Source organism: Schistocerca piceifrons, chromosome 6, assembly GCF_021461385.2.
Source record: "Schistocerca piceifrons isolate TAMUIC-IGC-003096 chromosome 6, iqSchPice1.1, whole genome shotgun sequence".
NCBI lineage: Eukaryota > Metazoa > Arthropoda > Insecta > Orthoptera > Acrididae > Schistocerca > Schistocerca piceifrons.
This window is the reverse complement of record NC_060143.1, coordinates 344,771,070-344,843,158: the sequence shown is the minus strand read 5'-3', so window position 1 is coordinate 344,843,158 and position 72,089 is coordinate 344,771,070. Positions and strand designations below refer to the sequence as shown.

Below are 72,089 nucleotides of genomic sequence, written 5' to 3'. Positions count from 1 at the left end.
ATAAAAAATCTTGAGTATGAATATATGTTAAAATACGACAGAAATCTGAGATGTTGTACAATGGCGTGCAAGAAGTTCGTGAACTGATGCCTCTGATCAGTCTGACCGCTATTTTTATGGCTAACAATACTCTTTACGGGAGCACGGAGAGGCCCATAAACAATCTTACATGCGCAAGATAGCCAGCGATTGCGATTCGTTCATGGGGTAATGGGGTGAATCGTTTTGGAAATCAGGCGAACAGTGTAAAACACAAACCAGGAAGATTAATGACGTTAGCAGAGGACGCGCCATAGTTACCTGATATGACACTCAAATGAAATAAAGTTGAAAAAAAAATATAGTCCCGTCAGTGGCCAAGCCATTAAGGATGGAGCACCAGCTCGGGTTGGGTAAGGATGGGAACTCGAAATCGGATATGCCCTTAACATTAAGTGGTTTACAGGAAACAACGGAAAACATAAACGTGGATGACAGGAAGGACATGTCATAGGTGACGTGACTCATGGAACAGCAAGCTTTGGATGTCTTAAACTAAAGTTCGTTCTCTGTGGAGAAAAATGGGAGCATATCTTTCTGCCAGGGCAAAAACAGGAGACGACAATAATAATGATAGTAATGGGCTGATGATAGTTTATTTTTAACTAGCTTAGCGCCCAGTGCTTCCCTCGCGTAGACTTTGTGGCCTGAAGTTTTTTTTGTTCCTATTTAATCGAATTTTCATGTTATACCCAACTGCCACACCTTCTAAGTTTGCAAGCTAATTAAGGCCATATAAGCCTCGCCTTTTCCGAGAGTACTTCTGACTAAAAAGCGATTCTGGTAGTTAGAGTCCAAAGTTATTGTTAATAATGCCTTTTGTGTTCTTGTGGAGATATTTCCATAGCAACTTTCACTCCTCACAAATATTTCTTTATATCTAACCGAAAAGCGAAATACCAGTTTTCATAAATTTACCTTTAAAATTTTTTTAATGTAGCGAAATATTTTCTTAAAAATTTTCATTCCCTATTGTACTCCTTTAGAGGTTGAATTTCCAGAAACAGTAAAACGCATATATATATATATATATTAATTTCTAACCGAGAAGTCAAATACCAGTTGTCATAAGTGTAGCCTTAAAAATCCTTTAGTATATCTTTAGTAATTATTTATTTTCAAAAAAAGCTTTCACCTACTATTTTATCCCTTTAGTGATTTAATTTCCAAAAATGCTGAAACAAGTATTTTTTATTTTCTGACTGAGAAACAAATTACCAGGTTTCGTAGGTCTAGCTTCAAAATTGCCTTAATGGCGACGTACTTTCAAAAAGCCTCTTATTCCCTATTTCACCCCGTTAGTACTGGGATTTTGGGCAACCCCTTCTTAAACGATGCCTACAGTATAAGATCCACACCCTCTCCAAACTTAAAGTTTCTATCCTTAATGGTTTGAGCTGAGCGACGACGAATCAATGAATCAGACTGACCCTATTTCACCCCATTGGGGTTTTGAATTTCCAATTTTTTTTCTAGCTGAGAAGCCAAATTTAAATTTTGATAGATTTAGCTTTAAAAATGCTTTCATAATAAAATAGTATTAGTAAAAAATACCATCTCCTATTTCACCCCCTTAGGCGTTCAATTTTCAAAAGCACTGAGATTCGTATTTTTTTTATTTTCAACTGGAACGTCAAACACGAATGCTTTAAAAATACTTTAGCGGATCTGTTATAATGATATATTTTGAAAAAAAGGTTTCAACCACTATTTCACCACAATAGGGCTAAATTTAGAAAAATGTTGAAACATTAGTTTCTTTATTTCTGACCGAGAAACCGAATACCAATTTTCATAGGTCTAACTACAAAATTGCCTTAATAAGGAAATTAAAAAAAAAACTCTTCAGCCCATGTTTCACACCTTTAGGGTTAGACTTTCGAAAACTCCCTACTCAAACGACACTTACAGTATAAGATCGACACCTTCTCCAAATTTCAAGTTTTTATCCCTAGCGGTTTGGACTGAGCGATGATGAGTAGGTCAGAGCCAGTCAGTCACTCAGGACGTCGCCTTTTACATATAGAGATTGCCTCGAAAGCGGAAGAACTGACGGTGTTGCTTCATCAGTTAGTGTCTCTTGTACGTCCGCTAATTAACTTCTTTTTCAATATATTATAACAGAATCTGGTAATAAGAAAAATGAGTGAGACACTTCAAATGTGTCGGTGAAATCTGAGAGCACAGAAGCAAATAAGGCTACAAAAAGAAGCACACAGAGTTCGAGTACAGGAACTCAAAGAGAGCGAACAGGAGGACGCATGACATGGACGGCACAACGAAAAGTGCCTGTGCACGCATACAAAGGATAGCCTCTACAACACCGTGACAAAACCAGGTTTGCACTCGAGCTAAACTTGGAGAAAAATCTATCTGGAAAACATGCTGAGGGAAGAACATAGCGTTGTGAAGAAAATTCTTGGGTGAGAAAAAACGGAGGGCTTGTGCAGACCGAAATCCCGTAAAGCAGCGGAGAGATTGTCAAACCAGGCAGCAGACATTAGAAAACGACGACTAAAATTCTATGGAACTGTACAAGGACGACACTTAAAAACTCATTAGGGCAAATATAGGATGTCCCAGAAGAAATGATCAGCATTGAGGGATATGACAGCAACAATCATTCGAAGCGAAAAAACATAGGCTCTAAAACGCGTACCTTACGAGGCATGAGCACTTTTTCATCTTCGATGCTTGGAAAGATCTTTTCTACTGCAAGCTCTTTGCTTTCCATATACTTGGAGTTAGTATGGACCGAAACTAGTAAAAATGCATACTTTAAGTCTTAAAGTTTAAGAGCTATGGGCATCTTTTTTTTCAATAAAGGAGAAATACTTCACAACAACGAAGATGAACAAGTGCTCATAGTTCGTAAGGTATGCACTTCACTGAATTCGGAGAGCAAAGAACTTGCAGCAAAAGAGATTTGTTTCACAGTATCAGAGGTGGGAATGAGCTATGCATTTTAGAGCCCATTTTACTATACTTTTTTGCTTCTAATGATCGTTACCGTCGCATACCTGAATGCTGGACAATCCTTCTGGGACACCCTGCATAGGAAAAAAATATCGTATGTACCATGGATCCAAGGAACTTGAAAAAGTCCAGACAGAAGCAGTGGAAGTAGCAGACAGAAATCTCTTCAGTTAAAAGTAAACTGTTCGGTACTACAGCCAAAGCATCATTAAGTTTAAATGCGATTCGTTTTCCGGAAGACGCAAACCGAATTTCGGAAACAATTTTTCCTTGTCATGTTTACATGTTAAGATTTGAAGCGCATTTGCTAGCCCAGTTAAATATTTCTGATTTAGTCAGCACAATGGCTATTTCTTTTCTCTTAGATATTAGAGTTGTAGGCAGCTTCATGCTCAGTCTAATATTCCCTATTCTCGTTCACTGTACAGAAAGTCACTCCGTCCCTATTAGCCGACTTAAAAAAAAAAAAAAACACGGTAGTGCGTTTGCATGGGATCGAAAATCGATTGTAGAAGTAAAAACCCGGCAGCTAGAACCGAATTTTCAGAATCGATTTAGGAGTGTTTAGATGACCAGCCAGAAACGGTGTTGGGAAATCACGAAATTCGATTCTGGGAGCCTCATGCAAACGTAGTGATGAGGTTTCAGAAAAACCAGGAACCATTTGAACGATAGAAAGAAATATAGCCCACGGAGAGAGAATGAGAACCATATGGAAGGTCAGGGAAACGATTCTAAAATCGCTGCATGGTCCAATGGGGCCCATGCCCAAATAATAAAACTTAAACAACTTCCCTAGAAAAGCTGCTTACTTCGGATTGTTGGTACTGCTCTATATACACGGTTCATGCGCGCTAATTCTGTAGAAAATCGTCTGAAATGTAGATGTATCGAAGAAGACGCAGCTTCAATAACGGCCCGCGGCGTTTCAGTATGGCTGCTTGTCTTCTCCTCCTCAGTATAGTATTTAGACATAAGTAGTCATTTTTCAAATGGTTATGAATACAACAAGCGCAAGAGGGAGAGAGACAGGATTCAGATTGATTGTAGTTGTAGAAATGTCAACCAAATATCATTCCACTACCTTCCGGGTGTGTATCCGGGACAACAATATTTTTCATCTTCCGACATTTTGTCTGTTAGCCGTCATGTTCCGACATTTGGCCTTTTAGCCGTACAGCCGTCTTCAAGGCGAGTCGGCGACTGAAATAAAACCACTTGACAGATTGATATACTGTGGAGTAAAAAGGGCATGCGTCAGAGATAAAAGAGTCGGAGCAATAGCGTCAGTCGTAGATAAAACTTTATGTTTCTGAGAAAAAATCCTAGCTGGCGCCGAGTCAGCAAATCCACAGTGCTTATGAATTATGTGGTAAAGAGTCAGAGGGGATGGATGATATGTGTTGCGATGACAGGCAGCAAAGACTCAGAACAGCAATTCCTCTGATTGGGTAGACGCGGCCGGCCGGAGTGACCGAGCGGTTGTAGGCGCTACAGTCTGGAACCGCGCGACCGCTACGGTCGCAGGTTCGAATCCTGCCTCGGGCATGGATGTGTGTGATGTCCTTAGGTTAGTTAGGTTTAAGTAGTTCTAAGTCTAGGGGACTGATGACCTCAGAAGTTACGTCCCATAGTGCTCAGAGCCATTTTTGGCAGACGTGGCTTCCGTGAACTGTCAAGCTGGAAACCCGAGTCTCTCTTTATTCTCTCAGCTTCCTTTACCAATCAGTCCCACTAGGAAGAGATTGTGGCCAGTATCTTGATGTTCCCATAATCCATGGAATGACCGGTGAAAATAAAAGTTTCAGTCCTTGCTAATTTGTTGGGCTGTAGAAAGCGTGTGACGCAGGTTTTCAATGTACAGTTCTTGTACAGTGTGTGTTGTGTTTTACCAATTTGATTAGGTATTTTAGAAATATCAGTCCTTCGTGAAAGCAGATCATGTTTAGTAAATCTTAGAACAACTGCCGTGTAGGCCAATGGACAGAAGACCACAACCACGTTATGCTTCGTTATTCTGGCAATTTTTGAAGAAACAGCCCCCGCTTGCCGAAGGAAAGGCCGTCGACCTTACATCTCTATCATGTTCCTCTCCCTCTGGTTGATCTGATATTTAGAAAAACATGTCAATCACTTGTTTTTAAGATACATATACACTAGTCATTTTACTTATAATTCTGCGTGTCGAAGTACGAGGTAAAACTGCACAAGGGAATATTGATGTTTGAAGCAATAGGATTATGCTTGAACATAATTTCCTGTTACGGGACAAGCATTTGATCATAGCTAGAGATCTGCACATGTGCTGATATTCGCGGCTATATCAGCGGATATCCGCAATAATAATTACAAAGTTCCATGACAGTGTCACTATTATGATTTTCGCCAATTTCCATTATGTACCATCGATAATAATCATAATAATCAGTATTGTTTTAAGCCATTGTTATTATACTTTTGATACGCAGGGCCCTTACATTGGCTTGAATGCGTCGTGTCGTGCAAAAGATAGATGCGTTGTTGACATATTCAACACCCTTCTTCCTGCTGTTTCGTACAGTTAGTTACCTGTGCGTCCTGTTTCTGTTGTAGCAGAAGCCGCCTTATCTCGGGGTACTCCGGTTTCGTTTATGGTAACCGCAGCTCATTATGCAGTTGCCGATAGCTACCACGAAGATAAAGAAGTTTCTTATACGGCAGACCTCCCATTGGAATCTTTGCTTCGCAGTCTGACTCCTGTTTGTCAGTCACATGCGCCACAAATAATGCTGAGTATAGAATCAGTGAATCTATCAGCGTTCCTCTTCAACATATTTACATGCACACAGTGCAGCGCTTATTACAGTGAGAAGTGTAGAACGTTGGCTTGGTTTAACACGATGAAGAATTAAGATACATTTGTTAAACGTACTAATTAAACGTCTTGTTGTATCATACCTACTGTTGAATATGCGGTAACTAGGAAATCTGCTTCCTCGGATCGCAAGACAACAATTCAAGCAAATCGTATTAGTGAATTTTTACTACAGAAAATGTCGTGTGCCGAGGGCCTCCCGACGGGCAGACCGTTCGCTGGGTGCAAGTCTTTCGATCTGACGCGACTTCGGCGACTTGCGCGTCAATGGGGATGAAATGATGATGAGTAGGACAACACAACTCCCAGTCCCTGAGCGGACAAAATCTCCGACATAGCCGGGAATCGAACGCGGGTCCTTAAGATTGACATTCTCTCGTGTTGACCATTTTTTTTTTTTTTCCGTGTGGCTAGGGCCTCCCGTCGGGTAGACCGTTCGCCTAGTGCAGGTCTTTCGATTTGACGCCACTTTTTTTTCCGATGCCTTATCCTTTTTTTTTTTTTTTTTTTGTAATCTTTATTATTCAACAAACGGAGAGTACATATATATACACACAAAGCAAAAGTTCTTCAAGGTACCAGTTAAAACATATACAAATGAGTGTTAGGTAAACAAATTATTAGAATAATATGAAATACAACAAATTAGAACATATCTTGTTTACCTTTTTTTTTGTTTCTATTGTTTTCTTTTTGTTTAAAAATTTGTATTGAACAAACTAAAAGCACATATACACTCCTGGAAATGGAAAAAAGAACACATTGACACCGGTGTGTCAGACCCACCATACTTGCTCCGGACACTGCGAGAGGGCTGTACAAGCAATGATCACAAGCACGGCACAGCGGACACACCAGGGACCGCGGTGTTGGCCGTCGAATGGCGCTAGCTGCGCAGCATTTGTGCACCGCCGCCGTCAGTGTCAGCCAGTTTGCCGTGGCATACGGAGCTCCATCGCAGTCTTTAACACTGGTAGTATGCCGCGACAGCGTGGACGTGAACCGTATGTGCAGTTGACGGACTTTGAGCGAGGGCGTATAGTGGGCATGCGGGAGGCCGGGTGGACGTACCGCCGAATTGCTCAACACGTGGGGCGTGAGGTCTCCACAGTACATCGATGTTGTCGCCAGTGGTCGGCGGAAGGTGCACGTGCCCGTCGACCTGGGACCGGACCGCAGCGACGCACGGATGCACGCCAAGACCGTAGGATCCTACGCAGTGCCGTAGGGGACCGCACCGCCACTTCCCAGCAAATTAGGGACACTGTTGCTCCTGGGGTCTCGGCGAGGACCATTCGCAACCGTCTCCATGAAGCTGGGCTACGGTCCCGCACACCGTTAGGCCGCCTTCCGCTCACGACCCAACATCGTGCAGCCCGCCTCCAGTGGTGTCGCGACAGGCGTGAATGGAGGGACGAATGGAGACGTGTCGTCTTCAGCGATGAGAGTCGCTTCTGCCTTGGTGCCAATGATGGTCGTATGCGTGTTTGGCGCCGTGCAGGTGAGCGCCACAATCAGGACTGCATACGACCGAGGCACACAGGGCCAACACCCGGCATCATGGTGTGGGGAGCGATCTCCTACACTGGCCGTACACCACTGGTGATCGTCGAGGGGACACTGAATAGTGCACGGTACATCCAAACCGTAATCGAACCCATCGTTCTACCATTCCTAGACCGGCAAGGGAACTTGCTGTTCCAACAGGACAATGCACGTCCGCATGTATCCCGTGCCACCCAACGTGCTCTAGAAGGTGTAAGTCAACTACCCTGGCCAGCAAGATCTCCGGATCTGTCCCCCATTGAGCATGTTTGGGACTGGATGAAGCGTCGTCTCACGCGGTCTGTACGTCCAGCACGAACGCTGGTCCAACTGAGGCGCCAGGTGGAAATGGCATGGCAAGCCGTTCCACAGGACTACATCCAGCATCTCTACGATCGTCTTCATGGGAGAATAGCAGCCTGCATTGCTGCGAAAGGTGGATATACACTGTACTAGTGCCGACATTGTGCATGCTCTGTTGCCTGTGTCTATGTGCCTGTGGTTCTGTCAGTGTGATCATGTGATGTATCTGACCCCAGGAATGTGTCAATAAAGTTTCCCCTTCCTGGAACAATGAATTCACGGTGTTCTTATTTCAATTTCCAGGAGTGTATATTCACTATGCAAGAGTTCTTCAAGGTACCATTTAAAAATATACAAATGACTGTTAGTTAAACAAAAAAAAATATTAAAAAAGAAAAACATTAAATACAACAAAATATAACATATTCTGTCTTCTTCCTTTTTTTAAAAAAAAAAATTGTGTTTGTTTTTGGTCGATGCACGAGAACGTGGATAAGGGTGGTGCATCATGTGACAGGTAGGCATGGTACACCCCAACTTTGAGGGGGGTCAAGGAAGACGCTGCGGAGATAACCGGCAAAAGTTTGTCGGTAAGATGGTTTTCGGGTGAGGGTGCTATGCGCGGTCACAACTTTGTACCAGAAGTCAAGGACTGTATACGGACCACTCCGAAAGAGATATTCTAAAGCCTGTCCTCGAAACCAGATTAGGGTATGGTGCTTAGCAAGAGGCTAGTGAAATGTCTGGGGCAACAACAGGAAATCCGGGGTTACCGTCGTTGGCAGGGCACGGAGGTAAAAGTCCACGATTCGTTGGATGAGGAGCCATACGTTTTGTTTCAGGGGGCACGTAAGACGGTGCTCGTCGGTGTCTTCGAGCTCACAGTCAGGGCAGAGAGGGGAGGTGGCCAGTCCTATGCGATGAAGTCGACTATTAGTCGGGAATTTTCCATAGACTAAAACATACCAGAGTGCAGACACAGACGACGGTAAAAAGGATGCATGCACACACCCCCAAACCGTGCGCCAGTTAATGTCAGGATGCTGTAGCACCATGGGGTCGCAAGGGTTGGACAGCATAAACAAACGATAATAATCTTTAGTACGGGGAGGACGGGTGACTGGAAGATCGGCCCGAACGTAGCTGAGTTCTATGAAACAATTGGCGACGTAGTACAATAATGGAGAAATAGGTGCCACATTGATCAGTGGATCGAGAGAAGCTGGTCGGAGGATATCTAAGAGACTGCGTGTGAAAGACGGGACCGGCCCCTACCAGTGCCGCAACAGAGTGTGGACAAAGAGTGCAGAAGAGCGTGCCCGCACGTTGATGAGTCCGAGGCCACCTTTTGCAGGAGGCAGTGTTAGAGTGTTGTAGCGGTCTTTGAAAAGTGCCCCTGCTGACACGAAATATCCAAAGGCTGATTGGATGCGGCGGCCAAGGAGTAACGGCATTGGGAGGATCTGGGCGACGTGTACCAGTTTAGGGGCGACATAGATGTTGACATAGGACACACGTTGGAGTTGGTTTAAGTTACGGTGCACTTGACCGCGGACATGGTGCCGAATCGACTGCAAAAGCTGCCGGTAAGCCAGGGCCACTGTGCGGTGTGTGGAGCTCGTAAATTCGATACCCAAGTAACGAAGGGTGGCACTAACTGGGAGTGGGGTCGGCACCATAGCCGGGAGGCCGCGCCCAATGTGCATCATAGTCGATTTACGGACATTAAGAATGCTACCAGAAAGACGTCCATACTGGTGGATCCATTGGATGGCGTCATTGAGTTCCGTGGAGGAGCAGGTGAGAAAGAGGAGATCGTCCGCATAAGCCCTACAGTGAAAGGTGTGGTCACGCAAAGTGAGGCCCTGCAGTCTAGAGGTAAGTCCAGTGATGAGGGGCTCAAGTGCAATGGCATATAGTAAAGTAGACATAGGGCATCCTTGACGCACAGAGCGGCGTATAGGAATCGGTCCTACAAGCCTCCCATTGACTTGTACCATCGAGACCGCGGAAAGGAGTAACCGGCGAATGGCATCGACAAAAAGCAATGGGAACCCCATACGTGTCGCCACCATGAGGAGGAATGGATGTCGAACGCGATCAAAAGCACTCGTGAAATTGACGGATACCAGTGCTGCACGAAGGCGACAAACCGACGCCAGTGCAATGAGGTCACGGCATTCTCCTAGGGCTGTTTGTAAGGTGGCCCCACAACCACGTGCAGTCTGCTCAGGTGAAAGGACCGTAGGTAAGACGGTGCGTATGCGCGCTGCTAAGAGGCGTGCATAGATTTTATAATCTGCATTCAGTAGTGTAAGGGGGCGATATGCAGAGACATGAGACCCTCCCTTCGGTTTAGGCACAGGTAGAAGAATGCCAGTGACGAATTCAGGTGGAATTGGGAAGGACGGAGTAAAGAGTTCCTGAATCATTTCCGTCCAGCGAGGAAGCATTAACGTGGTGAACGCCCGGTAAAACTCCACTGGGAGACCATCTGGTCCGGGTGATTTGTTCTTGGCCCCTTTGTTGATCGCATTTACCACCTCTTCTGCGGTGATTGCAGACATCATGGACGTTGACTCCGCTACGGTGAGGGTCCGATCAGGGGAAGGACGGAGATCATCAGGAATGGGCGTCGCCATCAGTTCATCATCATAAAATTGGCGATAATGTTCAGCAAAGGCGGACACGACCGCCGCCTGTGTTGTGTAGTGAACACCATCGGAGGTCGTGATGTTGGGGACGAAAAGCCGACGTCGACGACTATGGTCGGATGCGGCATGGATTGTGGATGGGTTTCGTCGTGGAGGAGGTCTTGTCGTCGGGAACGCACCACGACACCATGCAGTCGTGCACGTTGAAGAGAGAGAGGAGACGAGCTTTAGTACGTTGTCGTTCCCTGTGGGTGTCAGGTGATGGAGGGAGCGCATCGAGCTCACGGAGGACGGCGTAGTGAAAATTTGTGGTGTCTCGATGCCATGCTGCTGCTTCCTTGCCACATTATATGAAGGCCTTTCTGATCGCAGGTTTGGCACATTTGAGCCACCAATGGAACGTGGATGTGTATTGCGGAAGGCGTCTTTCGCAAGACGCCCATATAGTGGCAATACATTGTCGGCAGTGTGGATCATAAGGAGGGAGGTATTAAGCTTCCAGTAACCTCTGCTGCGCCACACTGACTGAGGTGGCAGAGCCAGGGAGCAAATGACGGCGCAATGGTCCGAAAATGCAAGGGGCCATCGTTCAGCTTGGGCGACTTCATTGCCGAGGTGAGCAGAGACATAAAACCGGTCCACTCTGCTCGCAGAATGTGCTGTATAATGGGTAAAACCGGGGGTATTGCCATGAATTTTCTCCCAAACGTCCACTAGATGAAAATCTTCGATTAAGGTGAGCAGCGCCGGGCATGGCGAATAACCAGGTACTTGGTCCTGCGGATGGAGGACACAGTTGAAATCGCCTCCCATGATAAGGCGATCATAGCGTCCAGAAAACAGGGGCGCCACGTCATGTCCGAAGAAAGTGGACCGCTGCCGACGGTTCGTGGAGCCAGACGGAGCGTAGATATTGATGACGCGCGTGTCGAAGATGGTAACAGCCATGCCTCTTCCACAGGGAAGGATTGTCGTGTCCGTGAGTGGGATTCCTTCGCGTATGTAGTAAGCCACTCCACGCCCTGATTGATCACATGTGGACGTGTATGAGTCGTAGCCGTGGACTGGTGGTAGTGTGGCAACGCGTACTTCCTGAAGAAGGGCGACGTCGACGTCAGAGGCCCGAAGCATGTCACGTAGGAGTTGCAGCTTGGGTGCAGTGCCGATCATGTTGATGTTCAGTGTGGCAAACCGGTATGTTTGTTTCAGTGGTGGTGGACGCGCATCTACCATCACCAAGGGAAGTAAGAGGAGGGCACCGACAGGAAGTCCCGTCCCATCAGCTGCAATGCCTCGCTTTTGATGTTAACAGGCAGCCTCGTCCGGCGGAGGTAACTCATCCGGAGGAGGGGGCGTACCTTCCTCAACGTCGTCGGCCCATGCTCCTGTGCCGTGGGTCTGTCCAATGTCCATGGGAATTGCGTCGTGGTGAGAGAGATCTGGAGTTGTCGGCGGGGAGACAGGCGTCTCAACCGGCGCACCGATCGTTACATTGTGCGTGGCGACCTCCATAGTGGTCCCGTCCTGCGAAACGTCTTGTTCATCGCGAAAGTTGTCCGCCGACCTCTGCGTGGAAATGTCGGCTGCTTGGGTGTCGTCTTCGTCGTCGCGGGTGGCAACGCTCTGAGAGCCCGTGGGTGAACGGCGACGGCGTTTGCGCCTACGTGGCGAGCGTTGTTTGCGCGCGTGTTCCTCAGTGTCGGACGACGGCAAGGAGGAGCGTCGACCTGGTTCGAAGCCGTCGGTGGGTACAATGAAATTGTCAAACAGGTGTTGTGAAGATGTACTGGTCTCCTCAGCGTCCGGTGCGGGAGCCTGTTCGGCGGCAAGGTTGTCAGGTGGGACGTCTGTACCGTCCGTTGGTGACTGGGACGGTGGGACGTGCCGATCGGAAGGACCGGGCGACGGACTGGACGAAACTGTAGACGTGGCAAGAGCCGCTGCGTAAGTGACCGGTAGGGCGGTCATCGTGGGTGTGGGGGACGCTTCCGACAACGGGAGCTGCGCGACACGTCGTTGAATGCATTCAGACCTTAGGTGACCTTCTTTCCCGCAACCGGAACAGGTCCGAGGTTGGCCGTCGTACATTATAATGGCACGGCAGCCTCCGATACGTAGGTAGGAAGGTACGTGTTTCTGCAACTCGATGCGGACCTGTCTAACACCGTTTAAAACTGGATAGGTCTGAAATTGGACCCATCGTTCGGCAACATGTTCCAGAACGATGCCATAGGGACGGAGCGCCTCGATGACGACGTCTGCAGGTAGTTCGAACGGCAGTTCGAAGATCCTTATCGTCCGTGTGCCGAGACCTGCGTGATCGACGGTAACGGGTCCGACGTTGCCGTCGGAATGACAGAAGCGCAGTCCACGTTTTGCCTCTTGAAGCACCTTTTCGCACGCCGCATCGTTAATCATTTTGACGTAGACGGTACTGCTAACTATGGACAAGTGGATACCAATTAGATCCGTTGGTGGTATTTTAACTTCATCGCGTATAAATCGTTCTACCTCCAGGGCCTTGGGTCGGGCGAAGTCAGAACAAAAGTTGAAACGTAATGTCTTCTTCCGATAGTTGTGCGCCATGGTGGTCTAGAAGGAAAACGGCACTTACAGCGGCCGAAGTAAACACAAACAGAACGTGCGCGCCTCGCCCGCAGCGCTCTGGCGCGTGATCGCCTCGCAGCACTGCCGGCGGCAGACTGACCACTCAGCTACTGGGGACGGACACTACAGAAAAGAATTCTCACAAGGGAACCTCCCCATCGCACCCCCCTCAGATTTAGTTATAAGTTGGCACAGTGGATAGGCCTTGAAAAACTGAACACAGATCAATCGAGAAAACAGGAAGAAATTGTGTGGGACTATGAAAAAAATAAGCAAAATATACAAACTGAGTAGTCCATTTGAAAGATAAGCAACAACAAGGATAAAATGAGCGCACAAGCGCCGTGATCCCGTGGTTAGCGTCAGCAGATGCGGAATGAGAGGACCTCGGTTCAGGTCTTCTCTCAAGTGAAAAATTTTAATTTTTTATTTTCAGATAATTATTATCTGTCCGTCCGATGCGAGGTAACTGCGCCGTAATATGGGGACGCTACACCTAAACAAACATCGAAACACACGACGTCTGTCGATTACAGCGCACGGAAGAGAGAGAGTATTCCTTCTAACGAGGCTCCCTGGCTGGCAGTTGACTGTTCGCTACTTTGGACGAGAGTGCATTAAATACGTGAGATGTATTTCATGGGCAATATGTTTTCGGTTCCCGTTGGAGAGGCACGTCCTTTCGTCTGCTAATCACACGGTTTTGCGGTGCGGACGCAAAACACAGACACTAAACTTATTACAGTGAACAGAGACGTCAATGAACGAACGGACGGATCATAACTTTGCGAAAATAAAGAAATTAAACTTTTCACTCGAGGGAAGACTTGAACCAAGGACCTCCTATTCCGCAGCTGCTCACGCTAACCACGGGACCACAGCGCTCCTGACCTCAGATTATCCTTGATGTTACCTATCTGGCGGATGGACTACTCAGTTTGTATAATTTGCTTATTTTTTCATAGTTCCACACAACTTCTTCCTGTTTTCTCCATTGATCTGTGTTCAGTTTTTCAAGGCCTATCCACTGTGCCAACTTATAACTAAATCTGAGGGGGGATGCGATGGGGAGGTTCCCTTGTCAGTAATTATCTTTGAGAAATACAGATGTATCGCAGGCAAAGGGCGACAGACAAAATAAGAAATCTCTTCAGTATAGACAATGCTACATAGTAGAAGCGAAATGACTAGTCTTGATACTATTCTTGAACTCGCTGGTGTAGAAGTCGCAGAACTGGCTAGTCTTCAACTGGGCCACTGCCAAGGCGCGGCGCCTATATCCTCTTTGTGTAGAGGGCGCTGTCGTTGCGTTGTCGTCCTGGAGAGGGGTCGGTCAGCATGCGATTGGCTGATGTCGCCTCACAGCCCTCTATGCTCTAACGTTTCCGCCTGGAGTTCCGGCGTATGCCTTTACACCGGAGCATGTCTGACTTTAAATACAACACAGTATGTGATGAGTTCATTTTCCTACTCAAGGATGTGGAGATATTTTGCTTAAGTTTGTTTCATTAGTCCTGCCATAAGCTTGTAGAATATATCAAGTATATGACAGCAAGGGTAAATACACATTTTTTTCTGGGGTGGTGGGGTGGCAGAGGGGAGGGGAAACAAGGATCAGATGGGTAAAAATGTCTTTATAGGCTTTGGCTAATTTTAAAATATACACACACACAAATTACAGTTATTATCATGTCTGATACACATATTAGAGATATAGTTTTATTACAGTGATAATTTTATCACAGTCAGTATTACATAGTATCATGCAATAACAGCTTTCTCTTTTTTTCCTACAGAAGATGGCCAACACCTCCCCAGCATTCGTTGTTGATTCAATATCCTGATGGACATGCATCAGTACCGATCCATTTAAACAACCTTCTTGTCATCCTGCTGCGAAGATGTGTCTCCAGACGTTGTGAGGTTGAGGAAGATCTCTCCACAGCGCTGGCTGTTACAGGAAATGTACAGAAACGTTGATACAAGACTCTGATATTTGGCAGAGCCGTTGCTCTTATTTAGCCCTCTACTGGAGACTTTATTTTCGTCCATTTGCTGCCAAATTAGTGCCTATGGCCTATGGCATTATAGCCCCAACACAAATGCACTGATTTGAATACAGTTTATTTATTTATTTATTTGAAGGCTGGTTTAATCAGAATATGTTTGATGAAAGTTTGCTCAGCCGTTTAAATCTGCTATATAAGGACTCAAATCTTAAAACAACTCGTAACCGGACCCTTTGCTTTTGCTGGGAATTCTCTTGCCGACTGGTCTGTTCAGATACAGGTCACAACTGCCCCTCATAGCTTCGTTTCTACCAGTACCTCTCCTACTTTCAAAAATCATTTTAGAAAGGTATTAAACGTTTACAACTAAGTGTTGACTGTGCCCTGAATCGGATTAAGGCAGTCCAAAACAATTGGGAAATATTTGCGGTTTTGAGTAGAGTTCTCTTGGTAAAAATGAATGCGAAAAATTCGTAGCATCATATTTGTTCGCAAACATCACTGAATATGTAAGCGTAGGTTTTCGCGGCCTTTGTCTGTGAGGTTAGCAAAACCACCATGAGGAAGGACATTTGCAACAGGGGGCGAAACGTCGGAAAATTTTACGTTTCCAGTGGGGCACATACCCAGAAGAATTTTTTGGGTTACCACTGAATATCTTCGTCTGTACAGCAACGATCAAATGAAGGGTCGGCGGAAGAAAGTAATAACCCTCAGAATTAGTGTGGTAACGTAATGAGTTGTGTTTTCGAATGCAACACTTATTGGTAACGAGTACTTTTCTCTATCTCCTTCTGACAGTCCAGGAATAGGCCTTATTCCATCGCTTGTCGAAGGATGCTCTGAGGTGACATACACAAAACATGCTCTTTACAATCCTGCTTTCGTTGGTTTACAGTTTTAGTCAGTGGCTGTGTTCCAGTTCTTTTCTTATTTCTTCAGTTGTTACCGTGTGGTTTCAATTAAAGTGCAGCTATTCGCAGTAGTGTGGGCTGTAATTATCGTATGGCAGCGAAGGTTGGTAGATATGCTAATGCGTTAATACGGAACCGATTTATGCTGAAAAAATAGTTCCAGTTTCGGCTACCAGGCGCAAATCTGACGCTGTGTGTGTAAGAAAGTCGCATAGAAATGTATCCATACGTAACAGATTAGGAACAGAACGTGGGCAGAAAAGATCAAACAAGTGAGAAAGGCATAATGTTTATTTTATTATTAACTGCCGCTTACGCAGTTAGTTCAGCATGAGCACTGGAGACGTCGACGAGACGCCGGTTTCGTAAAACGACGTGATCAACAGTGATCAGGTAGAGAATGAACGTGCTCCTGCCAAACGCACTCTTTCAGATATCCCCAAAGCCAAAAGCCTCATAAATTCACATCAGGTGATCTTGCAGGCCGTGCATCTGGAAAAACTCTGGATATAACACGTTCGCGGTAAGCAGAGCCTTCATTTGGCGAGCGGCATGAGGTGTTGCCCCATCTTGGATGAAAACAATAGTTTCCAGAGCAGGAATCACATGCTCTAAAAGAAGGTCTCCATAATGTGCAGACGTCACAGTACACCTGTTCGGCCCTCTGGGTGTATTCACTCCAAGGAAGAGCGGATAGAGAAAACAGTTGCTTGTGAATCCACACAACACACAGTCACGTACAGCGAGTGCAGTGTCCCTTAGTGCACAACACGCGGTTTAACCCGTGCCTCAAATTTGGCAGTTTTGTGTACTCACAACACCCTGTAGTTTAAGATGTGTCCCGTCAGTCCGTATGATACTGGCCGGACACATTTCATCAACTTCTATGCGTGCCATAAACCGAAGAGCAAATCTAGAGTGTTGCTGCTGATCGGGACGTTTTAGTTACTGAGCCGTCTGGATCTTGCACAGATATCAGTGTAAAATAGACAGCAAAATTTTCCATACTGTTGACTGTGGGGCGGACAAGTCTCATGAGACTGCGCGAGCACTGGCACTATCCGGCGCATGTGCTGCATGGTCAGTTACAGCAACAGCAACCTCTTTAATAACTTCCACTGGGATAGGGCGCCTTCCATGTGCGGAGAACCAAGAGAATAGCGAGAGAAACGAAGGAGGTCACAGAGAACACGACCAAGGTCGGCAAAACTGTTATAAATAAGCTGCAGACACGAGTGAAAAAGATTGAAGAAACCGTGTCGAGCAGGAAGGAGGAAGCCGGAGAGGCACCACTGATGGCAGAATTTGCCGAATTTAAACGACAAATCGAGAGCAGGGTAGAGGCACTGTCAGTCGACAGAACTTCTACAAATACAAAAAAAATGGCTCTGAGCACTATGGGACTCAACTGCTGAGGTCATTAGTCCCCTAGAACTTAGAACTAGTTAAACCTAACCTAACGTAAGGACACCACAAACATCCATGCCCGAGGCAGGATTCGAACCTGCGACCGTAGCGGTCTTGCGGTTCCAGACTGCAGCGCCTTTAACCGCACGGCTCTACAAATACAGGACAAACTGGAGCCGTTATTCAGACGGTATCCATGGAAGAGGTAACCTCGGAAGTACGGCAACGGCACACAGTATCTGTCACAGGAGCTGTGAACCGACGTGATAAAGAGGCACGCATGTTGGAAACCAGACCGTTAGAACGTCAGGGCAGGTATGAACCGCGAGTCACACGTACGGAGGTACCGCGTGTAATAAGTGATTTGCCGGAGGCGGAGTTCAGTAGCAGAACAACTGGCGCAAGCAATTGCTACCCGCTTAGGCGATCCACCTCGCACTTGCAAGAGCCACAAGATATCCAGGAGGCGCACACGGAGGTAGTTTATGAAAACATCGAAACGCCACCGCAGAGAGATGAAACTAGGCAGTTTGATTATAAACACTTTCTGTCGGTACGCAAGTTCCAGCACTATAAGGATGATAATAATACGTTACATCCAAAAACGTTCATTGGACAGTTTGATCTAACGTTACCACCACAGTGGCCGTTAATGTACAAACTTGACTTGGTGTGTGCGCACTTGGAAGGTGCATCAGCGGGAAGTATGCGTAGTGTTGCTAAAGGTTGCAGAACGTACCAAGAGTTCCGCGACGCATTTATGAGCAGATATTGGTCAAAGGAGACCCAAAACAGAATTAACAGGAAATCCTTATGACACGCGTCATCGAGAGCTCAAGTTTCCGAAGTGTTGTGAAATTTTTTGAGAACATGCTGAAAAGAATCAGTATCTGGACGAACCGTGCAGCCCTGGGGAGATTATACGCGTATGCTGTATGAAGTTGCCACTTACATATCAGCAGACGCTAGCTGGAAGATGCGGAAATGACGTAGAAGCATTTAATGGCATTCTTAGGGAGCTGGAGTTTGCCTATAACGAGCAGAAGGGGCGTGAGAAGAAGAAGCAAAGGGAACCGCATGAGGAAGGCCAAGACACGAATATATAGAGAAACAGAAACCAGATGAGGGATAACTATGCCGGTAATGGTAACAATAGGGGAAACAACCCACAGTGGCGCGATAATAGACGACAAAATTTTCCGCCACAGGAACGTAGGTGGAACCAGGGTAATAATAACTGGAGCCCAGCCAATCAAAATGGAAGGGATCAACCAGTGCAGAACTGGAGAGCGAGTGAAGACCGCAATCCAGAACCTGCACAAATAAACGAAATACGTCCGGCGAACCCTGAGCGTACGCAAACTGCGCAAAACAGACAAGAATGATTAGGGCGGCACACTCGGCAGCGGAAGAGCGCGGCCGGGAACAAAGTAGTGTATAAGTAGATTAGATTTTTGTGATTTGTTGGCGATGTTTATTTGTATTAGTATAGACAGCGTTTTATTTGTGTTTTGTGATTATTTGTTTTATGTTGTGTGTATTTATTTTGCTTTTTTTCATGTGCTTGTCTTATTTTGGAATGGATTGTGTCTATATTATGTGTTTGATGTTAAATTTTGTTGTATGGGGACCACTGGGTGGCTTAGTATAGAAAATTTGCTTCAGCTATGACACAAACAATATTTAGAAGTATTAGATTAATTATAGGAGGGGTTATCTTATGTAGATAACTTCCTATAGAAAATTTTAGGCAAGGCTATTGGACAGGAGAACTTTCAGGACAAAATCTGGATCTGTGGTGGATGGATTTGGGGTGTGTTGAGCGTGTTGTGATGTGGTAGGTGGACATTGCGTCCCACCGAATGTGTTGCGTTTCTTGAGACGAGTGCAGGGTGTGATGTCCGACGCGGTAGTGTTCAGGACCCACCCGTTGCGTTATTAGCGTATGGCGATAGTGGGTGTTTCGGGTGATAATTATTAGGTGGTCTGTCCGACGCAGTAGTGTTCGAGACGCACCTGTTTTCTCAGTTGTGTTGCTAGTGTGAGTACGGTGATCAAAACGATTATCCGGTGGCCAGTCAATCGCAATTAGGCGATAGGGACGCACCAAACATGGATAATTCGTAATGGGAGCGATGAGGATGTTGTGTGAAAAGGCGAGTTTTGAGCCGTCGTAGAAAGACGTAGATCAGGTGGCTGGTCGCACGCAATAGCGTGATCGACAGACCTTTTTGATGATTTGCGCCGTAGGAGTGTTGTAGAGACGTATTAGCGACGATAGCCGAGTCTGGGCTTAACCATTTGAGTTAAGCAGAGACGCTAAAACAATACGCCATTCAGTTTAAAGGAAGATAATGAAGTTCACCACAAAAAATAGATGCTCTGAAGCCCAGCCATGAACCTTGACCACTATCACTGATTTTTACTTGCTGTAACGTGCAAAACTAACTCTTGTTATGTTCAACAGATAAGCATGACGTTGAATTGAGCCTACCGTTACAGACAGAAGCAGACTAGGAGCGGAAGACCAATGCCACAACCAGTCAAACAAGCACAACATCAAAGGGGTATCGGAGAAATTCGGAGTTACAGTAACCCACAATAATGTGCAACAAATGCTTTTAATTGTTCACAGATAACAGCAGCAACTGAGCGACGCCAGGGAAAGGAGTTTACTATAAAAGGTCACGGTATGTAGTAGTAGCATGCTGACGTAAACTTTAGAAAGTAGAAATAGAGAAATTAGTAGTTAGAGACCATGTGGTGATGGGATGACTAAATTAATAAATGTTTATTTTATCCACAGGAAAAGACCATCAGGCTTGTTTTTATAATTTTGTTTTGAAAATTTTGTTTAAGAAATGTCTTTCTGTAAAATAATTGTAATGTATTGTACGTGATGACGTAAGAGGAAGTGCCTTAGACAATAAGTAATCATGTATAAAATATCGTATCCTTAGTGAGTGCTGTTACACTTTGTGGCGGTGACTGGCCAGCTGACGACGAGCGGGACAGGAGACGAGAACCACGAGGGAACTTCGTCCACATGAGCACGTTTGCTGCTGCTGCTGCCACTGGCGGATCGTGAACGCTTCATTTTTGCACGTTTAATTACGAAGACGTGACAAGTACTGAACGAACGAAGTATACGAGCAGTGTGAGAGTGAGTTGGACCGTGCACTGATTTATATAGGTCCTGCCTAGCGCGTGTATGTAGGCGCGGGGGTGTGGCATAGAGAGATGACGCTATCTCTCTCTCTCTCGCACCGCGCCACGGCAATAGGAACTAGACACGCACCGCGTGGTGGATACACTGGGTGCGACCTTGTTGTTGTTGAATAACGGTGCTTTGGAATGGTACCGGCATTGGAATGGTAAAGGCCTTGTTCCACTACTCATGTCTGTGCATTTCACACGTTATGAGCTGGATTCCAGACATAGGAAAAAAAAAAATCCTACGAAAATTTACACACACAGATTTCAAGTGCTTTTTCGCGTTTGTTGAAACCTTTCATTACAATTGATACAGTGGTTCAATCAACAACTGGCAATGGTGCTTGTTTTCGTTATTGCTGTTTCAAAAAGTCAAATCTGTTAGCTTATATGAGAGATCAGGCGTAATGAAGTTTTTAATTCTGCAATGTACACGGGTGATGTTGGATGCCCACATCGCATCACAGAACTCAAAGTTTGGAGGCTTGCCCACTCTGCAAAAGCAGAATAGGCAGATCTGACAACAGAGTACAATGCTGGTGTAGGCACAGGTGTTTTGGAGCACACTGTTAAGCAGAGTAGGCAGATCTGACAACGGTTCAAATGGCTCTCAGCACTATGGAACTTAACATCTGAGGTCATCAGTCCCATAGAGCTTGTAACTATTTAAACCTATCTAGGGACATCACACACATCCATGCCCGAGGCAGGATTCGAACCTGCGACCGTAGCAGTCGCGCTGTTCCGGACTGAAGCACCTAGAACCACTCGGCCACAACGGCCGGCGGTCTGACAGTGGAGTGCAATGCTGATGAAGGCACAGGTGTTTTGGAGCACACTGTTTAGAGTACATTGTTGAACATGAGGCTTTGCAGCAGGTGAAAGTTACACGAGTCTGCCCGATAAATCCCACACGACTTGATGGGTTTTCAGTCGGGGGAACAGGCAAACCGATTCATTCGCCGAATATCGTCTCGTTCCAAGAGCTCCTCAACTTGCGCAGTTCGGTGCAGTCGCGCATTATCATCTGTAAAAATGAAGTCAGGGCCCAATGCATCTTCTAAAATCGTGCATTGGGAGGAGAATGGTGTTACCAGGGGCTCGCTTATCCGGAGGGGAGGGGGGCCGACCACCCCCATGAGCACTAAGAAGTCGCCAAACTATCGTATGAGCGGTCTTGGGTGTTACTATAATGTTGACTGTACCGTGTTCAAAGATTTGGAGGTCAGTTCGCCAATGCAACTTTATGCCTCCCCAAACCATAACACCTAGGCCACGAAAACGATCATGTTAGACAATGTTTCTGGGTGCATTGTGTGTTTTGATCTCTGTATTTCAGTCCTTATCCGAGAAGAGCACGCGACTCCACTCCACACTGCTCCAGTCCTTTGCTCTTGGCACCATCATAAACGGTGCCGCCGATGTGCGGGTGTTAATGGAACATGACTTACTGGTCATAGGGCAAAGACACCACCCCCATGCAGTCACCTTACCCAGTGTAACGTGAGACAGAGCATTATCACCTGCTGGATCCCTGCTTGCCTGTTGGCAGTACCAAATTCCTGAGCTACACTCGTGAACTTCACCCTTCTTCCAGTCTTCCTATGAGTTTTCCTCGTGTGGAGTCGTCCAAATGTTGTCTCCAGGCCATGTTCTAATGAAGAACGCCGGCACAGTGTCCCGCAACCTCTCACTGATTGACACACATACTGACTTCCCAGTCCTTCAACTGCCTCGCCTCACAGGCAAGCTTCATTTGGCGCTATAGTCTCCCTGACCTCACACGATGTGATGACCATCTTTCTGGGCACGACTTGCTGACCTCTGGCAACATGCTTCTTTACTTTCATTTACTTCCACTGAGTTGTTAATATTTTATCCTATTTTAACTAGCACATTCTTACGTTTTTCAGAACTGTATGGTATTGATAATGGCGGTCCTGGCACATCTACTCAAAAGGTTTTAATTATCACTTCGAAAAATTCAATGGATATGGCAATGATCTTGAATGCATTATGTAATCCGCATGTATGATGCTTATCAAGTATCACAAATAGCTGAGATATGAAATCTCATGGGAGGCAGGCTACTGTGGTTATACAGTGAAGAGCCAAAGAAACTGGTGCCCCTGCCTAATATTGTGTAGAGTCCCCACGTGTACGTAGAAGTGCCGCAACGCGACGTGGGATGGACTCGACTATTGTCTGAAGTAGTGCTGGAGGGAACTGACACTTTGAACCTTGCAGGGCTGCCCATAAATCCGTAATAGTATGGTGGGTTCAGATCCCTTCCGAACAGCGTGTTGCAGGGCATCCCAGATATGCTCAATAATGTTCATGTCTGATGGCCAGCAAAAGTGTTTAAACTCAGAAGAGTGTTCCTGGAGCCATTCTGTTGCAATTCTGGACGTGTGGGGTGACACTGGGTCCCATATCACACCACTGCATATGCTCCATACCATTACAGAGCCTTCGCCAGCATGAACAGTCTCCTGCCGGCATGCAGGATCCGTGGATTCATGATGTTGTCTCCATACCCTTACACCTCCATCCGCTCGACACAATTTGAAACGAGACTCGTCCGACCAGGCAACATATTTCCAGTCACGAACAGTGCAATGTCTGTGTTTACGGGCCCAGGCGAGGCGTAAGGCTATGTGTAGTGCAGTCATCAATGGTACACGAGTGGGTCTTTGGCTGCAATAGCTCTATCGATGATGTTTCGTTGAAGAATTTGCACGCTGACACTTGTTGATGTCCCACCATTGAAATGTGCAGCAGTTCGTGGAAGGGTTGGTGGTGGTGGTGGTTAGTGTTTAACGTCCCGTCGACAATTAGGTCATTAGAGACGGAGCGCAAGCTCGGGTTAGGGAAGGATTGGGAAGGAAATCGGCCGTGCCCTTTCAAAGGAACCATCCCGCCATTTGCCTGAAACGATTTAGGGAAATCACGGAAAACCTAAATCGGGATGACCGGAGACGGGATTGAACCGTCGTCCTCCCGAATGCGAGTCCAGTGTGCTAACCACTGCGCCACCTCGCTCGGTGTGGAAGGGTTGCACTTCCGTCACGTTGAATGATTCTCTTCAGTTGTCGTTGGTCGTCTTCTTGCAGGATCTTTTTCCGGCCGCAGCTATGTTGGAGATTTGATGTTTTATCGGATTCCTGATGTTAACGGTACACTCGTGAAATGGACGTACGGGAAAATCCGCACTTCACTGCTACCTCGGAGATGCTGTATCCCATCGTTCATGAGCTGACTGTAACACGACGTCCAAACTCACTTAAATCTCGATAACCTGCCATTGCAGCAGTATAACTCATCTAACAACTGCACCAGACGTTGTCTTATATAGGCGTTGCCGACCGCAGCGGCGTATTCTGCCTCTTTACAAGTCTCTGTATTTAAATACGCTTGCATATACCTGTTTCTTTGGTGCTTCAGTGTATTATTAGGTTGGTGCATTAGTTCACAGCAGTTTTGTTTTGCATATTGGAATCCCAGTCGCTATGGGTTTATTTATCGACTGTCATTTCTTATTTGTAGTTCACCGTTGCTATTTGAGTTTACACATGGTCATTTAGTCATTTGTCGTTTGGAGATAGGGAGTGGAGCTGTGGACACTAGAAAATCACATGGAGAAATCGGAACATTTAGGGCGTATTCTTCTGTTTGAGTTCAACAGAGGGGTGACAGCAGCGGAGGCTGCCAGTATTAACGCTACAGGAATGTGCACGCAAGAAATTGCTTTTCTCGCGTTCTGACATTAGTAACTGTCCACGTGCGGAAGATCTTCGGGGTTTGACGGAGAACGTTGCAACCCATTAACTCCCAATGATCCACTTCGGTGTACTCATAAACAGACACATGTGGTGAACTGTGGTGATTCCACCATCATGAGACATTTCCAAGCAGTGGAGAAGATCCAAAAAACGGATGTACGGATACCGAATTCTCTAAACTAAAGTCACAAAAATCTGCGGGTGGCCGTATTTGCATATCTACTCACTCATCATCAATTGGCTTGTAAACAACGCCTACCATTCCTAACCTCCATCGTTACTGATGACGACAAATGGTGCCTTTATGCTAATACAAGGAAAAGAAATAAATGGCTGAGCCCAAAAAAAATAAGCAACTACCCGTGCAAAAACCTGTGCTCAACCACAAAAGATTATGTTATTCATCTGGTGAAACAGTGATGTTGCTGTGTACTACGGATTGCTTCCCCAAGGTGTAACTATCACTGCTGACGTTTATTGTCAATAACTGAGACCTCTTGCGGACTCAGTCCAAGAACAACGTCCAAAACGACTGCGTGAATTGATGCCATTCCACGATAACGCCCGCTTGCATTCTTCCAGGACAACAAAAAACACTATATAGGGGTTGAATTGGGAAGCCATTACGCACCCAGATTAATCACCTGACGTTGCGCCCTCATAGTAGGGTTTTCGTCTTTTCCGCTTGAAACGTTCTTTAATAAAAAGAATGAGAAAGATTACGATTACGTAGGATGAATGTCTGATCTGTGGAATGACTACTGAACTCGAATTGTCGTGTTGCCTGTTGTAAGTGCAAGTGGTGAGCTTACTCTGTGTTATTGTTAGCAACACTTTATACGAACTGTTTGGGCAAAGCAACTCCCAAACCAATGAAAGAATAAAGTCACTGCAAAATACATTCAGGCCCTTTGGCACTGAATCATCTGGCCCTGTTCAAAACTGATAACTTTGGTCCCTGTGCACACAACAAATAAATTAAATTGTCCTACCTCTAGAGCAACAGAGTAACGCGATATATTCTGATCTCTCATAAAAAATTATGAATGCTAGCTACAGGCTCAGCAGTGTGCAATGCTGGCCACAGTACTTGAAATGTACACGAAATTCATTTGGCTGATAAAAGAGAACATTTAAGGAAATCCAACTTCTTTGAAAAATATATGACATGGTCTGGGAGGCGGTACTGATTATGGTGAATTACTAATACTCAGTTTTTTTTTTTGCACAATTATATTGCACGTTAAGTTTGTCTTTTCAAAAACATCTGACAACTTAAGTTACATTACTCACAATTGATTCATAAACAATGAGAGTTAAACAGCAAGTATTATCTAACTTCATTAATCCAACATAAATGCAAATTATGAAACCACACATAGCTGTTAAGAAATCTTAATATCATTACAAAAATGAAATATCTAACTAGCCTTTTTATCAAAAGCGTTTACGTACATTCTAGGCTTACTCAACAATTACAAATTATCAGCCAGCTCACCTATACTAATGCGCTGGCAAAACAGGAATCATAATTGTTTAACATGTTTACCTTGATTGCATGAAGACTTCTGCTTCCATGTTCAACAATACTGAAATACCTACATTAATCTAAATCTTGGTGTCTTCACACAGCACACCCCAAAAACTGCCTACTCCATCGTCAATCCCTCACAGACAGCTACCTACAACTGTGAGCCCAGCGCTCTCTTACTGCAACACTAGAAGTATCTTTGGCTCTGCGGTCGCGCGCAGTCGGCGATCCGCATCATCGAGCCTATCAGAGACTTTCACCGTTTATAGTATACTAGTTTCATTTTAATTTATTAATATTATTATCTTATTCTGGTGCCACACACAAGTCGGCCCCAGTATACTCCTTTCTCGCCCTCTATCGAACAACCTTCAAGGGAATTCCTTTCCGGATGAAAATGTGCTCCGAACATGGCTCGAATTGTTCTTCGGTTCAAAACCACGTACATTTCTACAGTACCGGAATCGAAAAGTTACGCCAGCGTTAGCAGACTGTTGTAAATACTGAAGGAAAATATGTTATTGATGATTAAAGTCTCTGTTATGTGTATCTGTTGTATTTATGAAAATTGTGGAAAAACCCTATGATTTTATGCAGCAACCAAATATAGTACTGTATTGGAGCTGAAGAGATTGCTTCGAAAAAACTCATACAGTGGGTGAAAAATGGGTTTACTACTAAAACTGATGACTTGACACGTTTCGGATTTATTTCTGTCATCAGATATCCAAGTGTACAGAGGGTTACAAAATGAAACCTCTCCTTAGAAAATTAATGAATTACTGTGCTGATAAACCTCTTACGTCATTTGATTTTCAAACAGCTGAGCAGAACTGAACGTACTCAGACATTTTGCTCTTTACTTATTCTGATCAACACTAAACTGACACACAATATTTTTAGCTTAACGCAATCTGACTTTCAATAATCCCTACAACAGAATGGCCCTGACTAACAATAACCTATACCTTTCATGAATCACTTACCTCACAAAAATCTTCGATACTCGAACTACTGTAATACAGCGAGCGCCAATACTGCCAGCAAAATAAAAGATTCTAACTACTGAAGGCACTAACAACTAATAGGCATAGTTAGCAAATGAAAGATTTTGATAGAGAACAAACAATGTATTTACCTTAATAATATTCAAAACCATCATATATATCAGTGCATGACATACAGTATTACAAATTTACTCTTTCTGATGGACAGACGTCCAGATCATCCTCTCTCAAAATTCTGCCATCTCTCTCCCCACATCCACCACTGTTGGCGGCTCACCTCCAACTGTGCAATGTTGAGCGCTGTTCACATCCAACTGCCCAAGACTACAATAGCAAATATTCCAACAATGCAAACCAGCCACAGACTGCACACAGCACAGTCAGTGATTTTCATACAGAGCGCTACGTGGCGTTACCAACATAAAAACCTAAACAGCCTACTTACACAGGATACGAGCGTTACTAGATGTATATGCAATTTAAGGTGACAGACTATTCACTCAGTAGTCTGTCAGCTTATGTTTCACGTAAATTTAGTGACGCTCGTATCCTGTGACCGTCTGAGCACCTGGGTATCTGATCATGGAAACAAATCCTAAACGAGCCAAGTAAGCAGTTCATGGAATAAAGACTTTTTAACCGCCTGTGTGGCTTTTTTGAATGGCCTGTCCAGCATTATAAAGCATCAGAATGTTCTTTCCTAAATGTAAAATGTCTGCAAAATACACCAACAATGCAAAAAAAGTGCTATGTTTATGTCTGTTATCACAACATTATTAAAGACACACACACACACACACACACACACACACACACACACCCGTCAACATGTGGATAAATAAATAACATGATAAATAGGCAGGTAAACTTCTTACGGAATGTGAGAACGAGTATGAAACATACTCTCCATAAACACTTTTGCTCTCTCCCGATCTGACGCTAACAACAGTCGGTAACATGTGTTCCATGATGACACTTTTCTTAGCAACTGGGTAAGAGGTTCCTTCAAACGACAATAGTTCTACAGGAGAGGCAAGAAAGGGAGGAAGATTAGTCTTTAACGTCCCGTCGACGGCATGGTCATTAGGGACACGCTCGGATTACGAAATGATGGGGAAGGAAATCTCCTGTCTCCTTTTGAAAGGAACCATCGTGGCATTTGCCTGGAGCGATTTGTGGAAATCACGGAAAACCTAAATCTGAATAACCAGGCGGGATTTGAACCGTCGTTCACCCGGATGAGAGTCCAGTCTGCTAACCACTGTGGCATCCGGTCGGTAGGCAGGAGAGGCATAGAATTCCTACCTGAACGCTGGCAGGCGATCATTGACAAAGACGGTGATTACATTACTTTCTAGCGTATCAGTCTTCGTATTGTATATTGTACTGTAACGTCATGCAGTGTGTTTTATTCTTACAAAATAAAACTGTGGCATTGTAAAAACGGCACCAACTTGTGACCTACCCAGTACAGTACGAAAGAGGCTTAGAAATACCTTGTTAGACGAGTGTTAAATGCTTAGGTCACAACCAGAATCTTGGCTGTCATACAGTTTCAGAATAATTTAAGAACGACTCATTCAGTTTTTATAAATAAAAGGAACTGCTACATCATGGTGCAACAAGTAACTTACGAAATCCAAGAGTGTTTCTTAGTCAGCTTTCAAGAACAGAAGAAGTGTGACAAGACATGAATTCCTTATTTTTATCGTCTTCTGTTCATTAGTCTTTTTCCCAAACTTTTCTGTCCCATGGCAGCTGTACCATGAGCGGACAGGTAATCTTTGAAAGATGTGGAGCAATGTTTCACTGTACGTTGCAATGTCACTTCAAAAATAATTGCACATCATTGAATGAAAGGGTAGTAATTAATTTATTTGAATGCAACTACGCAGTGAGATAACATTTTAGCCCATCATAATTTATTTACGGAACTGGAAAAATACAGGAGGTCTTAATTTTTATTTCTTTTGTGAAACTCTCTCACTTCAGCTAAAGGTATATTCGCATTTTAAACTCGGAACAGCATTCCTTACAGTTAAGGGGGCTGCACACGTAGTGGCATGCTGCACGAACAGGCATTTTGCACAAGCATCGTCGAGAATATATAGCATAAATCTGAGCATCGGGACTGTAAAGCAGCTTGATGGTTGATCTAATTTCAATATTATTACGCAAGCATGAGCGTGCATACAATGTGTGCATGCTTGAACGTGTGTGCTAACAGTTGGCAGGCTTGTACGAGCATACCACGGTTGGGAACATGTCGAGCGATCTAGACGCACCACCCGCAAATTGATGGAGATTTTACTCACTCTTATGTAAGTCAGTCTTTGCTGTGGAATATGAAATCAAAGGCGTATCGTGATAAAGGGGAAAGGGACGCTGTGTGTATTTTGCTTCTTGTTAAATGTAAAGCAGTTTGTCCTGCAACGGAGAAAGACGCAGTAATAAAAAGGTAAAATTGCTGAGAAAAAAGTTAAGTTTTATCATATCAGTTCTCAGAGCCAAAGAATCAGCTCTTATGAATACATATGGCAGTGAACTCTTTGCGACTTTAGTCTCTTTCAAAATGTCCAATTACTTGCAAAATTCTGCCAAAAAATTCATTATTATAAAGAACACGTCCCTCCGATATTCGGCCGTTTGTGCCGAAACAGAACACAATGAAACTATAACTTGTATCTGCTATAGCCGCCGGCCGGGGTGACCGAGCGGTTCTAGGCGCTACAGTCTGGAACCGCGCGACCGCTACGGTCGCGGGTTCGAATCCTGCCTCGGTCATGGATGTTTGTGATGTCCTTAGGTTAGTTAGGTTTAAGTAGTTCTAAGTTCTAGGGGACTGATGATCTCAGAAGTTAAGTCCCATAGTGCTCAGAGCCATTTGAACCACCTGCTATAGCAAATAGAACAATACCTGTGAGTATTTTTGTAACTACAACAAAGTGACTTGCAGCTGAAGGAACTATCTCTGGATATTTTCCATCAATGCAGTCAATACTGTGCAATAAATTCGACCACTGTGCAAAATTAATCTCTATCTTGGGCCTGTCATGCGGAAGCATAGGCGTCTCCATTCGACATGCCTGTGCTCGCTTGCTTGAGGGGTGTGCGTGCGTAAAAGATTTATGCATGCTTGAGCAAAACACTTGATCATCGTTGCTTGTCAAACATACAGTTACATCTGTAGCCACCTTCACAAGGTATTTAATTTGAATTACTCATGAATGTGGCTCTATTGTTCACCCAACACAGTTAAGCTCAAAATAACAACAAAGCTGATCAGGACCAACAGAAGCATGTCAGTGAAGCACCCAGCGTGGAGTCAAGGAACAGAATAGGTGGTAAACAGATCATAACAAATAGCGTGGCGCCTATTAACGGGACGATCACTTGTTATTCACGTCGCCGTAGTAGGGATGGCGATTACAATTGAACCAACTGGCTCTCGGTTATACCGGTTCTTTTCGTCTCCAGTTTAACCTGACCGTTAAAACTGCGCAAAATAATCCGTTTCCGAAACAAACGATATTCGTGTTATAAATAAAAAATGACTTCTCTTGCTACACTGTATTTTATTTCTCCCATATGCGTTTCGCCTTTTTTCTCTTTAAGGCGTCATCATTGGGATCTAGAATGATACATTTTTGTTTTGATATGTGTTATTTGTAGATTATAAAACAGCTCACGTTCGATTTTTATCTAAATATGTGATTACTTCGCGTTTTTAGTTGCTATCTGCATCTGTTCACATGCTGGAGGTCGCACTACAGCTCTATTTACGAAATATAAGCATATTTATAATTTTTGGACTTTTTTCTGCCTATTTTTCATCTTACTTACCCTTAATGTTGTGATGCACTATTACTCTTCTGTCACTGATTGTAGATATTTGATCGAAAACTTTGATTTCACGACGCAGCTACTTTGAATTCACTATGTTCTCATCCTGTTTGGTTTGTTTATGTACTTGTAGCCAACCAACGCAACGAAGTATATGCTGAAAACTAACGTCTATTCATTTCTGTTATATATATATATATATATATATATATATATATATATATATATATATATATATATATATACTCCTGGAAATGGAAAAAAGAACACATTGACACCGGTGTGTCAGACCCACCATACTTGCTCCGGACACTGCGAGAGGGCTGTACAAGCAATGATCACACGCACGGCACAGCGGACACACCAGGAACCGCGGTGTTGGCCGTCGAATGGCGCTAGCTGCGCAGCATTTGTGCACCGCCGTCGTCAGTGTCAGCCAGTTTGCCGTGGCATACGGAGCTCCATCGCAGTCTTTAACACTGGTAGCATGCCGCGACAGCGTGGACGTGAACCGTATGTGCAGTTGACGGACTTTGAGCGAGGGCGTATAGTGGGCATGCGGGAGGCATGGGACCGGACCGCAGCGACGCACAGATGCACGCCAAGACCGTAGGATCCTACGCAGTGCCGTAGGGGACCGCACCGCCACTTCCCAGCAAATTAGGGACACTGTTGCTCCTGGGGTATCGGCGAGGACCATTCGCAACAGTCTCCATGAAGCTGGGCTACGGTCCCGCACACCGTTAGGCCGTCTTCCGCTCACGCCCCAACATCGTGCAGCCCGCCTCCAGTGGTGTCGCGACAGGCGTGAATGGAGGGACGAATGGAGACGTGTCGTCTTCAGCGATGAGAGTCGCTTCTGCCTTGGTGCTAATGATGGTCGTATGCGTGTTTGGCGCCGTGCAGGTGAGCGCCACAATCAGGACTGCATACGACCGAGGCACACAGGGCCAACACCCGGCATCATGGTGTGGGGAGCGATCTCCTACACTGGCCGTACACCACTGGTGATCGCCGAGGGGACACTGAATAGTGCACGGTACATCCAAACCGTCATCGAACCCATCGTTCTACCATTCCTAGACCGGCAAGGGAAGTTGCTGTTCCAACAGGACAATGCACGTCCGCATGTATCCCGTGCCACCCAACGTGCTCTAGAAGGTGTAAGTCAACTACCCTGGCCAGCAAGATCTCCGGATCTGTCCCCCATTGAGCATGTTTGGGACTGGATGAAGCGTCGTCTCACGCGGTCTGCACGTCCAGCACGAACGCTGGTCCAACTGAGGCGCCAGGTGGAAATGGCATGGCAAGCCGTTCCACAGGACTACATCCAGCATCTCTACGATCGTCTCCATGGGAGAATAGCAGCCTGCATTGCTGCGAAAGGTGGATATACACTGTACTAGTGCCGACATTGTGCATGCTCTCTTGCCTGTGTCTATGTGCCTGTGGTTCTGTCAGTGTGATCATGTGATGTATCTGACCCCAGGAATGTGTCAATAAAGTTTCCCCTTCCTGGGACAATGAATTCACGGTGTTCTTATTTCAATTTCCAGGAGTGTATATATATATATATATATATATAGGGTGTTTCAAAAATGACCGGTATATTTGAAACGGCAATAAAAACTAAACGAGCAGCGATAGAAATACACCGCTTGTTGCAATATGCTTGGGACAACAGTACATTTTCAGGCAGACAGACTTTCGAAATTACAATAAATACAATTTTTAACAACAGATGGCGCTGCGGTCTGGGAAACTCTATAGTACGATATTTTCCACATATCCACCATGCGTAGCAATAATATGCCGTAGTCTCTGAATGAAATTACCCGAAACCTTTGACAACGTGTCTGGCGGAATGGCTTCACATGCAGATGAGATGTACTGCTTCAGCTGTTCAATTGTTTCTGGATTCTGGCGGTACACCTGGTCTTTCAAGTGTCCCCACAGAAAGAAGTCACAGGGGTTCATGTCTGGCGAATAGGGAGGCCAATCCACGCCGCCTCCTGTATGTTTCGGATAGCCCAAAGCAATCACACGATCATAGAAATATTCATTCAGGAAATTAAAGACGTTCGCAGTGTCGTCTAAGGCAGTTTGTACCGCCACAAATTCACGAAGAATGTCCAGATAGCGTGATGCGGTAATCGTTTCGGATCTGAAAAATGGGCCAATGATTCCTTTAGAAGAAATGGCGGGCCAGACCAGTACTTTTTTAGGATGCAGGGACGATGGGACTGCAACATGGGGCTTTTCGGTTCCTCATATGCGCCAGTTCTGTTTATTGACGAAGCCGTCCAGGTAAAAATAAGCTTCGTCAGTAAACCAAATGCTGCCCACATGCATATCGCCGTCATCAATCCTGTGCACTATATCGTTAGCGAATGTCTCTCGTGCAGCAATGGTAGCGGCGCTGAGGGGTTGCCGCGTTTGAATTTTGTATGGATAGAGGTGTAAAATCTGGCGCATGAGACGATACGTGGACGTTGGCGTCATTTGGACCGCAGCTGCAACACGGCGAACGAAAACCCGAGGCCACTGTTGGATCACCTGCTGCACTAGCTGCGCGTTGCCCTCTATGGTTGCCGTACGCGGTCGCCCTACCTTTCCAGCACGTTCATCCGTCACGTTCCCAGTCCGTTGAAATTTTTCAAACAGATCCTTTATTGTATCGCTTTTCGGTCCTTTGGTTACATTAAACCTCCGTTGAAAACTTCGTCTTGTTGCAACAACACTGTGTTCTAGGCGGTGGAATTCCAACACCAGAAAAATCCTCTGTTCTAAGGAATAAACCATGTTGTCTACAGCACACTTGCACGTTGTGAACAGCACACGCTTACAGCAGAAAGACGACGTACAGAATGGCGCACCCACAGACTGCGTTGTCTTCTATATCTTTCACTTCACTTGCAGCGCCATCTGTTGTTGAAAATAGTAACTACTGTACTTTCGAAAGTTTGTCCGCCTGAAAATGTACTGTTGTCCCAAGCATATTGCAACAAACGGTGTATTTCTATCGCTGCTTGTTTAGTTTTTATTGCCGTTTCAAATATACCGGTCATTTTTGAAACACCCTGTATGTGTGTGTATATGTGTGTGTGTATTTATGACACACACACACACACACACACACACACACACACACACACACACACACACACACACAGAGAGAGAGAGAGAGAGAGAGAGAGAGTATACATGCATGCTAAGCTGATTTGAGCTTTGGATAAATGTTTTGTGGAGAGATGTCTATGAATCTCTCCATGGACAAGTGAGTGGAATGAGGGTGGATGGTATCATTATTATTATTACTATTATTAATAATGATAATAGTCCTCTGTTGTAGTGTTACTCTATTATTTCATCAATTAGTGTAAACAATGAGTTGTTTGGTATGTATACGTCATCATTCAATAGGGTTTTCTTTTCTGCGTCTTTTATCTCCAAAACAAATATTTCTGTGTTTGCTGCGGGGGATGGCCACGCAAACAAACTCGTTAAACGATATTCAGTTTTTTTATTTGCTGCTGTTTCGAGTTATAACTGTAGACTTCGAACAAAGAATGAAAAATTTTAGTGAAGGTGAAGTAGGAGGAGGAGACCTCGATCGATGTGGAATTGAGGCTGTGGGAGCAATCGGTCTCATTGTTTCCAGAAAAGGAGGCGAAGGTGATGGAGAAGGGCTCTGGGACAGAGAGAATGAAAGGTCACAAGTTGATGACTGCCCTGCATTGTCGCTTTTGGATGGTATCAGTTTTTTACCCTAAGGCAATCGCAAAATTAAGGATTCAGTTATTATACCAAGTTTATAGCATGTCAATAAAATCATAGGTGTGTAGATGAAATTTACCTTATCTTACAAGGGACATTGTGGACGTTTTTTTCTTTTACAACGAGACAAGTTTGTTGCGCCTCCTCTCATTTTTAATCTGTTACAGCTAATGAAGCATTCTACTTCTGTGCTACTGTATTTTGCAAAAAAACTTCCAAACTTGGGTTAGTACCATTCTTCAGTACAACCGATGTCCGTGGAGGACAATTAGTAACTACCGTATAGACTAGGTAGGAGCCAATCTTGCATACTGCGTGTAGACGTGTGCAGTCTAACTGGCCATGCCATATGTCAACAGGCAATGCTGTGCCGATTCTTATGTCAAATTTTTTTATTCCAGTCTTTGATCACAATATCAATTCTTTAGACGATGACCGGTTTCAGTCCGTAATGACCATCCGCAGATCTTTTCTACACCATGTCCTAAAGTGATAAGGCCATAATGGCATAGTCAAAACATATAAATATATTCAGCACTGCATCGTCACATAGATCTAAAATAAGGTGTAGAACAGACCATTTTGTCCATACAGTCATTATTGCTACTGGCTACTGAAGTCTCCGTTTGTTGCTAGTTTCCGACTGTCAAAAAAATGGTCCAAATGGCTCTGAACAGTATGGGACCTAACATACGAGGCCATCAGCCCCCTAGAACTTAGAACTACTTAAACCTAACTAACCTAAGGACATCACACACATAGATGCCGGAGGCAGGATCCGATCCTGGGACCGTAGCCGTCGCGCGGTTCCAGACTGAAGCTCCTAGAACCGCTCGGCCACAACGGCCGGCTTCCGACCGTCAGTAAGTGTTATTAAAAGGGAACTTGTCACTTTCCCCATTCTCTATAACCACCTCATATTTCAAAGAAATGGAAATTTTGCTGATAAACATCATTCGTTTTTTAAAAAAGTTTAATTTTAAAGCTAAGAATTTTAGTACTGCTGCTATGTGAAATTGATATGCCGGTTTTTGTTTCCCAGTTTTTCATAACTGAAATACCCGGTATCGGTCTTAACTGGTCGGTTTCTTCTATCCCTAAGCCTCAGGGAGTGCGTCCTGAAGGAGCGGGAAAGCCTGCCAAAGGCGCTACCGTGTATCGCTGTGGCACGCTCTGGGGAGACCCGGCCTTAATTAAGCAGCGCTCTAGCAGTGACACGTCTATCGGGGGAACGACTGTAGCGACTCCAGCGGCGCGACTGTGGCGACTCCATGGAATCGGCTGGAAGCGCGCGACTACCAGCCGCTGCAGTCGCTACGGGCGCGCGTGGTCGAATCAGTCTTGACTGCAGTTTGCCCTGTTTCTGGCTGTTTTGTAACTCCTAATGGACGACTGGCAACTCGTTGACTTAATACGGGAACGCCCGTGCTTGTACAACCCTAAATACCCTCAGTATAAAGACGTTAATGTCAGGGATGACGTCTGGATGGAAATTGCAGGGTTGATGAGACAACCAGGTGAGTAGAACACTTTCTTTATTCTTTTATTCTATTCTCTGTTACTGTAATCTACTGTCACATCTGTATTTAGAATGTCTACCGGTTTTGCTCATATTCTGAACATCTACAGATTTGTCAAAACAAATAAAAGACTTGCTACGTTTTTTCTTACATACAGCCTCCATAAGTCATTATGTACTTCGTACATTACAGTGTCACGAATTGTAAAGTAGTCTTGGTAATCACGTGGTACATCAAGATAACTAAAGTCATCTGTTAAAACAGTTACAAAGCTAGCATAAAATTATGGCCGGTGTATCAAACTTAAACTAGAGTGCAAGAGAATCCCTCTGTTCACATCTCGAACATATTTCCATGCATATTAATGTGCTTCTTTTGAGCAAAACAATTCTCATATGCATAGCTTTTTTGAATATTATACGGTAATTTTGTACACACGTGCGGTCATATACGCGGTGAAACAGTTACGGCGTTGCGGTGTTTACACCAGTCAACAAGATCAGCGCAGCAGCGGAGTTGAACTGCACGTTGCACGTGTTCCCGAGCAACGAAAAGCAACGCCCTGTGATGGAATAATTAAGAGTTGCGCCCTACCGAAGCCACGGTCCTGTAGGTTTGGTACAGTACATAAATGACGTAGTAAATGGTAAGATTACCAACGGTATTGGTAGCTTTGGTAAGGGAAAAGCATAAACGAATGTGTAAGAGAGAAACTGGAAACCGACAACTTCTCTTCGTATTTTTTGTTTGGTTGTTTGTTTTGCACATAATCGGAACCGCACATCATGCAATGTGAGTCCATTGTGTATTTTATATTCTTACAAAATATAAATTGCATTCTATAAGTAATAAAAAGAATTGATCACAGAACTTCTGAGGGCCGGCCGCTGTGGCCCTGAGGTTCTAGGCGCTTCAGTCCGGAACCGCGCTACTGCTACGGTCGCAGGTTCGAATCCTACCTCGGGCATGGATGTGCGTCATGTTCTTAGGTTAGTTAGGTTTAAGTAGTTGTAAATCTAGGGGACTGATGACCTCAGATGTTAAGTCCCATAGTGCTTAGAGCCATTTGAACCATTTGTTTGAACTTCTGAGGTTTTAAGTAATCAAAGCAATTACTTTTGATGCAAGTGCAGTTTACATGCAGAAACATAAAAAAACTAATTATTGTTCTTATTTTGTACTCAATAGAGCGTTCTTCATCACTACGAAAGGCAAGAGTTTCCTGTTATAATTGATAAATGTGAAAGTTTTTAGTGAGTAACAGAAACATGTCTCATATCTGTTCGACGAAGTATTGAAGCAGTGCTTGATTTTTTTCTTTTTTGAGGAAATCGCGCCTCCCTGCACTGTGTGACAAATCTGTACTGCTTCTTCCACTTCTACTACAGCATCCCTGCGTTTTACATTACATATTAACAATTCTCCAATAAAACTTGACAGTTTCAATTTTGCTATAAATACCATTTATTTTCACGTAACAAACAGGAGGATTATAAAACAAAAATATTCCGTAAGTTACGCGGCCATTTATATGTCCTCACTCAGTTTCTAGACGCTTCATCGCTTCCGGTTTCAAGGAGAAACTAGTTCAAAAATGGTTTAAATGGCTTTAACCACTATGGGACTTCTGACATCATCAGTCTCTTAGACTTAGAACTACTTAAACCCAACTAACCTAAGGACATCACACACATCCATGCCCGAGACAGCACCGCGGTTCCGGACTGAAGCGCCTAGAACCGCTCGGCCACAACGGCCGGCGGGAAACTAGTAAGACACTGACTGACATATGTAAAGAATGTTATCGTAACAGTTACTACTACTCCTACTACGTGATCAGGCACAGTGGACTGCACGCATCTACAAGTTTCCTCCTCCACTGTATTCTGTCCATTGCCGCTATCCGCCATCCGTTCACATCTATTGACGCTTGGTTTAAATCTTCATGGAGTCCATCCCTCCAACGCTTCTTGGGTCTCCCTGGTGGTCTCTTTCCTGTAGGTATGAAATCCGGGAGCTTCCGAGGCCATCTGTGATCCTCCATCCGGGCCACATGGCCTGCCCACTGCATTCTTTTGGCTTTGACAGTTGCTGCTATGTTGGGTTGCTGGTATAGTTCCTCAAGCTCTTTGTTGTATCTGATCCTCCATTTCCCTGTATCTGCATCCAGAACCGGACAGAAGATCTTCCGAAGCATTTTTCTCTCAAAAACAAGGAGCTTATGGAATTCCTGTTTCCGGATACTCTATGTCTCACAGCCATATAGAACATCAGGCTAGATCAGGGTTTTGTACAGTCTGAACTGTCTGGAGAGATATCTGGACCGAAGCAGTTGTGCTAGGCTGTGGTAAGATCGGTTTCCTGCTTGTATTCTGTGTTCTCTTCTTCACATGACGAATTCTCAGTGAAAAGTGCCCCCAGATATTTGAATTCTTGCACTCTCTTGTAGGACTGGTCCCCAACCTGCATCGTAACAGTTACTTCCCGGTAAGTATGCAACACACCTAATGTACGGTTATTGCAGGTACGACGCTGACTTCATCTACAAGAAAAGCTACCGTATTCTACGCTTACTGAAGATGGTTTGCTGTAGCCTACGGTAGTTTTACAACTCTGCTCGTAAAAGAAGTACACCTATATGCAAGACTGAAAAAAATATGTTCCAAGATGTGAACTGAGGGATACTCTTCCAATCTCGTTTTACTTTTATGCAATTACCACATTTGTATTTTACTTTGGAACTGTTTTAGTTCAACACGATGACTTTATCATCTTGGTGTACCATATATAGAAGACACCTGTTAACATGCTTGCCCACATTCATTTATTATTCCTGACATTGGAATGCATGCACATTGGTGACTTATGAAGGCTACAAACAGTACATAAAACACACATGTTGCCCTGCAATAATAATAGGTATTGTTGTGGACTGGCAAGACAGCCAATCCACAGTGACGGGTAGCCGAAAGGCACGCGTTTAAGCTCACGCAGGCTGGCGTGAGGTCTGGAACAGTTAAAGGATTTGAGTCTAGCAAATAAAGTACGTAGCTGTTGGAATACTTAACTTTAATCCATAAGTGGTGAACATAGCTCTTGACGGTACATGCATCACAAGATAAATAGCAAATGATAATGGCGCCTTGCTAGGTCGTAGCTAATGAGGTAGCTGAAGGCTATGCTAACTATCGTCTCGGCAAATGAGAGCGTAATTTGTCAGTGAACCATCGCTAGCAAAGTCGGTTGTAAAACTGGGGCGAGTGCTAGGACGTCTCTCTAGACCTGCCGTGTGGCGGCGCTCGGTCTGCAATCACTGATAGTGGCGACACGCGGGTCCGACGTATACTACCGGACCGCGGCCGATTTAAAGGCTACCACCTAGCAAGTGTGGTGTCAGGCGGTGACACCACAGGTATCCTATACGATATTACGATTGTCGCATGTGTGTTTCAGATCTGTTACATAAGATCTGACTTACGATGTTATGCTTTCATTCCTCTCGGTATGCCCCGATTACGTGCTTCATTTGCGGTAATAATGAGAAGGTGATACTGCTGAAGTAATCGGCGATACCTCCTCTCACAGGGAAGCCATAAGTGTCCCCATGCTAATCACTGAAAGTACGAAAATTTCAATTTCTAATTTCTCTGAGTCACAGACGAATTTTTTTATTCTTCTCCTAGGATAGCATCTCGAGAACGGTTTTCCCTTTACAAGTTAGCAGTTTGAAAGCTTTGTCTCTTAAAATTAGACCGTCCCTCATATTAATTGCATTGTTGTTGTTGTTCTTGCTGTGGGATTTCAATCTGAAGACAAGAGGTGAGTTACAATAGATTTTTGTTTACAATGGATTTGATGGTGAAAAACTGTTAATGAAATCTGATGCAGCTCTCCCCGCTAGCGCATGCTGTGTAAGTGCATACATCTCTGCGTAACTACTGCATGATAGATCCACCTGAGCCGGCTTAGTGTGCACAAGCGTTGGTTGGACCTACAGTTTTTACCTCACCCCCCCCCCCCCCCCAAAAAAAAATCACTTCCCATCACAACCAAATTTAATTCGCTTTCCAATATTCGCTTTTTCAGTGACACCACTGACACCTTCTCTGTCAGTATTATTCAATATCAAGCATCACAAGTTTTGAACTAGCATCTACGAAAACATATCTGTAGTTTAAAAAGTGTGACTCTATTTTTTCCAGAGTGATCTGTTTTAAGGGGTTTCCCGGTCCACTGCTGAAATACAGTTACGAGTCACAATTATTCTTCAAATTCGTTAGCGATTGTAATGAAGATTTCACTATTGGAGTAAGCTCAATAAAAGAAGCATTTCACTTCATGTTTTCAACAGCTGTTTCACAATGCGTCCTATGTAGCTTTATAATTTGCGAAATGTGAATGACAAAAATGTGTAGCTTTCTTCCCACAAGAATAAGTCGATGGAGCCATAAACCGAAATTATTATTATCTGATTAGTATGGATTCATAGCATTCATACTGAGGCTGACAAAGTCATGAGATACCTCCTAACATCGTGTCGGACTTCCTTTTCCCCGGCGTAGTGCAGCAGCTGGACTTACTATTGAGGCACGTGCCGTCCATAATTGTGAAAGCGTTGTCGGTGCATGATTCTGTGCACGAACTGACCTCTCGGTTACGTGGCGTAAATGTTTGATGGGATTCATGTCTGGCGATCTGGCCGGGCAAATCATTGACTAGAATTGTCCGGAATGTTCTTCAAAATTAACCGGGAACATTTGTGGTCCAGTGACATCCACACGTGAGTGGCTGCAAATGGTCTCCTAATGGCTGAACATAACCATTTGCCAGAGGACCCAGTGCATTCCATGTAAACATAGCCCACACCATTGTGGAGCTACAACCAGCTTGCGCAGTGCCTTGTTGACAAGTTGGGTCCATCGCTTCGTGGGGTCTGCACCACACTTGAAACCTGCCATCAGCTCTTACCATCGGAAATCGAGATTCACCTGACCAGGCCACGGTTTTCCTTTAGTCTAAGGTCCAACCAATATGGTCACAATCACAGGTGATGGTGGACCCGTTAGCAAAGGCACTTGCATCGGTCATCTGCTGCCGTAGCCCAGTGACGCCAAATTTCGCTGCACCGTCCCAAATGATACTTTCGTCTAAGTCCTACACTGATTTCTGTGATTATTTCACGCAGTGTTCCTTGTCTGATAGCACTGACATCTCTATGCAAACGCCCCTGAACTCGGTCGTTAAGTGAAGGTATTCGGCCACTGCGTTGTCCGTGGTGAGAAATAGTTCCTGATATTTAGTAATTGTGACACAATATCGACACTATGTGTGGTATCGATAGCTACGATGCCACAACGTAGGTGCGCTCTGGAAGGTTGGCACTAAGAGAGCGGACGAATAACGCCGACCACAGCGCCCTCTAGCCGACGCTGTGGAGCTCGACGAGCGCCGCTCCTCATTCAGCCCATTTTATCACGAGTAGACGACCATGCAACTTGTTTCTATTTCATAGTGGGCGGCCCACTACAGATTTTGCCTTTGTAACTTCCAGTAGTTGTTAGCTCATCTCAGCCAAAGCTAAGTAAAGATTTATGTACTCATATTTTTGCCTACAGTAAGCTTGTAAAATCTAGAGGCAGTACCGAAGTACTTCACCTTTTCCTGCTCCTACTCACGTCCTTCACTCTCGTCCTATTTTGCAGAAGCAGTTCACAGGAGCAGATCCACGCGCCGCCTATCCAGGCGGGATACAAAACTATGCACCACGGAATACTGAATTCCCTAACGATATTCGAAATCGAATGTCCCATGCTTCTAGCTCCAACTACCATTCCGCTTTCAAGGTCTGTTAATTGCCGTCGCGCGGCCATAAACATGTCGGAAACCTTTTCGCATGAATCACCTGCTTACAAATAGCAGCTCCGCCAATGCATTGCCCTTTTGTATCTTGTGTACGCGATACTACCGATACATGTATATGTGCATATCGCTATCCCATTACTTTATCACCTCACCGTATGCAGATGTATGAGGCCATATTTTTTATTCAGTTCTAAATATCGGTTGAGGTATTAAATGTTTTGCATATTGTTCGGCTGACTTTCCGCTTCGCTGACGCTAGCTCGGTGAGTATGTCTGTGCGCGAGAAACAGCGTGCTTTAATCGAGTTTCTAGCCGCAGACAGCGTGCCTACAATTGGAATACACAGCAAAATGATTTTATCGATAGCAGTAATGTGCTCGTGACAAAAGGCACAGTAGTGGTAACCTCAAGATGTGTGACGTTGTTCGGAGTGTTTCCAGAAGTTAAAAACCGGCCTCGAGGATTCCAATTTGATAGTGATGAGGTGGTGCAAGCAGAGGTGACGTTCTGCCTCTATCAATAAAGTCAAACACTGTATAGTGATTGTATCAACAAACTGGCCTCTTGCTGGGACAAATGTGTTTGTTCCCAGGGTGAATTATCGCATAAAAAATTCGGAGGGATTACTTGTCAGCACGCCCTCGTAGACGAATGTAACATGATAGCTTGTCCTCGACGATCTTAACGGATCCAAACGTGGTGTGTGGTGAAGTTGGCAACATTTGCATGTTTTGAATCCCCCATTCATTGTGTGATGACTTGGTATTTGCCTTTTTTTATTTATATTTATATTTTTTTTATCCATGAATGGCTGGTTTAAGAAGAGCTGTCTGTGCAGCGAGAAGGTACGGGCATCTCGTAGTAACTGAAACGTCCCCTTTGAACAATAATACAAGACTGTCCTTTACCTGACACAGAATATTTTTTAGCGCAACGCAATCTGACTTTCAAAAAAATCCCTACGAAAGAATGGCCCTGACTAACATTAACCTATACGTTTCACAAATCACTTACCTCACAAAAATCTTCGCTGCTCAAGCTACTGCAATACAGCAAGCGCCACTACTGCCAGCTAAATAAAAGATTCAAACTACTGAAGGCACTAACTACTGATAGGGATAGTTAGCAAATGAAAGATATTAATAGAGAACAAACAATGTATTTACCTTGATATCATCATATATAAATATAGCAGTTCATGACAAATTTCAAAACTCCGCCATCTCTCTCCCCACATCCACCACTGCTGGCGGCTCACCTCCAACTGCGCAACGCTACGCGCTGTTCACAGCCAGCTGCCTAACACTACAACGGCGAGTATTGCAACAATGCAAAGCAGCCACAGACTGCACACAGCATAGCCAGTGATTTTCATACAGAGGTGGCGTTACCAATAAAAAAACCTAAACAGCCTACTTACATAGCCCCCATGCTCCCCACAAAAAATTTTACAAATTTTTTTTTGGGCACTGGCCAATACATATTTGTTAAAATTTTTTTTCACAATTACAATAACAAAGAAATCAGATGCACACACTTATTGATAAATGTTGGTCAAAAGCTAAAATTTTCTCACAGTCCATAAAGATAGTCCTGATCATTGATCACACTAAAATTGTCGTGTTTTTCTCAAAGTCTGAGCAGTAAAAGACAATGCACACAGACGTAGTGGATTTCCATGCAGTCTTGAAGAAGTAGTGTTGTCCTTCCAACGGAAAGACAGTGCTGACTCGACATGCAGACAGGTAATGGGCCACAACAGAGTAAACCCACAGCAGAGTCAGTCGACGTTTTGAAGAATATTGGTGGTCAGGTCATCACAGAGCAGACCCACTGTAATCCTGGTAGAGATTACGGTACTGGTGGGCCACCAGAGGTGCAGACCCACTGCAGTCCTTGTAGAAATAATGATATTGATGGGTCATCAAAGATGTAGGCCCACTGTAGTCCTTGTAGAGATGGCCAGCAGCCATCTGTTGGAACTGTGCAGGTGCACAATCACCATCGAAGAGTCTTGTGGACAATATAGCAAGTCCATGAACCACCACTCGTGCAGTCACAAAAAAATTGTTTGAAATGTCCTTAGAACCAGCAATGCTGTTATCCAGTCCCTTGCTGAATTATTAATGCACGTGCAAACACTAACAGTCCCTACTTCTCGCATATTGTCCATATACTATGACCAACAGAAACGTGTGCAGTGAAATGTAACTAACAAGTTAATAATATCATGAACTGGTGACAATTACAATTTTATAACATAAGAATATAATAACAAAGGTACACAATACATCATTAAAAACATAACAATATAGATAACATTTGTAGTAATAGGGGCTTTACAAAAGAATAGAAATAAACATATACATCAGTGGAATTATGACATGAGTACATACATAAAGGATCACAATAACTTTTGAAACATCAGCTTCACACATGAGCATTGAACAGAACAGAATTAATAATGTCTAAACATCTTTACAAAGAAAATAACATAGTATTTGAAAAATTCTACAACATAAATCTTATTAGCTAAACACATAAAGACAGGAAAAAGACAAATACACAAGGGTACATATACACATACCAGAATAACACAGGAGAAAAGGACAGGGTTTGTTTTCAGTGTAACATTTGGTACTGCAGTATTTTGCGAACAAAACCTTTTTTGTTCTTGGAGATCTCCCTTCGTTCATCATTATTCCCAAAAAGTCCTATCTGTACCTCTTTTCTGTATTCTAACCATATTTCTTTCAAAATAAATATGGCTCATTGTACAATACTCATTTAGGCCCAAATCGTTTTCATATAACTTTCAAAGCATTATTTCCCTATTCTCCATAGTTAGGTTCTTATATAGTCTACCCCCTCATAAGCTAACTTAAATCTACTGAGCTCAGATATTAAACTAAGGGACGAGGCAATGCAGCAGCACAAAACAATTAACACAAATTAAAGTTCAGTAGCACTATGCCTGGCAAACAGCAGCTTATATCTAAACATGACATAGCTCAAGCAGAAAAAATAGTACACTAAAGATAACAATGCAGATAAGGGAAATGTATAATCACATCTTAATGTCTAAGTAATTAAAGTGGTGCACCACAAGAAGTTATCCTACCAAAAAGTTACCAAGTACTTGAAAAGAAAATTATGAATGCAGTTCCTGTGAAGGTAAATGTCATTTTGTGCTCCCTCATTTTTTTTGAAAAAATTATTTTTTACTCGATCTGTAGACAGAAAATATTTATATTAGTACATCTATAAAATTTTATTTTAACCAATGCTGCAGTGCAGCTAGAAACTAGATATCAAATGAAATAAGCAACTATGTACACAGCAAAGCATAAGAACATCGTTCAATAGCCATGTGGCATTTCATAAGATAGTAGAAAAATCTCTCAACTAGAGAGACAGTAGTCATAATCAGGTGTATAGACATAAAAATATTTCTCGTCATTTCATTAGGCATCCAGTGTAATCATATGTTTTCAAGTTCGACCGTGTCGTTTTTGCGATGCTTTCTACAAAGGAATGTCAGAAGCGAGGTTAATGGCGTCTTTTTTTATTTTTTTTTTTCTACCTGTGCTGCTGAAAAGGGCTCGCAATAATGGCTTTTCCTCCAGGCAACTGGCACACCTGGCCGCTCGCAACGCATTACGTCACGGTCACTTACCTTTCTTACCGACATATTTACGACAGCAGTTTCTGCTACAGTGACAGTCTCATATAAACATTTCACAGGTCGAAAATTTGCGTAACAAATGTGTAGAAAAAAAATCCTGTAAATATAACAGTGTTCAAAAAATTTTCGCCAGCATTGTGATACATTCACACATATACACACATTTCATAACTCTTAAAGTACGATTCTTGGTTTCCAACATCCTTTTTCACAAGTCAAAGTCCCACTACTCATTACTCCTTACCTTATTACACATATATATATTCGTCGACACGTCAATCTTGCGACGACACTTCAATATTTCATCATAATTGCATCAGCTTATTGATCATAAACATACCTCAACAGCATAATACACATCGTCGTTGTAAAAATATCATAACACCTCAGTCAAATCTCAAAAACGTCGTAGCTTTCTGCAATAATTTCAAAACCTAAAAAAATTCTCTGCTCATGTCAAAAGTGTCATCTGCCTTAAACGTACTTTAAAAATCATGATCCCATACCAAATATATCATTCAAAGCTCTCATAGTATCACAATGGTTCCAAAAAAATATGAATAGTTCACTAAGTACAGACAAAATACAATTTCGTAAGTGTGAAGTTATCCAACGGTATAATTACGTAAACATCTGTCACTGATGTAGTAAAAAAAAGTTTGTCTCTCTCAGTTAAATGATCAGATAGCTGTGTAATTATGTGTTAGAGAAATATGGTACCGATGTGTAAAGTTGTGTAAGCAAATACCATATTAGCTAGGGCTCCTTGTGGTTGCCACACACATGGTACACAAAGTAAGCGTGTACCCCCTGAGGATTAATGGAATTATACCCTCAGGTGTTACAGATTACAGCAATGGAATGAAATGTATCACGGAAAACTTTCTTTGTAATTCAAAAAATCTTTAAAAATAAATGTTTTAAGTACAAAATTAATCACTCAAATACGTGTACTGTAGCGCTAAATGTGCGTCTTGTTGCAACATAATCTCTGTGGAAGTGTCGTAGTTATCGTCCTCCGAAAGCTAAGTTCTGCAGAAGTCAATGTACTTACCTCATAATACACAAAAGTGAAATGCTTTGCGTATAAATGTCTTAGTTATTACGCTTATTGCCGTGATGAAGAAAGTACTGTACAGTAACGTATTGTTGTGCCACGAAAAAGGCTGTCTCATTGTTGCTATACCATAAAAGTTACTACTAAAACATGTTTTTCTTTCCAGAATAAAACAGAAAACTGTGCAGATATAAAACAGATACACTGCAAAAGCAACATTGTAAATTTTCACTCATTAGTAGCGTCAAGATAAAACCGTGTAGTTGTCACATAAACTAACCACTGTGTCGTCTGGTATCTCACAGAAAGTACTTTAAACCCAGAATGTATTTTCAAGTAAACCAAAATGTTGCATTAAAATCTCATTAGCAGTACTGGTAAATGTTCTAAGTATGTGAGCCTTATAGTCGTTACGTAATCGTGCAACTAACAAGCAAGAATGTACAAATACAACACTGTGTCGTCTGTTCACTACAACAATGCATTCGTAATTTCTGTTTAAAAATGTTCCCTAGGTTCTAGACTGGATATTTAACTTCAAACATAGTTGTATGTTAACAGTTTCTTAAGTCTGACACAGCATACTAGTAATGTAAAGTGAAAAGTTATATGACAAAGACAAAGTTAAAAAGCAGATTATCTCTCAGTAAGCGGTTTTACATGTGAAGTGTGGTGCAATCCTTTACTCTTCCTAGTACGCAGACTTTCAACTTCAAAGCAATTATCATGTTGTTTACATCGGTAAAGAATGCTAAATTTTTTCTCAAGGCTAGCGTCTTTGTTATTTTTCCCTGAGCCAGCGGCCGCACGCAGCTGCCTGCTGTGCGAGTCATTGTCTGTCTCTTTGTTGCCGCGCGTCGTTACTGGGATTAGGAGGCCTAACTTCCACAAATTCGCCTTGCCGAGAGGGCCCAGCTCTGTTTAAAGCTCGCCAGTTCTGATGGAATTCAGGTCTGTCGTTTTGTCGGTAGTTTACACAGTTTCTTTCGTGTCGGTCACGTGGTGGAGAATTTCTCCCTGAATCGTAACTGCGCGCTGAACTGTTGCGTCTGAAATTATTCTGTCTCCCTTGATAATAATAGTTCTGATTACCATATTGTCTGTTTCTATGGTTATCTCTGTCATATTCATTACTACGGAAATGTGATCTTTCTCTGTAACTATTACTCTGCCAATCGTTGTCATATGGGTGGTGTCTGTTTTGGTCACGATTTGCGTTGTAAGAATAGGCTTGTCGTGGCCAGTTATTGTTTCTGTCGTCACGGAATTGTGACGGAAGTGACCTGTAGTGATTGTTTTCCTGTTTTCGCATCCCGCGACTGTCTGTGTCAATTTCCAGTTCTTGTAACAGTCCCTGAAAAGCTTCAATGTCTTCTTTGCAACGTCCTGCCAAAATAATGTGTCGTAAATGTTCAGGTAATTTCTTTAAGCAAATGCGGATGAGTTCTGAAGGGCTGTATGGGTTTGAAAGATACTGATTCTTATGTAACATGTCTTCAAAATATTTGACAAGACTGGAAAATTCAGATTGTTCGAAATGTTTCATCATTATGATGCTATGTTTTATTCGGTCTTGTGTGGCTTGAGACCAATATGCTGAGAGGAAGGCATGGTAAAACTCTCCTTCACTGCGGCAATCGTGAATTACCGATCGCATTCTTACAGCTGGTTCATTCTCCAAGTAGCCACACATAAATTCTAATCTGTGTTCTAACGACCAGTTGGGAGGAAAACAATGAGAGAATTGATGGAGCCATGCTTGTGGATGAATGTCGTTGCCAGAATTCTTAAATGTTTTGAATTTACGTGTAGTAATGAACAGCTTATAGTCAAAATCATCATGTCGGCGAGTCGCATATCGGTCATTGTTAGGTCGTGTCGGCCGTTCCATCTCAAAATTCGGTGCACATCGCCAGTTTCTTTCATAACTTCCGAAATGCCCTGTGTTATTATTTTGTGGCTGTTCCGTATTTCTATGTCCCTCTTCCCTTATTGGGGCGCGAGTGTCCTCTGAAATACGTAATTCTTGTATTACCTGTGTTAGCTGATCTTGTACTTCCCGGATTTCTCTTTGGTGTTGCGTATCAATTTGATTCAGATTTTGTTTCAGTTTCCTAATTTGTTCGCTCTCTTCTGTGTTATTAAAGACTACCGGTTTTGTGTCATTCAGATTATCATCTACCTTCGTAGATAAATTATTTAGCTGATCCGAAAGTTCAACTACTTTCTCTGATAATGAACTAATTTCCTCCATGTGTCTTTCTACTGTGTCCTTTAAGTTTTCCTGAGTTTTTGTAAGTTGCGTAACCGAATCGGTAGATGCAACTGAGTCAATTTTAGCTTGCAAGGTCTCATGATTTTCATGAACAATAATTTGCAGTTCTTTTATGGCTGCTTCGTGATTCTGTAATGCATTTTCATGCCGCGAAAAAATAGGTTGAAAATGCTCACAAATTTGTGTTTTTACGTCGTTACAGACTTTTTGACATTTCGATTCGATTTTATGTAACTCAGTAGTTAAATCTTCACGTGTTTGTTCAAGTGTGGTGTCTAACTTTTGAAGATTTTGTTCCATTGTGTCTAACTTTTGAAGCTTTTGTCCCATTTGTTTCTGATTTTGTTCAAGTGTTGTGTCTAACTTTTGTAGCTTTTGTCCCATTTGTTGCATTAACTGTAATAACAATGCACTGGTGTCTGAAACATGTTCCTCAGTGCTTTTCGGCAGTGAATTTGCACCGGCAACATTCACATTTTGACAAGCGGAAAACGTGTCTTGACTCATTTGGGAAAACGGTGAGGACGCAAAACCTGAATCTACAGTATTTGCAAAATTGTGTCCTGTCATTTCGGATTCCTGAGGCGAGCTGTTGCCGACCGATCGATCGATAATGCTTCCCTCTTCACTAATTGTTTCACTGTCCACGCCATTGTTTGCCGCCCGCTCCATTTCCCTATGCATAATTATCAAATTACTACTTTGAACATCAGTTAATTCATTACTCGGTGGCGCTAACACACTGCTTTCATTTTCACTGTCATTTCTCAGTTTACTTTGGAGCCTAGTATTACGTTTTTCACACGCCATTATTGTCACAGTATTTCACACGACAACACAGAAAAGCACAATTTGAAGAGCAAAAATAAGAGAACACATTAACATAGCACTGAAAATAATATCTAGTTAATTGCAGCTGCGAAATACTTGGTGCAAATCTACATGCATGCCACAACTGTTTTACTGTACAACAATGAAAGACTGCAACTACAAAGGAGATTTTCTCTACAATTACGCGCTAGAAATAAACAAAATCTACACTAATTACACAAACTACAACAAAAGATCAGAAGATTCCAGTGAGGTATCCTCGGCTAAGGGTCGACATATGAAACGTCCCCTTTGAACAATAATACAAGACTGTCCTTTACCTGACACAGAATATTTTTTAGCGCAACGCAATCTGACTTTCAAAAAAATCCCTACGAAAGAATGGCCCTGACTAACATTAACCTATACGTTTCACAAATCACTTACCTCACAAAAATCTTCGCTGCTCAAGCTACTGCAATACAGCGAGCGCCACTACTGCCAGCTAAATAAAAGATTCAAACTACTGAAGGCACTAACTACTGATAGGGATAGTTAGCAAATGAAAGATATTAATAGAGAACAAACAATGTATTTACCTTGATATCATCATATATAAATATAGCAGTTCATGACAAATTTCAAAACTCCGCCATCTCTCTCCCCACATCCACCACTGCTGGCGGCTCACCTCCAACTGCGCAACGCTACGCGCTGTTCACAGCCAGCTGCCTAACACTACAACGGCGAGTATTACAACAATGCAAAGCAGCCACAGACTGCACACAGCATAGCCAGTGATTTTCATACAGAGGTGGCGTTACCAATAAAAAAACCTAAAAAGCCTACTTACATAACGCTACGTTGGAGTTTCTGGCCCAGCGCCCGGAACTTCCTGCTCTACGACCCCTGCGTCTCCTCGTAGAAGGAGAGGACTGTCACTCGGAAACGGCCCCGGAAACGTGGGACTCCCGCTATTTTACGCACTGGACCTGCTGGGAAGTCTCTTGTTCAGTGCAGAGCCAAGCGGAGCGTACGGCTGTGCACTGTTTGTAGTAACTTAGAAGTGTTTCTGCCACCCGACCCCAGACGACGACGGCGTACTCGAGGACACGGCGGAGCAGCACCTTGTCTACAGCTGCATCTACATCTACATCTACATGGATACTCTGTAAATCACACTTAAGTGCCCAGCAGAGGGTTCATCGAACCAGCTTCACAACAATTCTCTATTATTCCAGTCTCGAACAGCGCACGGAAAAAACTAACACCTATATCGTTCCGTGCGAGCTCTGATTTCCCCTATTACGTTTCTCTCTATGTAGGTCGGGGTCAACAAAATATTTTTGCATTCGGAGGAGAAAGCTGGTGATTGAAATTTTGTGAGAAGATTCCACTACAACGAGAAAGGCCTTCGTTTTAATCATATCCACCCGAAATCCTGTATCACTTCCGTGACACTCTCTCCGCTACTTCTCAATAATAAAAAACATGCTGCCCTTCTTTGAACTTTTTCGATGAACTCCGTCAATCATATCTGGTAAGCATCCCACAACGCGCAGCAGTATTCTAAAAGAGGACGGACAAGCGTAGTGTAGGCAGTCTCTTTAGCAGATCTGTTCCATCTTCCAGGTGTACTGCACAACATTTTCTATGTGTTCTTTCCGTTTTAAGTTTTCGTTATTGTAATTCCAAGATATTTAACTGAATTTACGGCTTTTGGATTTGACTAATTTATCGTGTAACCGAAGTTTAATGGATTTCTCTTACTATTCATGTGGATGACTTCGCACTTTTCATTGTTTAGGGTCAATTGCCAATTTTCTCACCATACAGATATCTTTTCTGGATCGTTTTACTATTTGTTTTGATCTTCTGACGACTTTACTAGACGATAAGCGACAGAATTATCTGAAAACAGCCAAGGACGGTAGCTCAGATTGTCTTCTAAGTCGTTTAAATAGCTAAGGAACAGCAGAGGGAAATAACACTATCTTGGGGAACGCCATAAATCATTTCTGTTTCATTCGATGACCTTCCAGCAGTTACTGCGAACTGTGACCTCTCCTGCAGGAAATCACGAATCCAGTCACGTAACTGAGACGATAATCCAATAAGCAAACAGTTTCGCTACAAGCCGTTTGTGAGATACAGTGTCAAAAGCCTTCTGGAAATCAACAAATACGGAATCAATTTGAAATTACATGTCAATAGCACTCATCACTTTGTGTGAATAAAGAGCTAATTGTGTTTCACAAGAACGATATTTTCTAAATCAGTGTTGGCTGTGTGTCAATAGACCGTTCTCTTCGATGTCATTCATCATGTTTGGACACAATATATGTTGCAAAATCCTGCTGCATATCGACGTTAATGATATGGGCCTGTAATCTGGTGGATCACTCATACTGCCTTTATTGAATATTGGTGTGACCTGTCCAACTTCCCAGTCTTTGGGTACGGAATTTTCGTCGAGAGAGCGGTTGCATTGATTTTAAGTATGGAACTATTGCATCAGCATACTCTGAAAGGAACGCAACTGGTATATAGTCTGGACTGGGAGACTTGCTTTTATTAAGTGATTTAAGTTGCTTCACTACTCCGAGGATATCTACTTCTAAGTTGTTAATGTTGGCAGCTGCTCTTGATTCGAATTCTAGAATATTTACTTCGTCCTCTTTGCTAATGGAATGGCGAAAGGCTGTGTTTAGTAACTCTACTTTAGCAGAATTGTCATCGATAACATTTTCAATACTAGCGCACTTGATATGCGGCGAGAATCTCTTTGCTTTCGAGACAATGTTTTGTTGTAAAAACTACACTGAAGAGCCAAAGAAATTGGTACACCTGCCTAATATCGTGTAGGGTCCCTGCGAGCACGCAAAAGTGCCGCAGCACAACGTGGCACGGAGTCTATTAATGTCTGAAGTAGTGCTGGAGGGAACCGACACTATGAATCGTGCAGGGCTGTCCATAAATCCCTAAGAGTACGAGGGGGTAGAGATCTCTTCTGAACAGCACGTTGCGAGGCATTCCAGATGTGCTCAATAATGTTCATGTCTGGGGAGTTTGGTGGTCAGCGGAAGTGTTTAAACTCAGAAGAATGTTCATGGAACCACTCTGTAGCAATTGTGGACGTGTGGGGTGTCGCATTGTCCTGCTGGAATTGCCCAAGTCCGTCGGAATGCACAATGGACATGAATGGATGCAGGTAATCAGACAGGATGCTTACGTACGTGTCACCTGTCAGAGTTGTATGTAGACGTATCATGGATCCCATATCGCTCAAACTGCTCACTCCCCACACCATTACAGAGCCTCCACCAGCTTGAACAGTCCCCTGCTGACATACAGGGTCCATGAATTCATGAGGTTTTCTCCTTTCCCGTACACGTCCATCCGCTCGATACAATATGAAAAGAGACTCGTCCGAGCAGGCAACATCTTTCCAATCATCAACAATCCAATGTCGGTGTTGACAAGCCCAGGCGATGTGTAAAGCTTTGTGTCGTGCAGTCATCAAAGATACGCGAATGGACCTTCAGCTCCGAATGCCCATATCGGTAATGTTCGTTGAATGGTTCGCTCGTTGACACTTGTTGATGGCCCAGCATTGAAATCTGCCGCAATTTACGGAAAGGTTGCATTTTTGTCGTGTTAAAACGATTCTCTTCAGTCGTCGTTGGTCTTGTTCTTGGAGAGTCTTTTTCCGGCCGCAGAGATGTCGGAGACTTGATGTTTTACCGGTTTCTTGATATTCGCGGTACACTAGTGAAATGGTCGTACGGGAAAATCCCCGCTTCATTGCTACCTCGGAGATGCTGTGACCCAACGCTCGTGCGCCGATTATAGCTCCACGTTCAAACTCACTTAAATCTTGATGTCCTGCCATAGCTGCAACAATAACCGATGTAACAACTGCGTACATATGTCTGTATTTGAATACGCAAGTCTATAGCAGTTTCTTTGGCGCTTCAGCGTAGTATAAACTTCTCGCAACGATTCTAGCTAAAACGTGCTACCAAGCGGATTCTGTAAGGTAGAAGCAGAGCCGACGTTTGTGTTACAAAGCTGTGTATTCAACAGTGTGAAATATCTGTCAGTGCAAAAATAAATAAATAAATAAATAAACAAAGATGTGAAAGAGGTAAATTGAAAATTAAAGGGAGCAGAAAAAATCCTAGACATAGACGAAAGAAATATGTATAATACCTAGTATGGCCTTCTTTTAGTTTTTCGGAAGTGAAGTCAGACACATCAGTCTTCTTATGGGTTTCATGCGGCTTGTCAAGATTTCTTCTCCTGTGGCAACCTCTTCGTCTCAGAGTAGCGCTTCCTCAATTGTGCATTCCAAACTCTCTGTAGTCCCCCAACAGTTCCCACTGTTGCCTTGGAATTTATTCCGCGATTATAGCACATGTCTACAGAGACTATTCATGTCCGGGATTCTGAGACTCAGTCTGTAAAAACGGAATTCTTGTAGGACCGCTTCGTCGTCCGTCCGTCCGTCTGTCTGTCTGTTGAGAACCAATTTCTTTCAGGAATTGTTAGACGAATGAAGTTCTACCTTGTGTTACATACTACGATTTACGGTCCCCCTGCCGCTCCTAGCTGAATATAATCAGAAGACACGGTCATCTATGTCACATACACTACTGGCCATTAAAATTGCTACACCACGAAGATGACGTGCAACAGACGCGAAATTTAACCGACAGGAAGAAGATGCTGTGATATGCAAATGATCAGCTTTCCAGAACATTCACACAAGGTTGGCGCCGGTGGCGACACCTACAACCTGCTGACATGAGGAAAGTTTTCAACCGATTTCTCATACACAAACAGCAGTTGACCGGCGTTGCCTGGTGAAACGTTGTTGTGATGACTCGTGTAAGGAGGGGAAATGCGTACCATCACGTTTCCGACTTTGATAAAGGTCGGATTGTAGCCTGTCGCGATTGCGGTTTATCGTATCGCGACATTGCTGTTCGCGTTGATCGAGATCCAATGACTGTTAGCAGAATATGGAATCGGTGGATTCAGAAGGGTAATACGGAATGTCGTGCTGGATCCCAACGGCCTCGTATCACTAGCAGTCGAGATGACAGGCATCTTATCCAAATGGCTGTAACGGAACGTACAGCCACGTCTCGATCCCTGAGTCAACAGATCGGGACGTTTGCAAGACAACAACCATCTGCACGAACAGTTCGACAACGTTTGCAGAAACATGGACTATCAGCTCGTAGACCATGACTGCGGTTACCCTTGACGCGCATCACAGACAGGAGCGCCTGCGATGATGTACTCAACGACGAACCTGGGTGCACTATGGCAAAACGTAATTTTTTTCGGATGAATCCAGGTTCCGTTTACAGCATCATGATGGTCGCATCCGTGTTTGGCGACATCGCGGTGAACGCACATTGGAAGCGTGTATTCGTCATCGCCATACTGGTGTATCACCCGGCGTGATGGTATGGGGTGCCATTGGTTACACGTCTCGGTCACCTCTTGTTCGCATTGACGGCACATTGAACAGTGGACGTTACATTTCAGATGCGTTACGACCCGTGGCTCTACCCTTCATTCGATCCCTGCGAAGCCATACATTTCAGCAGGATAATGCAAGACCGCATGTTGCAGGTCCTGTTTGACTGCTGCCCTGGCCAGCACATTCTCCAGATCTCTGACCAACTGAAAACGTCTGGTCAATGGTGGCCGAGCAACTGGCTCCTCACAATACGCCAGTCACTACTCTTGATGAATTGTGGTATCGTGTTGAAGCTGCATGGGCAGCTGTACCTGTACACGCCATCCAAGCTCTGTTTGACTCAATGCCCAGGCGTATCAAGGCCGTTATTACGGCCAGAGGTGGATGTTCTGGGTACTGATTTCTCAGGATATGCACCCAAATTGCGTGAAAATGTAATCCCATGTCAGTTCTAGTATAATATATTCGTCCAATAAATACCCGTGTATCATCTGCATTTCTTCTTGGTGTAGCAATTGTAATGGGCAGTAGTGTAATTTGATACTCGCAGTATCACTCAATATAACCTATGGAATACTTCCAGTTGACATGTCACGACATTCGGCAAGGAGCAAGGTTTCACAGTAGAAATAAAGTAAAAATTCTGAAGCTTATTAAATTGTAATTATATCACATAAAAATACCTTTTGCCATTTGAACGTACATTGCATTCAGTATCCTCCAAAAGCAAAACAAACGAACATTACTGCATGCAAACATAAAATGTAATTTGCAGTCATGTTTTAACAAATAAATAGAAAACGTTTTATTAAGTCTTCTCTCTATCTACATATGTAAACTGAAGACCCGTGCTCGCTTGTTTTTGTATATCTGGGCTTGTCTGAGGAATTACTATAGAGATTTTGATATGGTCTCATAGTTCCCATTGCCAATGACAGTATAATATGAATAAGTGGCAAAAATCGTTGAGACCCTCGATTCCCAGGATGGGTGGACTGTATGACTACATAACTTAGTTTATACGGAACCCTCAGTGCGTGAGTGCAGACACACTTGGCATACTTTTTTAATTCATCAGTCCACTTAGTTTTCCAACATCCTTCTGCAGTATCACACCCTGCACGCTTCGAATATTTTTAGTTCCGGTTTCCACAGGCCATTATTCGTTTCCGTGCACCCGATGCACATGTTCAGAAATTTGCTCCTCGAATTAAGGTCTGTATTTGATAGTAGTACATTGCTTTTAACGAGGAATGCTCTCTTTCGCTGGGCTACTCTTGTTTTGCTGATGCTTCGTCGTTATGCGTTATTTTGCTGCCTAGGTAGCAGAATTCCCTCATTTCGTGTACTTCGTCGTTCTCAATTTCGATGTTACATTTATCGCTTTATTTCTTTTGCCCCACGTTCCTTTCGGCTTCCTTTGGTTTACTCTCAGCGATATCTTGTGCTCATTACAAAGTGCTTTTCAAAGCTCCTGTAATTATATCACTTCGAAAGAGATCAATGGCATATGCGCATCTAATCATGATAGTCTTTCAGCCTGACTTTTAATCTCGTCCTGGTAGCTTCCTTTTATTTTCGTCATTCCTTCTTCCTTGTACGGACTGGACAGCTATGCCCTTTCTAATATGAGCATTTCTTTCTTTGGCTTTTTTGTTTTCCGTTGGTACAATTCCCTGTTGTTTCTTCTGCATATTTCTTATTACACGTCTTCCTCTATAGCTTATACACTCTTGGAAATGGAAAAAAGAACACATTGACACCGGTGTGTCTGACCCACCATACTTGCTCCGGACACTGCGAGAGGGCTGTACAAGCAATGATCACACGCACGGCACAGCGGACACACCAGGAACCGCGGTGTTGGCCGTCGAATGGCGCTAGCTGCGCAGCATTTGTGCACCGCCGCCGTCAGTGTCAGCCAGTTTTCCGTGGCATACGGAGCTCCATCGCAGTCTTTAACACTGGTAGCATGCCGCGACAGCGTGGACGTGAACCGTATGTGCAGTTGACGGACTTTGAGCGAGGGCGTATAGTGGGCATGCGGGAGGCCGGGTGGACGTACCGCCGAATTGCTCAACACGTGGGGCGTGAGGTCTCCACAGTACATCGATGTTGTCGCCAGTGGTCGGCGGAAGGTGCACGTGCCCGTCGACCTGGGACCGGACCGCAGCGACGCACGGATGCACGCCAAGACCGTAGGATCCTACGCAGTGCCGTAGGGGACCGCACCGCCACTTCCCAGCAAATTAGGGACACTGTTGCTCCTGGGGTATCGGCGAGGACCATTCGCAACCGTCTCCATGAAGCTGGGCTACGGTCCCGCACACCGTTAGGCCGTCTTCCGCTCACGCCCCAACATCGTGCAGCCCGCCTCCAGTGGTGTCGCGACAGGCGTGGATGGAGGGACGAATGGAGACGTGTCGTCTTCAGCGATGAGAGTCGCTTCTGCCTAGGTGCCAATGATGGTCGTATGCGTGTTTGGCGCCGTGCAGGTGAGCGCCACAATCAGGACTGCATACGACCGAGGCACACAGGGCCAACACCCGGCATCATGGTGTGGGGAGCGATCTCCTACACTGGCCGTACACCACTGGTGATCGTCGAGGGGACACTGAATAGTGCACGGTACATCCAAACCGTCATCGATCCCATCGTTCTACCATTCCTAGACCGGCAAGGGAAGTTGCTGTTCCAACAGGACAATGCACGTCCGCATGTATCCCGTGCCACCCAACGTGCTCTAGAAGGTGTAAGTCAACTACCCTGGCCAGCAAGATCTCCGGATCTGTCCCCCATTGAGAATGTTTGGAACTGGATGAAGCGTCGTCTCACTCGGTCTGCACGCCCAGCACGAACGCTGGTCCAACTGAGGCGCCAGGTGGAAATGGCATGGCAAGCCGTTCCACAGGACTACATCCAGCACCTCTACGATCGTCTCCATGGGAGAATAGCAGCCTGCATTGCTGCGAAAGGTGGATATACACTGTACTAGTGCCGACATTGTGCATGCTCTGTTGCCTGTGTCTATGTGCCTGTGGTTCTGTCAGTGTGATCATGTGATGTATCTGACCCCAGGAATGTGTCAATAAAGTTTCCCCTTCCTGGGACAATGAATTCACGGTGTTCTTATTTCAATTTCCAGGAGTGTATATTTCTGAAAACTGCAATTGTCTTATGCTAATTTAAGTTGTCTAACGATTTTTCTAGGCTGGTAAATCTTATGGAAATGTCTTGATTTTTCTTAAGTGTTGCCTCTGTTATTAAGAATGGCCAGAACTGCTTCACCCCTGCCCTTTCTCTTTCCTAACGCTGAGCTGATCGTTACTTAACAGATCCTCAAATTTGGTTCCATGTATATTATTTGTGTTAGCAATCTGGTTGAATGACATATTAAGCTCATCGTGCGATAGTTACCTGCCTTTGTTATCTTCGGGGTAATGTGGATGATATTCTTCCGAAAGTCTTATGATATATCTTCACTCTCATAGATTCTACGTACCAACTCGAATAAATGTGTGGTTGTCACTTTCCGCTACAGCTAGAGTAATTTCGAAGAAATGTCTTGTTTGATCGCAAGTTTTCCAAAACTCGTTCAAACTCTTACACTAGAACCTTCAGTAACAACTCTTAATTATTCTTCTGTCGCGTGATTAAACAATTGCTTCCCCTCGTAGGGCTCTTCAGTGAAGTCTTTCCATCTTCCTTCTCTCTGATCTACAATTAGCAGTGGAATTACTAATGTTGCCTTAATTTTGTCGTGCTTGCTCATAATTTCACCGACAGTTACTTTGGCTATGTGCTAAACCTGTCCTTCCGACGACCATTTCCATTTCGATTCCTTCACGTTTTTTCTGCAGCCTTAGCGCTTTAGCTTTCCATTTATTTAATTCCTAATCTCCTTATCTTCTTCTCGACATTTCTGTATTTCATTCTTTCAACAATCAATTGAAATACATCTTTTATTACCCATACTTTCTTCTCTGTTACCTTCCTTGTGCCTATATTTCTCTTTCCAACGCCTGTGATATCCCTTTTTTCGGAACGTCCATTTCTCCTGATCTGAATTGTCGTAGGCAGTCTCAGAGAACATGACTCACCGATCATCATTCCTCAACACTTCTGTATCCTTCATACACAGTGGTTATCCCTTGTGATTCTCTTAAGTTCAGATTAGCCTTCATCGTTATTAAATTATGATCTGAATCTCCATCCACTCCTGCGTACACCTTAGAATCCAATATGTGGTTTCAGAATGCATGTCTCATCATACTGTAATCCTGCCAGTATCTTTCTTCGTCTACAGGCGTTTTCTAAGTTCACCACTTTCTCTTGCGATTCATGATCATTGTATTTCCTATTAGTAGCTGAAATTTACTGTTACATTCAGGGTGTCTTTTTCTCTCCTATTCGTACTACCGAATTCGTATTCTCTCGTAGCTCTCTTTTCTATTCCTTCCCCACTAAAGAGTCCTAACCCCTCCCCCCCTTCCCCGGACTCCACCCCCTCCTGCGCTGTGGTTATTAGAATTTCATCCCTTGACATACTGCGTTACCCGTCAATACCCTTATCTAGTCTACCTTTTCATTTTCCACTTGCGTCGTATACCTGGATTATTGTTGGCCCTCATTGCTGTCCATTCTGGTGAGAACAATGGTATCAGTGAACCGTTCACATTGAATCACTATTTGCCCTGTCATCCTGTTCATAACGAATCCTATTCGCGTTATACCATTTTTCACTATTGTTATTTTACACTCTATTCATCTGAGCAGAAATATCTTCTTTCCATTTCACTACAGTGGTTCCTACTGTGTCGAAGCTGAACCTTTACAATTGCCTTTTCAGATTGTCAGGAGAGATATAGTTTTTACGTGAGAACAACGGGTCCACACACCGAATGTAAAAGAAAAATCACTGGTGGTGTTTCAAAAAGTAATAAACGCTAATGAAAAATTTCGGAAGAATGACGTTTGCGACAGACTGCGGAACAATTCTACTGCCGCCAACGTAAGCCAAGCGAAGATAAGATAAAGTAAATGAGAACTTGTACGGAAGCGTATAGACAGTCATTTTTCTCTCGTTCTATTCGCTAGTGGAACAGGAAAGGAAATGACTAGTAGAGGTACGTGGTATCCTCCGTCATTCACCGTACGGAGGCCTGGGAATTATATATAGTATTTTCTCTATCCCTACTATTAATGCAACCAGGTGAGGTCCCAGGCTGATGAACAGTACTCAAGAAATTGTCTTACAAGCATTTTGTTAACCATTTCTTTCGTGGATGAATGACGTTTTCTTAAATTCTTCCAATGAATAATGGCACCTGATTTCCCTGCTGTTTGTTTAATGTGGGTACACTTTACGTCGCTGCACGCGGTTTCTCCTAGATGTCTTACAGTGGTTAATGTTTCCAATGATTTGTCACCAACAGTGTGACCGTATAGTACGGATTTATTCGCTTATTTATGGGTAACACGTCACATTTATTTGCGTTTACGGTCGACTCTTGCAATTCGCTACAGACTTCTGGGGTTGCTACCTTCTAGTAAACAGCTACATTGTCTGCGTACAACCTCATTGGGCTTCCGACATTATCAACTAGATCATTTATATAAACTGCAGACAGTAACGGTGCTATTACACTGCCTTGGATTTCTCTTGAAATCGCATTTACATTCATTGATTTTTTTTACCGTTAAGAGCGACGTGTTGAGTTCAGTGTACAAGTACAAAACCCAGTCACAAATCTGGTTCGATATTCAGTAAGTTCGCATTTAGTTCTCTAAACGAGAGTGTGAAATTGTAACATATGGCATCTGGAAGTCAAAGAACCAATTATCATCTTAGGCGCCAATGTCTGCGGTGCTTTTATAAACCGCAGGCCAATTTCTTAATCCACCATCTTTTATTGCCGCCCGCTGTGACCGAGCGGTTCTAGGCGCTTCAGTCCGGAAACGCTGCTGCTGCTATGGTCGCAGGTGCGAATCCTGCCTCGTGCATAAATGTGTCATGTCCTTAGTTTAGTTAAGTTAAAGTAGTTCTAAGTCTAGGGCACTGATGACCTCAGATGTTAAGTCCCATAGTCCTTAGAGCCTTAGAGCCACGACAGGTTTCGGAACACTTAAGGTTCTATTATCTGGTCTAAAAAATAAAATCACTTAAACATCTTACGTCATCCTTTCCCAGTGTGTCATGGAACTAAAGGTTCAGCCTGAAAAAAGTAAAAGGAACAAAAATTTCATTCTTTGCTCCATGCTGCGAGATTGTAAACACAAAGAGGAAAAAGTATGACATCGGGATGAGGATTCCGTCAGGTGATTAAGTGGTTTTATTTTTTACTCCAGATGATGGAACTAGGTGATCCGGAACCGGTCGTGTACCCAACAAAAGATTGTGGATTAAGCAACTGTCTTGCGGTTTCTTAATTTTTCTAACTCTTTTCCAGTCAGTTTGTGTTGAAAATAGCCATTTTCGAAACAAAATGGCGGAAGTCTTTCTCTCAATGATTTATTTTTTGGGGGGCACGGAAGGGGGGGGGGAGGCTGAAGAATCTGAATTTCATGTTTGTTGCCTTGTGTGATGCCAGCTTCCCAACAAAAAACACAAAAAATCTTCAAAATTTTAGCAGCTTTTTGAGTTTTTTGTTTATGCGTCTAGAATATGCGTTTCTCGAAGATGAACACCCTGTACAGAATTGGAGCAGACAAAAGTTTATATAAAATGCTGTAGTCAGATTTGATTTTGTGATGAATGGAATCGACCCAAGAGCACACTGAAAAACAACGATGTTTTGGCCCTCCTGTGAAAACGTCAAAACCCCCACTCCCACCCCTTACAAAACTACACGTGGTACTGCCAAAAGAGACGTCCATTGCATTAAATTTTCTGATAAGGAAAAATTCCTTCTACGACCTAGAGTCAAACAACCTTCACACCTGTCTGTTCTTTTGCTGTATTACGCTTAAAAGAACTTGTTTTTATTGAGCTGGTGGGAAAACATTAAAAAATTATATTTACAACATATTGTGTACATGAGAATGAATGGAAACATGAAAATGAAGGCTGAATGTAGTAATGTACATATGTCACAAAATGAGTGATTATCTAATGTAGTATTGGGTAGTCTCTTCGAGTATGTTCTCTATCTGGAAGAGAAAGAAAGAATTTAGTGATAGAATATGGATACAAAAGACAGATAAGTTGTATACCGAACTGTCGATGCATGAAGAAATATTTTTACTGATATCAAGTGTGCAGTTTTTTTTACTCGTCTCCGTCTAACCGTTGGTGGCCGAGAAAACGTTTCTTGGCCACTAGAAGATCCAGGTGAATGGATATTGGGTACTGAAAGGTCCAGGCAAAGCCTCAGGGGCTGTGGATGTTTCAGGCTGAACAGTGCGTTATTGTTCTGCAACTTAGTTCGGCTATACGGCCCGCATCTCGTGGTCGTGCGGTAGCGTTCTCGCTTCCCACGCCCGGGTTCCCGGGTTCGATTCCCGGCGGGGTCAGGGATTTTCTCTGCCTCGTGTTGGCTGGGTGTTGTGTGCTGTCCTTAGGTTAGTTAGGTTTAAGTAGTTCTAAGTTCTAGGGGACTGATGACCATAGATGTTAAGTCCCATAGTGCTCAGAACCATTTGAACCATTCGGCTATACGTAAAAAAAAACAAGTGCTTTCACCGCTGGCTGTTGCGGTTCTGACTACCATGGCAGAGGCTTCAAAAGAAGGTGTGAAGTGTAGGTAAGGACGGTATTACATTACCATATTTCTTTGTAAAAGTTGATACGAGGTGCGGCTAGAAAAAAAACGGACTGATGCTGGAAAAAACATTTATTTACAATTATTTACAATTTCATGTTGTCTCCTTCAATGTACTCTCCTCCTCGGTCTCTACACCGCTCCATACGAATTTTCCACTGTTCATAGCAATGCTGCAGATCATTTTCGGTAAGTCCATACATTACTTCCGTCGCTTTTTCTTTTACTGCTTCAACAGTCTCAAATCTAGTTCCTTTCAAAGCTGACTTGACTTCAGGGAAAAGAAAAAAGTCACAGGGGGCCAAATCAGGTGAGTAGGGTGGATGATCTAAGATGAGAATGTTGTGTTTTGCCAAAAACGTCTTCACTGACAACGCACTGTGAGCTGGGGCATTGTCTTGGTGAAGGATCCATGACTTTTTTCTCCACAAATCGTTCCGTTTTCTCCGTACTCGCTCACGTAGGGTAGCCAGGACGCTAATGTAGTAATGCTGATTCACTGTTTGTCCCTCTGGTACCCAATCAATGTGCACAATCCCTTTGATGTCAAAAAAAACAATCATCATTGCCTTGAATTTCGATTTTGACATTCGTGCTTTTTTTTGTCGTGGAGAACCAGGAGTTTTCCAATGCATCGATTGGCGTTTAGTTTCGGGATCGTAAGTAAAAAACCACGATTCATCGCAAGTAATAACATTTTGTAAGAAGGTGGGATCACTTTCAATGTTTTCCAGGATGTCAGAACAAATCATTCTTCGGCGTTCCTTCTGTTCAATTGTGAGACACTTTGGAACCATTTTTGAACACACTTTGTTCATGTTGAAACTTTCATGAAGAATCTGCCTAACACTTTCCTTGTCAATTCCTGTTAACTCAGACACTGCTCTGATTGTTAAACGGCGATCTTGTCGAACAAGTTTACCGATTTTTTCAATGTTTGCATCAGTTTTTGCTGACAATGGTCTGCCAGTGCGAGTGTCATCACTGGTGTCTTCGCGGCCATCTTTAAATCGTTTAAACCACTCAAACACTTGTGTTCGCGATAAACAATCATCGCCGTACACTTGTTGTAACATTACAAACGTTTCACTTGCAGATTTTCCTAGTTTGAAACAAAATTTGATGTTAACACGCTGTTCTTTCTGTACACTCAACATTTTCCGACGCACAGACAAAACGTCAACTACTTAAAACAGACGCCACGGGCAGACTGAGTGCAGGAGGCAAATGAAACTCGAGCAGTAGACGGAGCGAGAGTCACGTGACAGGCCACGCGACTTTCAGCCTTATTGCATTCGTTTTATTGTTTCACAAGTACTAGTCCGGTTTTTTTCTAGCCACACCTCGTATGTCAAATATTTATGTCAAAGAAATTTGATGGTGTAATGGGGAACTCTGTCAAATCTTGCCTGTCGTCAAATAAATATGATCAAATCTAGGGCCTCACTGTAGATTTGATCTCAAAAGTCGCCTGTCTTCTGTTGACTGCAGTGAGAAATGTTACCAATAGGAGCGCTAGCATCGCTGCAGCGTTCTGTCACCAGTAGTGAGTTTGTAAACATCTCTGCGAAGTTCAATTCGCGTGTGCTGTCAACTACAAAATTAATAGAATGAATGAAACTGATGAGGCGCTTTACATCGTGAGGCATCCTGAGTACAAAAATAGATTAACAAGACTGGAAAGCTGCAAAAAAAATTGCGGAGTTCATTAGCTGTGAGATACGACCCGGGTGTGAGGCTGACGACATGGAAAGAAAATTAATGGCCTCCGCTCAAGCTACTCTCACGAGAAAGCAAAACTACATACCGACGTATCTATTTCATTATGTATATATTCCGAGCTCTCCAGACTTTTTAATCTATTTTTGTACTCAGGATACCTCACATTGTAAAGCGCCTCATCAGCTTCATATATTTCTATTAATTTCGTAGTGGTGGGACACAAAATGTAATTATTACTTTGATCTACAATAAAAGTAGTTCTTAATGCACATAAAGTGTATTGAACATTTATTTACTTTCAGATGTTGGTCTTTTAGCGCTTTATAAATTGCTTCTCACGTTTCAGGTATTATTTTAGTTAATGTGCTGTACTGTAAGTTCTCTCCCGTAGCAAGAAATCGGATTGTTACTGTGAGCCTGTCTTCTGCACATATAGCAGTTCTTATGTGAGTACTGCGCTTTGTGACATGACGAGACACTTCACTGAGCAAATACTGAAATCTATGCTCATCCATTCTTAAGTAATTTGTGTACGACTTGACGTCCTCCACTAGAAGCTCACGTAACGAATTATGCTGCATGCTTTTATCGTCTCGTCGTAAAACACACGGCTTCACGCAGGTACGTTTCTTTTTTTCCCCCGCTTGTCTTCCAAATGCGCAGACAGTGCAAATGTGGTACTTGCAACTGTTGCGTATAATAAGTTGTTGTCAGTCATCATGAAATATGACGAAAATTTTATGGAAGTGTAATATCCCTTTTTAGCGCGACGTCAGATATCTTTGTCAAACAAATTTGACGAATATTTGATCATATCTGATATGCTAGTGCAATACCGACCTAAGAAGGTGTGTGACGACCTTCCTATCGAATTGTAAAAAGTAATATTCCAACAGCCGTTATTTTTATAGCTTTTTATTTAGGCTGCCAGTTTCGATTCCTCAGTAGAGTCAATGACTCTACTGATGAGTCGAAACTCGTAGCCTAAATAAAAAGCTTTAAAAATAACGGCTGTTGGAATATTACTTTTTACAATTCTTCAACCAGCTGGCTACCGACACTCCATAAACGTATACCTTCCCATCGTGTGATACGTCACGGTGCTGTTGTGCAGAATTGTGGTGAAACTTGGTGCCAGTGTGACATCGTTAACACACGTTATACTTTACACGAACTTCTGAGCTGTGGCGTTTTTCTCGCATGAGTCGACACATCTCTTTACGAAGTATCGCCCAGCCCAAGGGTGATGTCGCATGACGTCATTCTTTGCGTCATTACAGAGGAACGTTGTAGCCACCTTTGAGTCAAATTTCAGACTGTTACGTCAGAATGGGAGACAATTACAGCGTTTCGAAAAAGTGATCCTTTAATTGTGTTGCGCAGTGTATTCCACATTCGTAGTCCGCAATAAAACCACTAAATACTGGCGAATTCCTTACACCCTTAAATACGGCGACCCCACAGTCTGCCATCATTAAGACTTATTAGCGTATTGACACCTTTTGAAAAAACGCGGTTCACAAAAACTTCTACAACTTACTTATTGTTAAATTGAGAGCTGATAGTTATAAAATATGTTCATTTAAAAGCAAAAGGCCTTACAGAATTCTGGTAAGTATGAACATAATCTCAAATATGAAGATAACTGTGGCAATAGGTTCGGGACAGAACCTGCAGACCTGTGTATTTTTGACCTTTGAAGACCTAAAACAATCCTCAAATACGTTACAGTACGGTACATCATAAAATTTCAAAAAGACAATAAAAGTGTCACCTACTAAAAGCAGTAGCTTGAATGCATGCGTCAGTGTTTTTTGATGATTTGTTTACGTCTACAGACGAGCTAAGAAAGCTCCACAATGTAATGCTCTCGACAGCGTAAGCTTGCAGTGAGATTCTTCCCGTTAAGGAACGCTATCTATCAGATTCCAGACACTGCTGTGTTTGTTCCAGTGGAAGAGTGTAAATACCGCTGGAAAAACATCAGAGATACATTTATGAGGCGTAAAAGAAATAAACTGCTGAAAGGAGCCTCACGAACACGAAAATCAAGAAAATGGTGCCTGGAGACACACCTCGAATTCCTCGACCAAATTGAGTATCAAAGAGAGTAAGTGAATAAAGGAACGCCTAAGTTTTGCTCTTAATGAATCTGAAAATATTTATGACAGATTTGTATAAATAATAAAGTATTCTTTCAACTTTATAACTTTCTACATATTTAAGACTCTGAGGTTAGCACGTCCACATTTAATAATGTCACTAATAGCAATTATTTTTACAGGCTTTCTGCAGACATGACTACAACTGACACTGAAGCTGATCTGAAATACGAAAACCATCAAACTGAGGCTGGAGGAATGGTGGTAGGTGTAATAACTGAAGCCTCGGAAACTTCTGCTGATACCAGCAGTGTTGATGCTGACATTAATGAAGCTTCAGCTGAACGTCAAGTCGAACAGTGTTATGGTAATGATCAACAGACTACTGACAAGCAGAAACAGACAACAACGAGATCCGTGGATAATATCACTGAATTTTCCATAAGAAATTCCGCAGAAAGATCGAAATTGCTGAGTTCAGTTGTCGGCAAGGGAACCGAGGAAAACGAAATTGACACGTTTTTCAAAAGCATGGCGATATCTGTTAAGAAACTGTCTCCAGCAAATCAAATTCGTGCCAAAATACAAATCTGTAATATCGTTGGTCAACTCGAGTTGGACGAAATCTCTTCTGGAAATTCGAGTGCTTCAGTGTCAAGAAATTACGATCGACATATGCCCAGACTAACTTCATCTATGTCTGCCGCTCCAGATACGGCGTCAGCGGGCCATCCTGATAATAAGTTACACTTCATGACAAATGTGCCTGGACATAATGTTGATTGAATGATCTTTCCGTGGTTTGCTACCTAGAAGCTAAAGCAAACCCCATAACTCTTACTACAGTTATATTAATAACAGAAAGAAAAGACACAAAATACACTCATTACATAATAAATTCTGGTAATAAAAAACGAGTATCTAACAAGTTTAAAACTGTATGTAATGTATTTTCCTTTTACCAAAGGATGGTGTTATGCTGCTATCTCCCAGAGGTGCTACCTGTCATTTTATATCGTATACCTTCTTCTGTATAAAACAATCAGTCTCTATTTTTAGTTATAGTGGCGCGAAATATTGTATATCACAATTGCTGTATTTCACATTATGTAGACTACAACATCTTCGCATCATCTTGTGCACTACGTCCACCGAGAAGCGTTCACACGGGACTAACGTGTGTCATACGATTCGTGTAGGATGCTTGTCACGTTTACCACTTCTGTCCAAATCTCTAGAAAGCGGGCAACCTAAAGTAGTCCACAGTGGCTTCTCCGCTTATCTGCACCCATGCACGCTACTTACATTATAATAAATTGTCCTTTATTACTTACAACTTATGTAATGGTCGACAGTTACACGAAAAAAATCTGACCACCGCATCATGCTTCAGATAATGTCTCTCCATGAGAATAACTTGAAATTCTTCTACACTACTGGCCATTAAAATTGCTACACCACGAAGATGACCTGCTACAGACGCGAAATTTAACCGACGGGAAGAAGATGCTGTGATATGCAAATGATTAGCTTTTCAGAGCATTCACACAAGGTTGGAGCCAGTGGCGACACCTACAACGTGCTGACATTAGGAACGTTTCCAACCGATTTCTCATACACAAACAGCAGTTGACCGGCGTTGCCTGATGAAACGTTGTTGTGATGCCTCGTGTAAGGAGGAGAAATGCGTACCGTCACGTTTCCGACTTTGATAAAGGTCGGATTGTAGCCTGTCGCGATTGCAGTTTATCGTATAGTGACATTGCTGCTCGCGTTGATCGAGATCCAATGACTGTTAGCAGAATATGGAATCGGTGGGTCAGGAGGGTAATACGGAACGCCGAGCTGGATCCCAACGGCCTCGTATCACTAGCAGTCGAGATGACAACCATCTTATCTGCATGGCTGCAACGGATCGTGCAGTCACTTCTCGATCCCTGAGTCAACAGATGGGGACGTTTGCAAGACAACAACCATCTGCACGAACAGTTCGATGACATTAGCAGCAGCATGGACTATAAGCTCGGAGACCATGGCTGCGGTTACCCTTGACGCTGCATCACAGACAGGAGCGCCCGCGATGGTGTACTCAATGACGAACCTGGGTGCACAAATGGCAAAACGTCATTTTTTCGGATGAATCTAGGTTCTGTTTACAGCGTCATCATGGTCGCATCCGTGTTTGGCGACATCGCGGTGAACGCACATTGTAAGCGTGTATTCGTCATCGCCATACTGGCGTATCACCCGGCGAGATAGTATGGGGTGCCATTGGTTACGCGTCTCGGTCACCTCTTGTTCGCATTGACGACACTTTGAACAGTGGACGTTACATTTCAAATGTGTGACTACCCGTCGCTCTACGCTTCATTCGATCCCTGCGAAACCCTACATTTCAGCAGGATAATGCACGACCGCATGTTGCAGGTCCTGTACGGGCGTTTCTGCCCTGGCCAGCACATTCTCCAGATCTCTCACCAACTGAAAACGTCTGGTCAATGGTGGCCGAGCAACTGGCTCGTCACAATACGCCAGTCAGTACTCTTGATGAACTGTGTTATCGTGTTGAAGCTTCATGTAATCACATGTCAGTTCTAATATAATATATTTGTCCAATGAATATCCGTTTATCATCTGCATTTCTTCTTGGTGTAGAAATTTTAATGGCCAGTAGTGTACATTCCTTGCCAAGTACATCGGATGAGTAACGATTTTTTTGAACTTCGTTAGCACACTCCTTTTCCTGAAGAAAATGCGATACCAGCCATGGGCTGATCCAAAGGAGAAAGGGTGGTGTCCATTACACAAAAGAAATTGGTAAAGTGTTTATATTTGCTTTAACCAGACTGGATCTCGTGAACTCCACGGTCGTTAATAATTGTTGGTGTAGTGTACGATTTGGCTGGAGTGGAGTTCGGACAGGAGGTTGTACAGGCGTGTGTTTAATTTTATAAATATATTATTAAATATAAAATATTTTTCTTGACTACAGAGAAATAATGACAATGCAGAATTTACTTCGCAGCCCAATACAGTTCTTGAAGGCAGGTGTCGAAGAGAGAAGAACAACATAAAATACCTTTAGTACAATGTAAACAACATTCAAAGGACAAATCCAACTGATAGTTTCAGGCCACAACAATAATAATTTAATCAGGAATAAGCGACTACGAAGCCACCACAAACTAATATTCCATACCAGCTTATCAAAGTGATCTACTTCTTTAAAAAATACAATAATCACTAGGCTTTTAGGATTCCGTGCCTCAGTCGCTAAAAACAGAACCCTTACGGGATTGCTCTGTTCAAATGGTTCAAATGGCTCTGAGCACTATGGGACTCAACTGCTGTGGTCATAAGTCCCCTAGAACTTAGAACTACTTAAACCTAACTAACCTAAAGACATCACACACAACCATGCCCGAGGCAGGATTCGAACCTGCGACCGTAGCGGTCGCGCGGTTCCAGACTGGATCGCCCAGAACCGCTCGGCCACTCCGGCCGGCGATTGCTCTGTTGTCCGTCTGTCTGTCTGTCTGTCCGACCGTTAAAAACCCTTTCTCCGAGGAACGGGTAGACGTATCACACTGAAATCGGTGGCGTGTGCTGAAATCCGTAGGCCCTTCGTAGTGTAATAAACGTCATCTTCTAAGATAAATTTAACCAAAAGCAACGGTTATTTACGTCACATATCTTGATATACGCAAACTCACACGTCAAAAATTCTTCATTTGTGTGGCCTTATTGTTGTGGTTGCTGTACCATTTCCTGAGCGTATTTTCATTCCGTCGTTACAAGAATACGCGAGTTTTTCCCACCATATCCGTTTCGCTATATTAAGGTAAATCATCATCAGTGGGGTGTAATTAAAGACATTTATAATTTGATTTGTTTTTATTTATGATAATTTCTGATTCGTTTCTCGCCTGCATCAGGAAATGGCGTCTGATAGCACGTCTTTTGTGTCTTTCTTCATTTGACACTCATACTAGCTGCTTTGCTACCACGCTATTTGTTGTTTTTCATAACCTTTCGAGCAGTACCGAGTTTCCGTTTCCACAGATAATCCACGAAAATCTACAGGAGCCAGTTTAAAATCAGTTAGGACACACTAAGGTTACTCGCAGTTAAGCTTTGCATTTCAAAATTGTCATCAGGTCGAATTTAGATAAAGTTCAGTTCAGATCTCTTTTTTTTTTTTGTCAGCCAGTTTCATTGTTACAGAGCAGTGTTACATTCGCGTGTGCATGACGTAATGTTCGGAATTTTATTTAATCAGTGTAGTGCATAAATTTAAAGCGCATTTTTATAGAATGATTTTGGCCTTTTTTTATTTCAAAGTTCGATTTGGAATGTTATGAAGAATTTTTGTTCTGTTGGTTTTGTGTGTTGGAACTGTAAGACAAGCACTGTGACGTCACGCATTGTAGCATTGTTCACTGTAGCATTTCACAGGATAGCTTTTTTAGTATACGGTTTTACGATTTACAAAAGTTAGAGACAGTACAGTTATACAGTTTGAGATTGATTTCGTTAGTATTTTTATCAGATAGCATTTACGTAATCACATCACTTTCATTGTTCAGGTTCACATTCAACACAGACATATACTAAAGTTTACGAAAAGCAAACCAGGTTACTTTAGTTTCCAATACACAGTAACAAACACAGGTTACACCATCTGCATGTAATATTATTGATCATACAATACACTCAAATGCACATCATGTACGCTTTACTGTACACTGCTTTGCATCATTCGACAGACCAAAACACTGCTGCCAGCCAGTAAAGCACCCAGTTAGTAGTCTTTTTGTAATCTGGAAGCCTCTGTCTGTCTATCCACTGAAATCGCCGTCCTTTCGCCCCGGAAAATATACTAAATACCCCACTAGATTGTTTGTGTCCACACAGTAACCACACCCCACATTAACCTTTTGTGGGGTCTCGTAGGCAATTCCCTAGCTTACCAGCTTGCAGACTTCCCGTTGCTGGCTCTTCGCCAACCCACTGCCTCCAGTGCTCCGCGGGCAACCACCGGACTGCCTGGACGACCCTGGTTACGGCGTACACGGCATCACGAACAGCCCCCGTTTTGCGTGCAGGTTAACTCCGACCCTTGCTCCTTCCGGAATGAAACCCACCGAGTGCATTCACTCGCAATCCAAGACTCGGATACCCTGTCCAGCTCACCTGCTGGTCAGTCGAAGACCTCACCCTGATTAATGGTCAAACCAAGACTCGCTCCCATGTTGCGTTGTCCCATCCAGGTTCTGTGCCACAAACGCCTCCGACAGAACCCCCTGTGCAAGTGCTAGCACGGAAGCAGCGCTAACACAGC

The 72,089-nt window shown here is 43.5% G+C and overlaps 1 protein-coding gene across 1 annotated transcript; it reads left to right on the top strand.

The window, feature by feature from the left end:
• Positions 1-35,804: 35,804 nt before the first annotated feature.
• On the top strand, positions 35,805-67,572 carry LOC124803107. Its single transcript, XM_047264264.1, has 3 exons — positions 35,805-35,978; positions 66,600-66,756; positions 66,931-67,572. The coding sequence occupies exons 1-3, from the start codon at positions 35,846-35,848 to the stop codon at positions 67,532-67,534; spliced, it is 894 nt and encodes a 297-aa protein (XP_047120220.1). The 5' UTR covers positions 35,805-35,845; the 3' UTR covers positions 67,535-67,572.
• Positions 67,573-72,089: the final 4,517 nt, after the last annotated feature.

What these genes read in the sequence shown, in the direction of transcription:
- LOC124803107 (XM_047264264.1), top strand. Translation starts at nt 35,846, where the DNA reads ATGGACGACTGGCAACTCGTTGACTTAATACGGGAACGCCCGTGCTTG. An exon ending in AGGGTTGATGAGACAACCAG is followed by an intron (nt 35,979 to 66,599) that starts GTGAGTAGAACA and finishes TGTTTGTTCCAG; the next exon opens with TGGAAGAGTGTAAATACCGC. An exon ending in CAAATTGAGTATCAAAGAGA is followed by an intron (nt 66,757 to 66,930) that starts GTAAGTGAATAA and finishes TTATTTTTACAG; the next exon opens with GCTTTCTGCAGACATGACTA.